This window comes from Neopelma chrysocephalum, unplaced genomic scaffold (genome assembly GCF_003984885.1).
Source record: "Neopelma chrysocephalum unplaced genomic scaffold, ASM398488v2 Primary Assembly neopelma1_62, whole genome shotgun sequence".
Classification (NCBI taxonomy): domain Eukaryota; kingdom Metazoa; phylum Chordata; class Aves; order Passeriformes; family Pipridae; genus Neopelma; species Neopelma chrysocephalum.
The window spans coordinates 6121685-6193773 of NW_020897719.1; the positions used below are offsets into that span (position 1 = coordinate 6121685).

General features: G+C 37.7%; 1 long non-coding RNA gene across 1 annotated transcript; it reads right to left on the reverse strand.

The window, feature by feature from the left end:
- Nucleotides 1-21059: 21059 nt before the first annotated feature.
- Nucleotides 21060-55149, reverse strand: LOC113967017. The gene is made up of 5 exons (XR_003534055.1): nt 55098-55149; nt 42640-42852; nt 40610-40677; nt 39404-39713; nt 21060-21071 (listed from the first exon to the last, which is right to left on the reverse strand). It is a non-coding gene; the product is annotated as an uncharacterized LOC113967017 (long non-coding RNA).
- Nucleotides 55150-72089: the final 16940 nt, after the last annotated feature.

Sequence of the window (72089 nt, forward strand, 5' to 3'; positions counted from 1 at the left end):
GATTACATCAACTCCTATCACAAAAGCATATTTGTGTTATGTTGGGTTGTTTCCTCTGTTTTCTTTCTTTATTGCCCACATAATGGGTGACATTCATTTATATGGACACAGATCTCTATCCTATATAGTGGTCTCCAACACTTGTCTTGCTTTTCAACAGTAGTGAACATCAAGGATGAAACTTTTGAAAGGTACATTACCTCAGTGACCTAAGACTCCACTACATCTACTAGAAACAGCTACAGACATTTTGAATAAATATTTGGTACAAAAAATATACATATTTATATATGTATAATATAGATAAAGACACACAATGTTTGCCATAGCATCCACCTAGAACTGTGCCCTTTGGATGACCTTGAAAGGCTTTTAAATCTATGAATAGTTACATAAAACTAGAGCGAAGTAGCAAATGCATTAGAAAAGAATGTGAATGCATTAAAAAAGAATGCTGTTTGAAAAGACAGTATCAAAAGAGGCCAGGAATGAAAACAAGTTAAAACTACCATGAGATCAAACAAAGCAACAAAACTAGTTCCACATCTACATAAGAACTAAGAAGAAGACAGCTTAGTCCTATTATTTGTTTGATGAAAAAATAAACATAATGGATGGTGCAGAAAGTTGAAGTAGTCAATGCTGTCTCATACTCACTTCATTCTTCACAAACAGAATAAAAACAAAGAAAAAAAAAAGATTAATTTTGACCAGACTCCGAGGAAAATAAATTTTAACATGGAGGCAGACATAGACAGAATGTGTAAAAAAATATCTTTAAAAGTGTAGATAGATCAGATGCATTCAAATCCACAGGCTCAGATAAAATTCTCCCCAAGGTACTTAAGGAACAAGCTAATACAATCCTGTAATCATTAGTCATTCTCTTAGACAAACTACTGAGCATGAGAAAAGTCCCAGGGTATTGAATACGGCCAAACATAGTATTTATTCTTAAAAGGGAGGTGAAAGAAGAACCAGAAAGTTATAGATATCAGTCTTATTTCAGTGCATGGAAAGAGCCTGATTTTTTTTACAACCAAACATTTTGTAAGCTCCTAAGAGACAATAAGATCTGAAAAAACAGCCAGCATACTTATGTAAATAACAATATAATTTCCTTCTTTATCAGAATGGATGCTCTTGTAGGCAATGGGAAATACTACATCATTTATCGTATTTTTTACATATAGGTTATATGGGATATTCTCTTACAGAAATGAGAAAAATACAGTTCAAAGGAAAGGAAAATGTTTCTGAAAAAAAGCAGGGTTTTTTCTCAGTTCTTTACTGATAGCAGGTTAATCCGAAAGTAATCTTATATGAGACTGTTTCGGTGTGATTTTATTCTATACTTACACTAACTTAAATAAGGGAATAAAAAATATGTGGATGAAAATCAAGAGTCATCACAAAATAGGAGTAATCAAAAATACCTTTGGGGCAAGGATCAGACTTTGGGATGATCTTTGCACATGGGAGCTATAGCAAAAATCATCAGGACGGAATTCAGCCAAGAAAACTGCAAAGTACCATTCTCAGGAAGAAAGAAATCAAAGTCATCAATGTGGCACAGAGACAAACTGACTTTAGGTTGTCATATGGACGCAAAGGTTCTCTAGGATAAAGCTAATTGGACTCAAGGCTATCATAAAATTTCAGAATGATTCTCTGAAAAGTCTGCATAAAACTCAAGAAATTATTCCCCTCGGTACTGGGAAAGCTTCATCTGAAGTAATATATCCAATTTTGGGAATGACACTGAGGCAGACAGACCAAAGACATTATAAAGCAGAAAAAGATATTTAGAAGACATGATATAAAATTTGTTTTGTACAGATTTTTAAATTCCAAAAGTGGGAGACTATGTAGAGACTTTGCCTAGAGAATTGCCTTTTGGGCTTTTATATATTCTAAACAAGATTGTGATCAAGTATTTTCCATGTCTACTAAAGCAAGGACAAAAGTATTATCTCTTTGATTAGCAGTAAAAAGATATTACTGGATGTCACAAAGAAATCTAACACTGTGACAAGCACTGAAATTGTCAATCTAGGGGAAATTTTTGAAATTTACTTCCTTGGAGATTTTTAGCAGACTTCTTTGGAATATAAAAGCATAAGAATAGCTGAAGCAGGTTAGTCTACAGCTACAATTATCCAGGACTTCAGGGGAGACAGCCAGATGGTCTTCCTGGGGTGAATGAGGCAATGTTTCATACTCTCCTGGAGGGGTGGGAGGAAGTGAATGTGTGACAGTGGATATAAGTGCCTCCCCTAGAATACACACTGAGACTCAAGATATTTTGACTCTAGGAACAATAAACCAGGAGCATTTTGGTTGTGTTTAATAGTCTTAGATGGATTTTTCTTATCTGAATTTTTCTTGTGAACTTTTAACATTTTTAGCTTGCTCAACATCCAGTGCAAACACTTTTCAGAGTCTTATGTGAACTATCTCCAGCTGCCTGGCACCTTCATTTAATTCCCGTAAGTTCTTCTCCTGAGAAAGGAAATTAACTATGTTTTCCTATTCACTGTTCCAGTGCCACTCAGTCCTCTCTGACATCTTCCTTCAGTCATAACTTTAGCCTGAAAATGACAGTCCTGTTGGATAAATGTTTGCTAGGGATAGCCTAAGTTACAGTGAAATCTCCCATAGGCAAAGGGTTAGAGTAGACAGATGAGCTCCTTAGAAACCTTTTAAACATCATGAAACAGAGTGATGACCTGTATGATTCTTCCTATTGTTGAAATTTCATGCATGTTCTCTTTCCTAGAATCCAATCTTATAACTGGAAAATAAATAACCTGTTTACCAGTATGTGATTAAGAAAACTAGAATGTTACAGAGAAGAAAAATGGTGTAAATGACACACAATTGCCTATATTTTAACCAAAAGCATAAAATATAACTGGAAATCGGATTTTTTTTTTAACAACTATCCAGTTTTCCATTCTGCAGAAAATCAGTTTGAGACATGATTTTTTAATAAGCTGGCAAATAAAAATTTCAATAAGTATTTTTTGACAGATATTAAAGATTCTGTTCTAATTTTTCCATCAACATTTTGTTTTAAAAATCCTTTATCTTAAAAAATTGAACTTCAAATAAAGATTTTATTTCATAAAGAAAAAAGAATTATTATCAAGTTTCCAGAAGTCCTTTAAATTGCCATGTATACGCTAAATCAAAGCAAAGGATCAGTTTCACATATAAAAATAACTTGTTCAGCCTTTATTTCCTGCATATGTGTTTGCAATAGCAATTGTCATATATCTGAGTTTGCATATTCTTAATTACTTAATGAGATATATAACACTAGACCCTCTTTTTCTCCTTTTTTTTTCACATTCTTTTAATACTAAACTGTAGGTTTTACACACAATACATATAATCAATTCTAACATATATCATTGTAATAACCTTTGATTATATTAATGGATTTTGAACAGACTTTTGGTAACAGTAGAAAGCATATACTTTTTTTTTTGTCTTAGAAATTGCAGAGAAAACTAAAACATTAAAATATGTGGTTGAACAACAAAAATCCTCTATTTGTAATTTACCTAGTAAAGACTTGGTCTTAGCTGGCATAATATAGATTTGACAGTAATATTTAGACCCCCTGGTCTTAAAAAACTGAACACACAACATGTTTTCCTCTTGAAGAAAAAAATGTTAATCATGGATCAGCCCCAGAAAGTCTTTTCCATGCTCTGTGAATCTTGTCATTCCAGAAAATGTAATGTCATTTTGTTAGAGGCCTCTGGTTGACAGACATGGAGAGAGGTACAGAAGCAAAGCCTGTCAGTGCTATGCAATCAAAACTGGGCTGTAGTGTTCTGCCTATAAGCTTTGAAGCCTTATGAGTATCATGGGCAAAGTGGTACTTAAAGAGAAAGCTAAAAATAATGGGTTTTGATTATCACAGAGTACACTGAGGAGGTTAAGGTACCATTGCAGATCAGGCTGTTCATCCTTTCACACAAAAGCAGACAAAAATGAAAGAATATTCCCCAATAAACAGATTTTTTAATAGTAACTATCTTAAAAAGAAAAGCTTAATTTCTGTAAAAAATAATCTTTAAATAATCTTTAAATATTTTACCGGTCCTTTATGTTCCTAGAAGTAGAACATAATTTCTCTCATTAACTCTTCAGCAGGTGTGGAGTCTTGCTGTAATGATGCTGATGTGTCGTTAATTTGCTACATATACTGCGTGTTTTATTGTGCACATATGAGACATGACAAGGCTTATGCACAGGGGTTAAACTTTGCTGCTGATAGCCTGAGTTTGTTTTTACTAGGCCTATTCCTTTATACTTTTCCTTTAATAGCATCTTGATAGCTTTTTAATAAACAGATTATTAAAAAAATTACTTTAAAAGTATTCAGGGCTAAGGACTTCATGCTTATTAGATTTTTAGTAACACACCTATTTGCTAGCATATCAAATGATAATAAAAGGTAATTTACATGGATCTGCAACAAGATTTTTAAAAGACTGTTAGGACAATGTGTGCGACAATTTTAATTACTTTTATTGCTTTCATTATTTAAATTAAACATATAAATGTTTGAGTTTTATTGGAAAACTATATTCCTGCAAACTGAGAATCCAATTTCAAACACTTTTTCTGTCTCACTAATTCTTTAAAGAAATTCAGTTGATTTGCCATTTATATTTTCATTTAAGAAATTCTATTCTCATTTATATTCTTTGAAATCTTAGCTTTGAAACAATGTAAATGAGATCAGAATGTGACCCAGTGAAAATGGTTTGCCATCAAAGGATTCACACTTCAAGCTGTGTTATGTAGCTTTCCAAAAGTGACATCTGGCCTCTTGGCAGGTTCCTCAGGCAGCTGTGCTGGTGGCTTAGAAATTGCTGATGGGTCTGCCATATGCAATACCTGCAGTTTGGCTGCTTCAGGCTTGCTCCAATTCATTGCCCTACTGAATAAATTTGCTTTGAATTATTTCCTATTTGAAATTATTGGCATACAATTTCTTTTTTTCTTTTTTTTTTTAATTTAATCAGAGATTAGGTCAGAAAGAAGCATTCCAACTTCTGCTGCATTGGTTTTGCTAGAGAAAACAACTCTGTGATCTAAGAATATCCCTGTGCTGCCAGTCACTATTAAACAGACCTCCAGGATCTGATCAACAGGTCTGTATAACTCACCTAATACCTCAGACTATCTGGATGAACATACAACCTGTATAGCTCTGGAGTAGGCTCAAATTGGCTAATTTGAGATAGGATAGAATTTGGTGTACATATTCATTATTTCATGAAACTTTAAAAGTGTTGAGATGCCAATAACACTGACAGTATTTATAAGCACTGGTTGCATTCAGGGAATATTTGTCTGTTTGGTATGTTAATAAGATGAAAAATGGGACACAAGTTGCAAAGACTGACAGACATGAGACCACAGAAAGAGCTTTGTGTTCTTTAAAAGGGTCCCTTAATGAATCTGTTGTTCTTTGTCTGCACATCTCTACACAGAAACATTATTTAACGGTTGTATTGCTTTAGCATAAAGCAACCCACACTTCTAATACGGTACCAATTGTGCTAAACTCTGTACTCTCATCGAAATGGATACAGCAGTGCCTGGAAGCAGTTTGCTGTATGATAAGATCGTCTCCCCTCCTGCTTCACTTTAAGAGGTAGACATCATGCCCAGATTAGCACAGCAGAGATGCAGGGAGCAATGGACAACTACTTTGCAGACGTTCTCAAAGTCAATAGTATAAATTCTGAAATAATCTCTCTAATCATTAAGTTCTTGAAAGATTTTAATCATTATCACGTACTCAGCAGTAAATGTATTAAACATAAAACCACAGAGAAACATTTATTTAAAAAATTATTTTAAAGTCAGCATGTACTCAGATATGCACTTTTTATGAATATCTCTAAAGCAGAGTAACTAAGCACACATTGGCCAGGAAATAGCAAAATTTAGATTATATATAAATTATAAGCTCTGTCACTCTGAATGAGGATGACAATACCAGTTATTACAAGTAATCAATGCAACATAATACTTCTTGTGCATCTTATGTGATGGATGGAGTGTGAGGGGTTGAACCTGACTGGTAGCTAAGCCCCCACTGTCACTCACTCACTTGCCTCCCTAGTGGACTGGGGGGAAAATTAGAAGGATGAAAGCAAGAAAAACGTATGGGTTGAGAAAAAGACAGTTTAGCATGTAAAGGAGAAAAAAAGAAAACCAAGAGATTCAAAGGCCATCATTAAACACCTCCCACCAGCAGATTGATGCTCACCCAGTTTCTGAGCAAAGGCTTAGCACAAACTTACAATGGGCAAATCATGCCTGACCACTCTGATTGCCTTGAATGGATTTGAGGATTGAGAGAGGCAGAGAATATTTGACACTTTTGATTTTAGCAAGGCTTTGGACACGCTTTGCTTATATTCTTGCATTCAAGCTGGACTCTTGTAGTGCAGATGGGTGGACAAGCAGATGGATGAAAAACTGAGCAAGAGCTTGAGCTCAGATGTTGCTGGTTAATGAAGCCCAATCTACCCAGAGGCAGTGTACTGCAAGAGTCTGTCCTGGGACTCGTCAGGTCTAGAGATGACAACAAATTGCAAAGGGCAGTTAATGTACTTGAAGGCAGGGCTAACATTCAGAGCTATCGGGATTATCCAAGAGAGCCATTTTGAAAATTAACAAAGACAAATTCAAAGTTCTGCATCAAATATAAACTAACCTCTCACAACAGTACAGGGTGGGGACTGACTGACTGACTGTGGAGCAGCTCTTCTGAAAAGAACCTGGGGATCTTCATGAGCAACAAACACGAGACAAAATTGAGCCTCTGCAGCAGAGAGGGCCAGTAGTTTCCTGGGCTGTACAAAGGGGAGTACAGCCACTAGCCTGTGGGAGGTGATCCCCTTTTCCTCAGAACTTGTTAAAATGCATCTGGAGTTCTATGTCCAGTTTTCTGTTCTCCAGTACAAGAAAGACATTGATAACTTGGGAGTGAGTTCAGCCAAGATCCTTCAATATGATTGGGCCTGCAGCACCTGCCCTTTGAGGAGATGCTGAGGGAGCTTTGCTTGGAAAAGAGGCGGCTTTGAGAGGGGTGACTTGGTACCTGTGGGATGGTTAGCAAGAATCATATAATCACATAACTCTTGCTAACCTTCCCATAAGAAGAAAAGGCATTGGTGCATGGCATGACAGTGCAACAACGAGAGCTCTGTGGATTGGAAGAGCTCTGCTTTTAATCTCTCTTACCTACCAAACCTGAGCTTTCTTTTCAAAACCTTTTTTTTCACCCCTAGTTTATGTTAAAATAAAATTTACCTTTACATATAGAACACCCTTTTGGTGGCTTTGGTGTGATCATTTCAAGAAATCACAGGTATATGAGCCTCAAGACACTGAATGTCATAAGGTTCTGCTACATCTTAACAGATGATGACATATAATAATAATATAATGACATATTTTTCACTCCTTTATGTTCATAACTGTCAACTACAGGGGACTTGAGATCTTTCTGCTCTTGAAATTATGTGAGGGAATAATTATTACTACAATGTTCCTTTAGAAAACAGCTATGAGATTGCCTATGTCAGGAATATATTTAGAGGGGTGAACATACTGTTTTCCTGAAACTGAGAGTGAATGGCAGAAGTCTACTTACAGTTTCACTACTTCAATACACATGCCAATTATCTTACTAGTCTTGCCAGGAATGAAACTGGGCATCAGAGCTGGTTATTTTTCTTCATGTACCCCAGCAGACCACTTGTCTTACCTTTCACTTTCTTTGTAAGGTCCTCTGAGTATTTAAATAGGCTTATTCTGTATGCAGGTTTATACTTTTATTTTTTACTGATAATACAGGGGTTTTTTAGTACAATACAGGAGGTGAAGAGAAGCTTAATACACATATCAGTGGAATTATATAACTTGATCGTTTGTGATTACGGGGAAACTGGACCTAATGAATCTGACAGCCCCTGCCAGCATTATGCTCTGTGTTCTTGCTTGCTCACCTCAATGACATATACACTACTTGAATGCCTAAAACATGGTCTTACTTCCTTAATTCGTAGGAAAAAGTTTACTGCTAGATAAGGTACGTATTGTGTTTGGCTGAAATTGAGTTCATTTCCCCATAGCAGCTCTCACAGTGCTCTGCTTTGCACTGCTAGCTGGAAAGGTGTTGATAACACAACAGTGTTTTGGCTACTGCTGGACAGCGATGGCACAGCATCAGCACCATCTCTCCAACATCTCCCCCAACACACCAGTAGGTTGGTGGTGGGCAAGATATTGTGAGGGGACATAGCACAGACAGCTGATCTAGACTGACCAAAGGGATATTCCAGAGCATATGATGCCTGCTCAGCCATAAAACCTCAAGGGAAAGGAGGAGGAGACATTTATTATGACAATGTTTATCGTCCATAGCAACCACTACACATCCATTTAAATAATATAAGTCAAATATATCCCTTTTAAATATGTGTAGGTAGAATGCACGTTGTGGATAACTTTCATATGAACCACTTTTCCTGTATGCCATATGCTCTGATATGCAGAAGTATTCAGCACCTGAATATGTAATGTCTTTATCTAATGATCTGGAAAGTGGTGAGATAATATATTATTTTGATTTATCTATTAGTAATAGTGGTTATGAAAAAAAATTGAATCTAAATAGGTATGCTCATTATTAATACATAGCACATGTAAGAGACTTTTCCCTCATGTTTAACTGACTCTTGTCCTGTTCGAGGTAATAGGTTTAGGTTTTGATGGAGTTCCCTTACATAACCTCAGACATGTAATTAGGAATCTGGTCTTACTAGTCAAAAACTCTCAATCTGCTGTAACTGGAGAGGTGGAGACAGAAAGAAAGTAAATTGGTATTTAATTTAATAATTTATCACTTTGTATAATGCTTAAGACACATAAAAAATAAAAATGCACAACAACATTATATATCCCGTATTTTAAATTGTACATAATGTGTATATACGGTTGCATAGGTATTTCTGAATATGCAGCTATAAAGACAGGAAAAGAGTGTGCCCTCTGGGACACCCTCATTCTAACTCCCTCTCTGCAGAGGTGTTTTGCCTCCTCAAGGGGACCATCTCACTGGCCATTTTCTCATTGACTATAGTGAAAGTCTGTACAAGGTTAAATGTTAGGCTAGAATGCCCAGTTTGTGCAAGACAAACCTCATGATTAGTTTGCTGCTTATTCACAGGAAATATCTATTTTCTCAGAGGCCTGCCTTAAAAGAACTGAACTTCATACTTCCAATACAAATGATCATTTGCTCTGGCCTTAACCTGGTGCCAATGTAGAGGCACAATTGACTGTATAACATGATGGATGTTCTTCCTTTAAATGACAAATTTTTAGCTTGCAAGTCACACCTCAGAAGCAAACATGACAGATGGTAATAAATGTAAGTATTCACTCTTAACTTAAAGTCTCATTATTTTTAAACTAATCTAGCAATGGTGTACTGAGGAGCTGTTTTAAGGCAGCTCTTGCAATAGAGGAGAAAACCAAGTATTTCAAGAGAAAAGAATTTTCTTAGCTAAGAGCTTTGAGTTTGTTCCCGAGATTTCTTAGTTTTCTTTCACATCTGAAGAAACTGGTTCCTCACTGAGGAACAACTGTCTGTCAACAGATTTAAACTGTCAGATGATCCTTCTGGATATTAGTAAGCATTTATGTTCCAGGAAGAGTTCTGAATCACAGTAAACACCTAGGTCTTTGGCACAGAAGATTATTGCCAAAATTAAACAGTTTTCATGGATAATTATCAAGCATTTTACATAAAGGGCAGTGAGGGGTTTTTTTTTTGCTATTTCATTCCTTGGATCATTTGCAGACATCTTACCATAACCTGATTACTCAATAGTCTTTTTTCTCTCCACAACTTCTCAGAAGCAAATACTTATATCAAGTTAATATAACTAGTAAGTACTGATAGCAGCTTTGAGATCATATTGAATCAACCATGATCTAACTAGGACATCTTAACCATTGCTATAACCCCATCAGTAAGAAAAATTTCCCATGCAACAGTGTTATTAAATGAGTACTATGAGTACAAAAATGGCAGTGAATAATCCTATATTGTCATTTAATGGACTAGACCAAAGACACAACTATGTAAATACTGAAGACATAAAATAATGGAATACCACTATATGTTCACAACCCTCCCCATGAATACCAAACCTCATTATTTTTTTACTTTCTTCTGAGGTTGGTTCAAGTCTCATAAACAGAAGTTAAATTCTTACTTGAAAAAATCAGAGCCAGTGTCCTAATCTTTCCTGGAAGAGATTATCAGGTATCCTGCTTATCATCTTAGACAGCTTTGTCTGACCAAGAGCTGAGCTGCTATTCTCATATCGGGCAATCATATGCATAATATATTCAGTCTTTACAAAGCAGCTAAATGATATTCCATGTCTTTGCAAATCTCTTAACTGGGATGTCTGGAATAGTAATGAGTCTAGCAACTTTCTCTAACCTTACCCTAAGAGATCTATTTTCCTTCAGTGTACTTGTACAATTATTGCCAATGCAACATTATATTCTACCTACAGAGTTATGCAATACCAAAATCGTACTGCAATCTAATGAGAATTGGACAGATAAATCCTTAACAGCATTTAATGCATACCATCTACGTGTACTATCTGCCACTGCTGTTTGTCCTCAGTATCTTCTCCTTTGCTACAGTTGGATTTATATTTCCTCTCAGAGTAATTGTATATGGAGTTCACATTTTTCCCTCTTAAGAAAACATGTAAAAAATTCAACTCTTTGCTCTGTACTAGCACAGTTAAACCATGAGATACTTTTCTATAGGAACCACTATGTTACATCTTCAGCCAGTGTAATTCAGTATAACTCTACAAAATGGAAAAAAGCTAAAGTGATTGAGACATTCTAAAAATCCAGTCAGAAATCAACCTCTTCAGACTTTTCTCTGAGAATATGCACTATTGAATACTGATATTCTTTTGGCTATAAAACTCTCAGAAATATTTCAGTTAAAATATATTTCTTTTAAAATGTAAAATTATTGTGTCAAAAGTTCTGGATATATTAAAATTTCTGGTACTGATATAATTATTTCTCATGAGGAAAAGAAAATTAGAACAAGAATATATATTCTGTTTTAACTTTTGTGTTAATACCTTTTTTGCATTTCACAAACAAGTAGAAACATTTTCTAAAAACGTTGTGTAGCCATCTCAATATAGACTTACAGGGGTTGTTGTCAACTTCTGATAGCTGCAAATTTTAAAAATTTTCAAAAACTATTTATTTGCCATTTCCCTTCTCTTTGGAAAAAAAATGCAGTGTTCTTTATTTGTATGTGATTTGCAGTGTCACAGGGATCTTAAAATCTTTTAAAAAAACAAAATACGTAATATATCTCTCATTTCACAAATCAGAAAAGAAGCATAGCAATATCTCATTCCTTTCTACAGAAAATAAATGTAAATTAATCAGTCTGACCTGGGAAAAAGTGGGTTATTTTTGTTGCACAACTGAATCTAAATCATGGTGTGATTGAATAAGAAATATTAGGCAAATACTAGAAAGCTTATGATCTATGTATCAGATAATATACAATTAAGGAAGGACTAATGTGAACAAAATGGAAAAAGGAGATTGTGAATTAGTAGTAAGGATAAGAAATTAAAAAAAAAAAAAAAAAACCAAACCCAAAACAAAATGAAAGAGAGAATTGCAGGGAAACCCAAAGTCTGGCTTAATTACTATCAGAAAGTACTGGACAGATGCTGATGCCATCAGGCCTACAACATGATGACACCAGAGTGCTCAGTCCTTCAGTCCAGGATCCCACCATCCCTCTCTTCTTGACTACAGAAATGACTACACCTCAAGTGGTATGGTCAGAAGAGACCAGTTTGCCCTGGTTTAGTCTTCAGTGATCAAGGGCAGGGCAGTCCAGCAGATCAAGAGCACCAGTACCTTCAAAGAGCACCAGTCACATGATTTCAATACCTTACTACCTCTTTTGCAGTTTCCTAACCTTGTTTTTCACCCTTCCTTTCTTCTTGTCATTGATTCCTGGTTTTACATCTGTTCCAAACTTTGATATTTCTGTTCCCAGTAATGTGAGATGATATCACTGATGATGTTACCCAGATTGAGTTGGTCTTGCAAGATTTTGCTCATCAAAAAGAACACAGTACTCACTTTCAACTACACATGGTCAACCACTTCTCATATAATCTCCTCCAAATCAACCCAGTAGTTTTTCACATCCTTTTCAGTTAGCTTAACCTCAGGCCATGTCCTGGATATTTTCATGCAGCTGTGACAATTACTAGGAGAACAGAAAATATCTTTTAATTCATCCTTTCAGATGCAAGGACCACTTTTTTACGATGCAGTGCATTGGACCTTCAGGGGTGAAAACGCGAGTTCCTACCCTCTCAGGGCCCCCTTTTATCCTCTCTGTTTCTCCCCTGCCTTCCCAAGGCCTGTGTACGTGTGTGTTAGGGCTGTCTCTGTCCTCTCACACACCAGAGAGCAAGGATGAGAACTTCTCTTGCTATGCAGGGGGGAAAGCATTGAAACTGCCTTTGAGAAAGAGTTACCATTTAAGCAGAAAGCCTTCCTAACGAAAACCGAGTTTCTAAATTTCCGTTACAAATTCTTCTGGAATTGTATCTATTTCTACAACTACATGTTAGAAATCTGTCCTGAAGAATAACAGCAAGGAGTCAATCACCTTTGAGGTGAAAGCTGGTGTAGAATATTCCTGTCAGAAAAGGAAGAATGGTTTGCTCTTATTCCTTTATGAGTAAGAAGTCATGATTATTGCACCTCCCTAGAAGATGAGACTTGAACTCAAATACTTCTCTAGACCAGAGATTGAAATCCACAAAGGTTTTTCTCTGCTGGCTTGTAGTCAGGGCATTTGGAGATCAGGGGGAAGTGGTTTCTGACAACTTTCTTGACAATTTGGTAGCTATCAGGGAAAACTATTGTACATCCTTCTCTGGGACTGACATACCTCAACAACTGTAAGGTAAATATATGCAGGTATTCTTCCCTGGCGGAACGAATTGCATTTATAGCACAGTAAAGCCAGCTAAAAGTTTTTTGGAATTCCTGAGTGAGAAACAAGCCTTTATCATCATACTGTTGTTAGATCAATCTTTGAGTCAAAAAGTACGTCTGCTTAAGAAATCAGTTTGCATGCATTGTCATAAAAACAATATTGCTGCTCCTATAATATGCTCATTTTGACTGACTAGCTGAATGGCTCATAGGGTTTTGAAAACTTAATTGAATGAATATTTCATACAAATTCCCCATGGTACAATAGTTTTCCCTGATAGCTACCAAATCACCAAGGCAAATGCTCTATTTTTACAGATGTGCATAGTAGGTAAAATGTGCTTTTGACATGTTTTAAGAAATACTTAAGTAATGCCTCTTTCAGGACATCTCTTAATTTTTACATAATCTCATTAAATACAATGTTTTGCATATTGAGCATTTTTTTTTCTGCTAGAACACACTTTTTTGTGGTTTTTTTTAGAACTTTACACCTATTGGAATTGTTTAGATATTCAATCCATTAAGTTTTCCACAATTGTCATGTTATGAATTTATTTTTTTAATAAAGCAGTGCATATAGTACAGCTTGGACACTATAGATATCTTAAATTGGTAAAGGGTGCTGAATGTAGTTCCTTATCTTACAATGCAGAAAACATGATCTCTATCCCTTTGGATACAGTTCTTATTAGCAGTCTGCTCAGCATTGCTCCTTTAATCAAAAGTATGGTTTTGAGTTTTATTTTAGGCCCTTCATGCTCAATTATGTACGTTTGTATGTTCAAGGAAGCTAATGCTTAGTTCTTCTGCCGAACATGGGTAATATAGAACATCTTCACTGAAACAGCATCATCTTGATATACTGTAACACTCACTCTTAATTGCCACATTTCAATCTTTTTCCTTAATCAGTTCTGGAAACATTTTATGGCAGCACATCTCATTGTTACAAATATTGTATTCACATTAACAGTAACAGAGACCAAAAATGTTGATGTTAATTATGTCACATAAAGATATCACTATTCAGTTTATGTTCAGAGATGTTTTTCATGTTGATGTTGTGCTCTCTAAAGCTTAGATGTTAGAAAGGTATGGTGGAAACTAAGTTCAGAAACTCGGATACAAATAAGGTGCTACGTAGTTACGCTTTTCATCTTTTTTCAGTGAAATTGATTGGGGTTGTGCAGTATTTTTATGGACTTACTGACATAAGTACCAAATGCTGTGATCACAACGTGTCTGTAGTACAGTTAGTGAAGCCCAAGGAAACCGTGAATTGACATAGGGAATGCAGTTTTAGGGTCCAAGAACAAGAACCTTCCAACACCAGGCCTTTAACATATTTGGCTCTTCTGTTTGAAGCAGCTGAATGCTGTATGCCTACTATTTTGTTCATCAGTGTTTTCTTCATTAACGTTTCTGTCCACCAAAGAGAAAAAGATATCTAAGATTTAAACAGATCTGTGCTCTAACAATTCAGATCAAATGTCCTAGCATGTTTCTCTGTCTTTTAAATACAAGTGAATCCAGCTCCTACCCAAGTAATAGCATATGAAAGCACAGAAATTCATATCTGTATTTTCACTGTTCTTTTTCATGATATACAAGAAGTCCTGGGAAAAGTGGGGAGGTGATTAAAGTTAATATATGCTATTTACGTGTTTGTATATATGTGTGTTTGATTGTGTAAGTAGTTTGCTTATACAAATCAAAGAAATATTTTTTTCTACTTGACATAACTTTCTTTTAAAGGGCATTCTATCTTTTAACCTTAAAAATTTTCTTACATGTTATTGAGACGTGAATCATGAAAAAGAAACAGGAATGAAAGCAATTACTATTTTCATGCATCAAATAGCTTTAATCTGCTAGTTTAAGTTTTAAAATTTAAAGGAAGTACAAAATAAAACTTCTGATCATGTCAGAGTGTTTGATGGGGAGTGCAATACACTCAACTACAGATGTAAGTTGAAGCGAGATGCAAAACAAACACTTTCAATTAGGAAGTTGAAGAAATGGAAGTGTATGAAAAATAGGTAAACATCTGAAAAAGGAATTGAGGTCTGCAGTCCAACCAAAAACTGAGTTCAAAATGTTGATGACATTATATAGAGGCTGAAAACAGTAACACTGCAAAAGAACCTTCCCTGAATTCTTGTCACAAACGGATTGCTTAATTAAGGCTGGGGAAGGGAGATAAGTGCATAAAGCTGAATAGGCCATGGTAGTGACTGAAAAGCAGTAACTGAGAACTTAATAGTTAATGCCTGGGGGACAGTAAAGTGCTTATTTGGAAGACTAAGTATCTGAAAGTAAAGACTGAGTGAGCATGCAAGTGCCCCAAAGCAGGTAGTATCAAAGAAGAGAGCAAGAAAAGGTAGTGACGCATTGGCCAGCTTTGCCAACCCAAGAGGGTTCTCTGTGTAAGCAAGTTTCGAGAGTAAATTAGTTTAATGTGTATGAAATACTGTTGGGCCCTTTTTCCTCCCCTTCCTCGTGGCTATTTTACAGAACCACATTTAATTGCCCAGCACAGATTTTTCCATTGCATTCATTGTGCAATACTAAGTCATTCCTTATGCAGTACTAAGCAGCAGTATCACCACAAACCTCTTTGTGGCAGAAGCAAGCAGCTGGGTGTTAATAGCTGCCTATCAGCAGCTGATCTGTAATGAGAAGTTCCCTAGAGCTTCCACTTCCCAGCACTGTAAATGCATCAATTTGCCTGTTGCTCAATTAATATGTCATCCTTTATTTATGTTTGCAGTCTTTACATATTTTACATCCATGATTGATGATGTATATATAACAGCACAATAAACACATTAGGAATACCAGATGGGTGGGTGGATGAGATTAGATTACTATTTCTGTCATCCCCATCACAGATCAATCAGATACAGTCTGCCCAAACAAGAAATCCACTTCCTATTAATTAGCATAATCTCATGGTACTGTAGTTTATTGGGAGGTACTATCCCTGGCACAATTTATTAAGATAAAATGCTGTGATGAAACTCTGTAAGTGCAGGTTTCATCTACTCTTCTCCTGGAATGCTTTCTAGGAAATTCAGCCACAAATCATCAGTATTTTTCTATCATCTATCAAACTCTTGATCTCTTTCAGTGATTGCTTATGTCAATACAACTCCCCTGCCAAAATAATAATAAAAAAAAATCAATCCAAACACTAAATAGGCAAACAAAATCTAACTCAATCTAAGATACTCAGAGATGTGACACTAAGAGATGTGAAAGACCTCCCTTGGCCCATTAGAAGGAAGATTTGAGAAATTAATTTGTATAGTGTCTTTCTGGCAAGGATAATGACTCCAGCCTTGAGTCATTATCAATAATGCTAGGTAACATATTAAATCTTTTCTGAGGGGTCTTACAAAATAACTGTGCTTCTTGGGATGCCTTCTGCTAGTTTCCTGATGGATGATAAACCAAATCCATGGAGAGCATTATATTCATATGCCAGACTATGTATAACAGATTTAATAAAATTATATCATATTCTAGCACAGAGTATATGACATACTTGCTATTCTAAATCCTGGCAAGTGTTCTAAAAAATCGGCCAGAATAGACAATCATTTGTCAGGATCTGTCATAATTCTTCCCCATGCAACCTGGTATTTTTGACTCTGTGACCAGTGATATAAGCTAGGCATAGAAATTTCTGTAATAGGGATTTATGTGATTTCTCTAATGTTTTAATCTTTCCTTCCATGATTTCTTCTCTATTGCATGTTCCTGTTAGAAGCCTATCAACCCATCTCATTTATTTTATTCTCATATTCCCTATGATGTACTATGATTCTATATATGTTTAATAAATTGGATGCATGGGAGCGAGATATCTCCTCAGGAGAGGTTTAAGAGAGCTTTTATATCAGGAAGAAGATTATTTCTATCTCTGTGGGAACAAATAAATACTTTACATTTTCTAATAATGCATCTAAACAATGTATCTGCTTCATACTGAATGACATAGTAAATTTTTCTCAAATATTCAAGGAAACTTTCCCGTTTTACCCATCTGAACAACAGACCTACCTTGAGCTAAAACTGTCAAGCCAAATAAGTCCATTTAATTAAGGATTTCTGCATTAAAAGGTATAATAAATTTTGGTTTTTACTGGTTCTTTGTCTACTATAATGCATTTAACTCTCTGTGTGCATTTGTGTAAATATGTTGTTAAGATGTATTTCAGAACGTTCTACCTCTTCAGCAGATACCTGTATATGACCTTTTTTCCTTTTAGCAAATGCTGAGAAAGCGAGGATTTAATTCTTTGAATACTGAACATGTGCCAAGCTAGTAATAAATGCTAGCTGCGGTGTACTCAATCAGAACATCAGCTGTATGTTATTCAGCTGATTAAGTTGCACCCATCTCACTGAAAATCCACACTGAGAACAATGTGTGGAGAAATGTAGCACTATTATGTTCAGAGTGATGTGAAAGCCAGTGAAATGTACAGGGAACCATCAAGAGAACACAAGAGTCGTATTTTTAACATTATGGGGAAAATATATTCTTTTTGCCATGATTCTAGAGTACTGAAGATGTTGAGGCTTTAATAAAAAGAGGGGGGTTTGGGTTTCCAGGGGAAAATGTAGTGCCAATATATCTTCAATATTTGTCTCATCAAAGCCAATAAGAGACCTGTATTGTAAAACTGCTCCAGGTAACTTTTTCCACTCTGTGCACAACTATTCATAAGCATAAGGAGATGGGTGTATATCTACCATGTGCTAAAGCTGCTACAAGTGAGCATCAATAAAATAAATGTCAGCTCCTACAAAGAAAGGTGCATTCTTTCTGTAGTTATAAAACAAAAGGGTACTTACACTTACTGCATAGAAGTTCGTCTTCAGCAATTCAGCATAATATGCCTTGGCTTTGCTGAGTACACAAATCTCCTAAGGCTGCTGAGTGAAGTGATATGACACTGCTTGGTACTGCTGTAAGGGAACCAATGGGGGAATTAGCAGTTCCACTTAAACACTGCGTTGATGGCCCTTGCCCTATCCAGGGTACACATTTATTCCCCTAGCTGGATGACAAAATATCAAAAACTAGATGTACTGAGATCTGATTTTTATTTCTGTGAAATCCAAATATCTGAGGGTTTGAGAAAAATGAGGATGAGAACCTGTCTACTGTTTCTCCCTAATACATTTTCAGTCATACTCAGGTGTTCAGTCCTCTTTCTACTCACAACAAGTGGTAATTATTGTGATACTGCTCATACTCAAGTCAGTAGGAAAGCCTCAGGTGTTTTCAATAAAAATATTGATTAGAAGCTGAGATAACCACATGTGGTAAGCTTTGAAGCTTTCTAGAACCTCTTCATTACTTAAAAAACCCAATAAAAATAATTATAGTGTCATCTACCACTCAAGACAATAAATTACATTTTTCCTGTACCTCTGCCTTTCAAAGTTAATGATTCTGCTTTCATAACATCTTTTGGTCAGTTGTGCAAATCTACCTTCTTAGATTTTTCCATGGTACTTTTAATGATAAATATGTAAAACTACCACAGTTTTCTCACTTTTACCACTTTTTTTCTCACTATCTTCAAACAGATAGCTTTAATTTTTTTCTCCCTAAAATCAGAAAATAAACAGAGAAAAACTGAATTTGTTGTCTCTCTTTTCTCATTCCAAAATTCAAAAAGTATGATATAGCATTAGACTAGGAATTCTCTTCCTTTTATGCTTTTTCAGTTACACATTTCCCTCAAATAAATCCTTTTCTCTATGCCAACTATATACACCTGTATGAAACTTTGAACACGCTTGATAATGACCTTAATTTCAATACTATAAATAAAATCATTACCGATGAGGCAGCAGATACTACCCTACGACTTTCTAACTCAGCACACAAAAATGCAATCATAGATAAGAAACCAAACTTTATCCTATTTGCAGCAGCATACTAAATAAATACTCTCTAAATAAATAAATAAATACACACTTTAACAAATATGAATAGAAATAAGCTATCTGAACTCCAAGAATGCTATTCTGCAGTTATTAAAAAGTAATATATGCTGCATAAAAACAATGTACTTATCTCACTTTATCCGCAAACTCTTGTTTTTTGACTAAATCCCCCAACTAGATGATACAAGCTTGGCTCCAAACAGGACACCCATAGGTTTTGCTGGGAATAAAATCTACTGATTTTGAGCATAAGGTGATACGAGCAATATATCTAATTTCATATACTTGGAGCATTATAAATTGACTGTTAAAACAGTACTGAAGTTTAAATCCAGCAATCTGTCATAAGCTTTAGTGAGAATGGTTGTAGGGGTTATACTGTTTTTTTAATACACACTGTCCTGAATTGTAGGGAGTATTGAATTAATTCCTTTAATTGTACCTCTTTTATCTTCACTTCATACTGGATTTATGTACTTTCACCTTACAAGGAGGTGAGCAGCTAAAAACTCCTACCCTTATGTGTTAGTTGTAGTCCAGAAAGATCCAAACCATTTTGAATTCTGGTGGGGTTTTTTTTTGAGAGAAAATGCCTTTAAATCACCTTCAACATCAAAACAATGGAACGGGATAAGGAAATACAGCAAAAGACTTCTACTGTCCTTTGTGCCCAATTCCTAGTAGTAGCACGGAAGTCAGAAGGCGAAGAACAGGGCTGTTCAATATGAGCAATGGCATTGTACCCAGGCTTTGACTTTGCTATTCTGACCCCCAGAATAAAGAGGTGATCACAGAACACAATTACAAGTGGTAGAATTAAACTTTTAATGTCTGTAAAACTCTTTGAAGATAAGTGCTCACCACGACTGTGTTCTGTTGACTGCAACAGTCCTATTAAATAACAACCAGAGACTGAAAACTGTTTGAGTGTTATTGCGCTTAGTCAATAATGCTGAGAAGATAAATACCTTTAAAATATTAACCTGGAAGTAATATCATGTATGTTAACTTAATTAATTTTTACTAGTTGACTATGGGCTTTCCCCAACTCAGCATGACAGATATTTTGCATAGTGTTTAAAATAAATATCTGTCTGCATCTTCTCGTGCAAATGATCGATTTTTCAAGTTAGAATTCTCCCTAGTACTCTGTAAGCATATTCCTCTCATCTTTCCACCTTCCCAGTTGTTTCATCTGCAAGTAGAAGTCTATGATTCCCTGCATCAGCACTTGGACAGCAAGCTGGTGGAAAGGTTTGCCACTACCTAAACCAGGAGATTTTACTTCTCCCTTTTCTCCTCTCTTTTCTCTTTGTTCTACTCCCCTGTTCTTATTTTATGAACCTGGTGCTCGCCAGTCTCTTCTAAGAGCTAATCTACTGAAAAAGGGAAAAAAGGAGGGAAGGAATGAGAAATGAATGTCATTAAAACTTCTAACACCTTTCAAATGTTAGTTTCAGGGAACTGGCAAGATAGTGTGAATGGGACTTGTTAAGTTGCAGGAAGGTAAAAGGGAAAACCTGTAAACTCTTCCTTCTTGGTGGCAGAGGCATTAGTTGTTTTGGCTGCTCACAAAAACACAGCTTTCGATTTCCATGACCTATTTCTGTGACCTGCCAAAAATCCTCTTTCTGTGAATGGGGAAGTTTCTAAATATCTCTTAACAGTCATGTATTCAGTTAGACATTGAACTATAGTAAAAGAATGCTTATTCCAACTTTCTAAGTATGATAGAAATAACATATGGCCTTTCACAGACACATGTAGGCATCTAGCTATATGTTATTTTATGCCAATACAAACACTTTGGCAATCCAGAGCTTGAGCCTTTGGACCAAAAGAAAGAATAGACAGTTGTCTTTGAGACAATTAACATTATGCAGCAGTAAAAAAAAATATAACTGAAAGTATAACTGATTTATACTCTAAGAGGTATTTGAAAATCACCTAAATGTGGTTTCTTAACTCTCTGTATTTCTGGAAAGGTAAATAACTAACTAAACCTACTGGTAATCAAGACCAGTAGCTGACATTAGTATACAATGGTTAGTAAGATATGATTAAAAATCTAAATTTTAAGCTTAAATTCCTGGCTCGGTCACTGACTTTATATGAGATGCTGTTTGCTTTTGTTTAGTTTATTTAACCCTAAAGCAGGAGAGTAGTTGTCAGGGCATAATGCTCGAAAGCATAGTTTGAGGAATTAATTAATTGACATGTATGTGGAGTGTTACATTCCTTGAAAATGTACAATATGCTGTTAATGTGATATATTACTATTCCATTGTGGGGTTCCATATACTGATGTCAGGATGCACAGCCACGGAGAGTTCGTCAAATCAGTGTCTCTCTAGAGCAATTAGGTGGCAGCAGTGATCAAAAATATCTTTCTTTTATCTCCATTTGGCAAAATAGTTAGACATTTTCCTTTTACATGTAGATCCAGTTATCATGATTGAGATCTTTATTATCTTTTGACTGCTGACTCCAATAGTCATTGGCTTAGTCTGACACATAGCAGTCAAAGGCACAGTAATTACCAGGCACTGATAAAGACAGTACTTTGATGTTCAGCATGCCAGAGAGCAGAGGCTGATTATAAGAAGGTTCAACTTTCTCACAAACTGTAGTCAAGAATATTAAGATCAAGTAAAAAATTTAAGATATCAGGAATAGGTGAAAAATTTGAAGTATTCCTGGTTTCTCTTTGCTTGGAACATTGCTGTCATGGTTTTAGAGCCCAAAATCCAATTCCTGATTCCTAGCCCCCCTCCCACATCTCAACCCTGTGTGAGATGGGTTTTCCAGACAAAAACACAAGACTCAATATGGGGGGAAAGGAATATATTACAGGACTATACAACAAATAAATAGTATAATACATTACATACAATCTTAACTCTATTTCTACCATGACAATAATATTTACAATGGGCCAAATCCCTCCAAATAAAAGTCCAGGAGGGAAGAAGAAGAAAAGACCCCTTCCAGTCTCTGAGCAGCAGGTCTCTCTAGGAGCAGTAGACTCTCTGTAACTTTCATGAAGCAGTTGCAGCTGGATCTTTGACGATGCACGCACGAGGGGGTCTCCAAGCCCCTCGGCCCTCCGACACAAACGAAGGGTCTTTCCGTGGGCTGCGTTACCCCAGACAAAGGTTGCTCCACCACGGTCATATTAACGAAGTGCAGAAGCCTTCGTGACGGTCTGGTATCTTCAGGGGGAGTCAAGCCCCTTTACAGAGCTTCTGTGCTCTGCACCAAGATGGCTGCCAGCTTCTCTGAAGCTGCAGCGGGGGGGCCCAAGGTCACCCCCCCCGCACACATTCCTTTGGCCATCCTGGCTCAGCTCTCAGGACAGTCTGAGCTTCTTAAGCTCCTCTCTGCAGTGCATACTGCACTCCAAGACTCTTTCAAGTGAGTCTGATCATCCTCCTCTCTCTCGGAGGAGTCTCCAGGGAGTTTGGGAGGTTTTGGTTGTTCAGTTCTTACCCAAAACTCTCTCTCTGTCTCTCTCCATCAGAGATCTCTGTGTCTTCCCTGCTCAGCAGCTCTGCTGCTTCTTCTTATCTGCTTGGCTCTTTGCCACTGCTCTTCGGATGCTGCTGTCCCTGCTGCTGCTCCGTCTGCCCACTCATGGTGGAGAAAACTCCTTCAGCTTCTCAAGTCACAGACCTCAGTCCAGTCTAACGCTGTTTCCAGGTTTCTATGACGCCAGCTGGGGGTGGGGGGCCGAGGCCCCCCAGAAGGGGCCTCTGCCCCTTCCTCGTGGCTTTTCACAACATGGCTACTACTTCTTCTAACAACAAATACAACTTCTTCTTTTCCGGTCTAGAGATATGTTTATATTTTGCAGGAGCACTGATTGGGTCAAACCCCAAGGGTCACCACCCCCTGGGGGTTACCACTTTCTTAGCTTCAGGGGGAAAACCTGGTTCAAACTACTACAATTGCATATCGCACACTGCAAGGGAGTGTTGTAATACCCCAGAGGTTGCCCCAGAGATGCTTTGACTCTGGTATAAAATTAGATTTGTTTGCGGGTAGATTTACTTGTGTAATCTACAAGTAGCTCCTTTTTACCCACAGAATGCTGTTGATATTTAAGCTGTCCTTAATAAGGGAGTTTCGGTGGCTCCATGAGGTAGAAATAAGTGTTGTTGACAGGTTTTTGGATGAGACATAAATTTGAGGTGTTTTATCTTGGCTGTAAATCAGTTTGTATGATCTACTAACACACACATAGATACTACAATACCTACATATTGTGAGATGAAGTTGATTAAATTTTTTCAGCATGTCCCTTATAGAACTTTTAGGCATGTCGACAGTCTGCTACTTTAAAGAAATGCACTTAATACTGTGGTATAATGTTTACTAAAAAATCCTAATGCTACCAGTCAGGAGATGCTTATAATTTTCTATACTATGATGTTATGCTAAATGTAGCTGTTCATACTCTAATCAGCCTGCGGGGCAGCCCCCGGTGGAGAGAAAGGAGAGGAGGAGCTTCGCTGGCGGGGACTGTGCCCTCATGGGAGAGGAGAGAGGGTGCCTCAGAGCACACAGAGGTTTGACCGTCCGGTCTGGGGGAGTGGAGGGATGTCGGGCAGGACGTGGGGGTCCTCAGACTGGTGGGAGGGCAGGTGGGGCAGTCCCATATGGTGTGTCACAGGTGAGCAGTGCGTGGGAAGATCTGTGGTAACACGGTGGGGGGAGGATAAGGTCAGGGTGGATAGTGGGTTCTTCTGGGAGGTTGGGGGGTCTTGGCCGGGCTGGAAGTCAGCTTAAAGAAGACAGAAGTTCTCTATCAACCTGCACCTCAAGAAGTCTTCCATCATCCCCACATCACCATTGGCCAATCAGAACTCAAATCAGTCCAGCAGTTTAATTACCTAGGTTGCCTCATCTCCTCAAATGGTAAGATTGATGGAGAGATAGACAACAGGTTAGCAATGGCATATAGTGCTTTCGGAAAACTCCATAAAAGAATTTGTTGAAATAAACACCTGAAGAAAAGCACAAAGATCGGTGTTTACAGAGTCATTGTGCTGTCTACTCTTTTATATGGTTCTGAATCATGGGTCATCTACCGCCACCACCTGCGTCTCCTAGAACGCTTCCATCAACACTGTCTCTGTACAATCCTAAACATCCACTGGTCAGATTATGTGACTAACACATCTGTTCTAGAACAAGTAACAGTCACAAGTATTGAGGCCATATTGCTGAGAACACAGCTGTGTTGGGCAGGACACATCTCAAGGATGAAGGACCACTGCCTCCCTAAGATCCTACTTTATGGCGAACTTGCTACCAGCTGCTGCAAGGGAGGATCCCCAAAGAGAAGATACAAGGACTCCCTGAAACAACATCTCAGCCTTGGCCATATTGATCATCATAACTGGTCTACTCTGGCCTCCAATCGGGAGGTCTGGAGACACCATCTATAATGCTGCTGATGCTTTTGAGAAAGCACGCAGGATCACCCTTGAGGAGAAAAGACAACGTAGAAAGAATCGTGCCTTGCAGAATATACCACATAAGAAGTCTGTGATGGTTTCAGTTTAGGCCTTCCTGGAAACCAGCTTGTAACCAGGAAGGAACTAGGAAAGTGACCAAGGAAGTATTCCATGCTATTCCTTTACGTAACCTGGGGTATAAATAAGGCATAGATAAGAGAGTTCGCTCTCTTCCTTTCCGGCGAGGTCGGAGAACGGTGGTCCCTGTCTTGGTCTGGCTTATCTGGAGCTGAGGCCTACAGTGACTGCTGTTATCGGCCACCTGTGAGGGGAGAGCGCTGGGCCACGTCCAGACGTCCTGCTTCTCTCAAGGGAAGTGGTGAGCTCTTGCCAATTCTTCAGTTTGCTGGTTACCGGGTTTTTAGATCGTGTAGACCTGTTTTGTTTTTGTCCCTTTTCATCCTATTTTATCCTGTTTCCCTTCTCCCTTCCCCTCTTCCCTTTGGGAAGCTATTTAGGGTTTCTGGGGTTATATATATATATATATGTATATATATATATGTGTATATATATATATATATATAAAAATACTCTCACTGTATATATCTATTTTTTTTTTAATGTAAAATATATATTTTTGCTAGAACTTTGGCTGCTTGGTTTTTTTGTTTTTTTTTTCTTTTCTTCCCTCTCTGGGAAGTAGACCCTGTTGTCAAGTTTTGGAGACTTGGCAGGAAGCCAGCTCGAAACTTGCACAAAGTCTTTCTACTGTGCCTTTTGCAACCAGACATGCCTCTCTCGTATTGGCCTTTTTAGCCACCAACGTGCTTGCAAGAAACGTGGGTAGAGCCCTTCCCAAATCTTCGTTCGCAAAGCCTAGCCATAATGATGATACTCTAATGAGATAGATTGTTTCATTTTTCAACACAGGTTCCGTTTTATTAATTGATGTCATATTTCAGAGGAGAAATAAAAAAGGGGCCAGAATGTCTATTATTCATTTCCTATATAATCACAGTTTTGCATAGGTCAGTCTGAAGCCACATTGGCCAGAGCCAAAACGAAAATTTGGGGATAAAGATGAGACTCCTAGAAAACCCCCAAAACTGCATTCATGCTGTAAGCCCGAGAACCTCCCAGCTGCTGTGTGCATCCAAATTCTGCTGTATTACACCCTGAGGGGACTCAGTCCTCACCTTCACTTCACAGTTACTGCTCCATCTTCCAAACTGTACGCTATTGTTTTCATCTTTCCAGTGCAATATTGTGCAAAAATGTCCAAGACTACTAGAAAGTAATAATATTTTTCAAAAGTAGCAAGTAATGGGGTCAAGTTTGCTATCCATACACATTCTTTTTGGCCCAACAGCATACAGATTATTTTCATCACACCAACCGAAGCAGGAAGGACAAAGGGGGCTCTCCACCTTGCCCAGAAGAGCCTGGAAGAAAAGGAACAGCAGAAATTATGTCCAGTGCTCCTCAGCAGGTGACTGTCACAGCAATGGGTGCACAGTTAACCTAAGTATTCCAAGGAGAGTTAAGAAGATGCTGTATGGTTCAGTCCTCTACAGTACACCAAGCATGCAGAGGCTGAGAAAAAGACATTCCATCCTTCCAACAGGCAGGGATTCTGTTGGGTTTCACATATTTGCAGTTGTTGTACCGTTAGGAGAAAGAAATAAAAAGAAAACAATTTAAGTTTTCCCATTACTCTATAAATTTATGTAATTCAGGACACTAGCCAATATCATATATACTTGTTACTCCTTCAGTATAGGTTTTTAGTTACTTTACTTACTGGACTTTACTGAAATAGGAGTTAACATGAACAGAGTATATCAGCAGATGGTGAGATGAGGTCCACAGACTAAATTAAGAATTTTTCTGATTTTTTTCCCTGTCAACAAGGTCAATAAGGCTTTTATAGATGCTTTATACTAGGGGAGAGGGGAATAGAAAGTATTTGAAAACTGAATTAAAAAAAAAGAATTTATATGTAGGAAAAAAGTTTTGGCATTATGTTTTCTTCTGAAATCTATGAAATTGGGAGGGATTTCCTCACTGATTTCCCTGGTCATTGGTTCAGGACTTGGATGAACAAATAACAGAATTAAACAAATAGAGACCAATCACTCTAAACAACAAGAGACAGACTTACAATTCTAACAATGTAACATGGTTATTGTTTCTTGCAGTCATATGCTTATCTGCAACACTGGTGTGAAATATAATTAAAAGAATGCTTTGATCTGTAAAGAAAAACAGAAAAATTGGCTTACCACTTTTTCATTTACTTACTAAAATTATCAGAAAGAATGGGTTTAGACAATTCATCACTAGAAAATTGGCTGTCAGGCAATACAACAATCTCTTTCTACAAGAACAATGTAGTTATTAAAAAGTGTAAATTGCTTCTACATCACGTAATTTTATCTGTGTTGGTTTTAAAATACTAATCTTTAATAGGCACTTTTTTAACAACTACAAAATTAACTTTGCATAATATATTCAAGACTACAAATGCTTTTAAAATAAACAATTAAAAATTGGATTTTAATTGAAAATACATATTGAAGTTATAGAAGACAACATTTCCTCCAAGATATAGAACTTACGATAGACATTAATCCTTTCTGCCTCTGGTTCCAACTTTCTGAATTGCAAGATCTTTATTTAATTATTCAAAGACTATATTAAAATAATTACCATGACCTGTATGAAATAGTAATTTCTTCTGATATAAATTGACTCCCAGGAGTTAAACAAGATTCCTCTTCAGAAGGCAGTAAGGTGAAAAATGATAAAAATTCCCCCATCACACTTTGCCCCCAAAACATGTGGTAGGAGAGGCAGAAGTCAGCACTTAGGAGTTGGAAGTGTTTCCAACAGTAGCTGGAACTAGCAGGACCAGCAGGAATGATCATCTCATCTGGGATTCCATGCTCCTTCCACAACTACCATCAACAAATGAAAGCAGTAGTTTTCTCTTGGAAACTGAATTGGAAAATTAGTTTCCTTCCACTGCTTTCTTACCATGTATCACTTCCTCATTCACCTTCTCCATTAGTCTCTCCCTTCCTTAGGATAGCCTTTGTGTTGCTCTGTACTGTGTGTATGATTAGCTGTGGTTCATGAAGCATTCATAAGATACTCCGCTCTTACCCAAGAGATTAAACCACTTCTGAACTAGAGGTACTAGAGTCTTGTCATATATGTCTTTATAAAAGAAAAAAGAAAGCATTTAAGTGCAGCTGTAGTTAAGGCTGATTGTGTTAGATCCACTTGGGGTTTGAATGCACAGATATGGGATGGTGCTGAGCTTTTCATTCCTTGGCATCCATGTTCTTTGGGAATGTCTACTCTTTACAGAAGAGGTGCATTGGAAAAAAAGGTATTAGTTATAGCTCAGCACAATACCTCTTCCAAAGGTATATCTGCATTCCCTTGAGCAGACCAACTACTACATGTCCTTATAATTTCTGTTCGGTTGTTAGTGAAACTCCTTGTACCCACATATATATATTAAGGTCTGATCACTACTTATTCATCGCATTATATCTAGTCTTCCATCTTTTGGAACTTTCTTTACATGCTAAATTTGAATTTTAGTATTATTGCAATGTGCTTAACAGCCAGCAAAATAAGTGAGTTTTCTAAGCACTACCAGAATAAAATGAAAGTGAAAGGAATATTCTGCAATCCTCTACAGAAATCTTTCAGTTCTTTAACATTCATGACCATTCAAAGCCAGATGTTTGGTTCCCTTAGGCACATCTGGAAATCCTTGTCTTAAAGTGTTTCTGTTTTGAAGGACCTTGTCTGGCTAGTACCTAAATGTATATCCTGAGCAGACTGTTCATAAGAAACTGGTAATTAAATGGTACAGGTGAAACAAAATGATTATGTAAACATTTAGTGGTTCATCAGACATTCAAACTAATGTGTATAATTTGCTTATAACCCCATACTTCTAATACTTTTGGCTTTAAGTTCCAAGCTCATTTCACCTTAAAAAGATTTGCTGGCAGTATTCCCACTTTGGTTTTCAGTTAATGAACTTCTGCCAAAGGAATAAAAGAAGGAAATTTGACAGGGCTTTACAGACTAGTTTTACAGAGGAACTTAGTAAAGGACTGGATCATGGTTCTCCTTCCTTAGTATTGCTAAGTAACTTTCTTTTGTGGAGAGTATTTTTGTGTGATGGCTCAGATAATGCAATAATTTTAATGGAAAAGATGCTCAAACTTCTCACACTTCCTGTGTTGGCTGCTTCCCAGCAGACTTCATTCAGACATTCTTGTAGTAATTTCTAGATGATTTCTAGAGTTCTTTGTGACTTAAATTTTAAATTTTGCATCTAAATTACAGAGGCATTTCAGACTGAGGAAGTATTCTATTGACTTTTTGCTGAATATTCCTATGTGATAAAGAAGTTCAGCTTTTAGAGAAAAAAGGCTGGAATCTCTTCTTTTGTTAACATTATTGGTACACAAACACTGATGAACAGTATAGTAACATTAAATGAAAGAAAAAAAGGACTGAACTCTGTCTAAAATCTGTAATTAGAGAACAGAAAGTAAAGAAAAATATTGCTATTCTTTCTCAGAGTCCTGTTCAAAGTTGTGGAAAAGATGGAGTCGTAATTTCATTTTGTTTCAAAGCCTATGAAGGCTCAGCGTCACAACTCCATGCTGAAGTGCAAAATTGAGGCTTTTGCTTGTAGTGCTATTTTTCTATGGGATTGAACTTGAACTAAGTCCTGCTACTACAAACATCTTTACAAGGAGGAGTTTTGCAGACGAATTTTTTCACCTAGGTTCCTTGAACTGCATGAAAGACATTACACAGAGCCCATATTGCCTATTTGCTTCTTTACCCATCCAAAGGGCCTTTAGCACTAGAGGAGGGACTTGACTAGCTATTTAGATTCATAAAGGTCAAATCTTGCAGATAACTGCCCATTTTTCTCATGTAGCATTACCAGAGGATTTTGGAAGAGGTAGTGTTTGGAGGTAGTCTGGAGTCTCTCTCTTTTTGCATTCCTTTCTGATATCTGTTCTGCAGTCCAATAGCCACCACTGTGCAACAGCTAAGGGATATCAGCTGCCTCAAATGAAACTTATGTAAAATTCTGATCAACCAGAAAGAGAAATCCAAACTGGTACAGACATAAACTAGAGTTATTAGGATGATCGAGGGACCAAAAAGCCCCCTGAGGAAAGACAAAATAATGGATTTTTTTTTTCACTTATCCAAATACAGGGAGGCATAAAGTATGTTATACACATTAAAGTGTGTAACCACTATCTAAATTGAACAACAGTGCAGAAAGCTGGGAACAGAATGACCATATGGAAATTAAAAGGCAGGTTCTAAACCTCAGAGGGAAAAGGTTTTCTTCTGAAGCGACCTGATGGCAATAGAAAAGGGGAAAAAAACAAAACAAAACAAAAACAAACACTGGTGGACTTTAGGTGGAGATTATGATTAGGTGGAGATTATGGCTTTTGCCAATCCTGATCTAATCCACCGGCAAATGGTTCCACTAACCCAAAGGAAAAGGTGTTTTGCATAGACTAAAAGAGGTCACGATGCAAACAGCTTGTCCCTGTGTAGACAGAAGGTCTACCTGGCACCATTACTGCTATAAAAATAGTACTGGTAGCACTGGGAGCTGCTTACCCATCAGGTCAGGTGAGGTGAGCATGTAATCTGTAATGGACACTGCTAAAGCACTTCTCCCTCAGACGATAAATCTCTGCCTGGCAGATTATAGGCTTTCTGGCATTTTTCAGAAGTAACAAGCAATTCCAGTTATTCAACATTTCATCAAATGAAGAAAAACATTTATTTTTAAGACATATACTTTTAAAGTGCTGACTGTATATAATTGTCCATACATCACGGGTAGCAACTTGTTAGCATAGACAATGGCAGACTAATAATTTTCTGATAGCAAGAAAAAGCAAAAGTCCTTCAAACAGACCTTTCATGAGAAGACTTAATACAACAATTGATAAAGACAGAGTAAAATAAAGCAAATCAGACAATAATTTTAAAGTATCAGCATGTCCAAACTGGAGGTCTTTTGCTCTGCTCTAAAATTCTCCCAGCAAATGTACAATCCTACTGGCTAGGATGGATGAGTCTTTAGGGATAATCAGGCTTGCACGAGATCCAGATTTCCAGTAAAGCAGGAGATAGAGATTTCTGGCTATTGCTAAGCAGAAGAATACAAGGGGAAGGCTCATTTTGTAGAAATCATATATCTTACTTTCTCTCCATAATATTCCATTACTAGTCACTCTCAGCAATAGGTAATTAGACAAGGTGGAACCAGTATCACCCATAATGGATCAATTGCATGAATTACTTAATAAAAGTGTATAAAATTAATACCTTTTAAAAATTATAGAAAATTTTTTGAAATTAATTTCCTGAAGCATCCTGGGCATTCAAAAGTATATTTTTATGCTTTTGTTTCTGTTGTCTTCTGAATACAGTTGTTACAAGTTTTCAGTCCCAGGTGGAGGCAATTCTAGCTTCTAAATCAATACATGCCTAGATTTCTCAGTCTTGACTTATTGTCCCTTTATTATTCTCTGCTTTATACTGATAATTCTGTTTTAAAACTTATCTTTGTCCACATTTAATGTGCCTACACTCCAGGGAGTGCTTATCATAATGATCATACAACTGAAATCAAAGATTATAAGGGTAAATGCCTGTAAGGGACATGTTAGGATTGAAATGTTGGCTGTCCTGTTATTTCATGCCAAGCTTAGAGCATTGTGTGCTGCCTTATATAGGTCCCTTAATGATCACTCTTCTAACAATGTGAAGCTGCTTTCTAAATAGGCATAAAATGCTCCCAGTTGGAGGCCTCTCTTTACAGTCATTCAAATCAGTGCCAAGTCTAATAGATTCACTGGAATACAAATACATCCTTGATTTTTTTTTTCTTTTTTGAGAATATTGTAGTTAAAAATACACATGAATTAAAATGGAAGAAAATATTTGTAGTTCTCAGAAGATTCTTGGATAGCAGAATCCTAAAATCAATCTTGTATGAGGGGCTAGGAAGGACTGCACAGCTTTAGACTTTGCCCTGTATCTGGCAGATATAAGAAATCCTTGACTATGTCTGACATTCTGGCTGAATTCATGTGGAATTATATCAAAATAAGATTTTTCACGGTAATGGGGCCATTTACTCTAGTATGTGCTTTTATTGAAATATAAAAACAATAATTTGTTTTGAAAAATTAATTTTTTGCAAATTATTTTTTTCTGACTAGAAAAAAGAGACAAATTAAATGTATATATAACATATTCAGACATGATATAATCAAAGCACACCATTTAGAGTAAGGATGAGAACTGGGAATGAAAGGTGGCTCATGACATACTTTACAAAAAAAAAGTGAAACACAGAACTTCTTCAAGTTTGTTTTCCTCACAATGCAACATAATTAAGTCCTACAGGACTTAACAGGCTGTAGTCCACTGGGTATTGCCATCTGCCACTTGCAGAATTACTTCAATAGAAGTATTTCAAGAAAGCTTTTTCAATACATACTTCATTGAATTGTAACATGGGGGCACCTGTACATATTCCCATTAGCAAAATATTTTTAGTCTATTAAAGAATGTAATGGTTTGCATACATAAAAAATTTATGTGATATCTTTAATTTTGGACTTTGCTGTTATGGACTCCAATGTTTCCATGGTCCTTCACTCAAAATAATGTAAAGCCTAGGTCTTCTCTGAGAGATGCAGCAGTAGCTGAAAGCTGATACTCATAAGTTAGACAAGAAAAACACTGGGAACATTACTGATTTTCTTTGTTAAAGAAACACAGAACAAAATAAAATTATAATAATGTATTACCAGCCATATGTTTATTTAAAAATATAGATTTCTTGCCTGTGTCTTGGATTGTTTTAAAACAATAAGGTAATGAAGCTTGAAGATTTGTTCTAAAATTGAAAAAAAATCCATCTGAAGTTTACAGAAAGGACATCTTTAAGAACACACAAAAAAGCAATATTTTTCTGCAGAAAAATGACAGTCGTTAATTTCTTCTACATGTGCAATAGACTTCATGTTTGATTTGTTTTCCTGCCCTGCCAGTGCATGCCTGTGCCCCTGCTCAAAGAGGAAGTTAGACCATAACATTGCACATGAGAGGATCTCTATAGACTGAATAAATACTTGGCAGCATCAAGAAAATGCCAGCTTAGCCTTTTACACATCGTGTACAACATCTACATCTCCTTTTGAGTCCCAAAAGGAGACTATTCTTTGGGCACTGTCTCTTGCTCCAGCAATCATCAATTCCTTCTTGTTTCTGCTAATACTGCCACTTTTGCTGGCAGATCATCACAGTTAGCAGAAATCCAGTAGATTTCCAGACATCTAGGAAACACAGATAAATGGCCAGGACCCACATTCCTGACAATTCTGGCAGCTGTACATATTCCTCACATGGATTTCCCAGCCTCCAAGGACTGAAGTGCTCAAGACTTTGCTGCCGTGGGAAGGTCATTTCTTCTTTTTGAGCACGAGAACACATCTTCTCCTATTTTTAAAGACTTTCTTACCTTTTCTGTGTTTCCCTCTCTTTTTCTGCTGTCACCACCCCAGGCACATTGGGAATTCATAATGTGAACTGGAGGCACTTCCACTTTCAATTTTCACTCTCCTTGCAGTCTGAGCATAACTGATGGGAGAGCAGAAATGCTGATACAGTTTAGCTTCACTTGGAAGGGGAGAAAGCAGCCAATTGTTTCAGTCCGTAATTGCTCCTAAGAGGCACTGGAGCTACACAGAAGCCAAAATTTTAGGGAACAGATAGTCATAAGAGAAAAATAAGAGGCCGTCTTGACCACAGTGACCACAAAGCAATGGCATTTCAAATCTCTGTTAACAGGAGGAAAAGGGCCAACAAAACTCCAGCTCTGGACATGAAGAGAGCAAACTTCAGTCTTCTCAGGGACTTAGTGAGTAAGGTCCCCTGGGAAAATGTTTTTGCAGGTGTTGGAGTTAACCAGTGCTGTTCACTCTTCAAACATCTCCTCCTAAGGGCACAGGAGCAGGCAATTCCCAAATGTCAGAAGTCAAGCAGAAGAGGTAGAAGGCTGGCTTGGCTGAACAGGAACATTGTCTTGGAAATAAGGCAAAAAAGGAAGTTGTATGCACAGTGGAAGCAAGTTCAAGTGACATGGGAAGAATTCAGAGATGTTGCTTGCTGCCGTAGGGGGAAAATTAGTGTGGCCAAAGCTCTACTGGAGTTGCAGTCAGCTAGAAATGTGGGGGACAATAAAATCAGCTATTTCAAATATATTAATGGCAATAAGCAGTATAGAAATATCATTGGTCCATTCCAGGATGAGGATGGTCATCTCACAAACAGGGACAGAGACAAGGCAGAGGTATTTAACGCTTCCTTTGCCTCTGTCTTCAACACGGATGACAGACCAAAGGGGTCTCAGTACCCTGAGCTGGAGGACCATGACTGTGAAAATGATCAACTCCCAGTTGACCCTGAAATTGTGCGGGATCTGCAGCTCCAGCTGGATCCCTACAAATCTATGGGACCTGATGGGATTCATCCCATAATCCTCAAAGAGCCCACTGATGTCATTGCAAAACCTCTCTTGATGATTTTTGAGTGCTCTTGGGAATCTGGAGAGGTCCCAGCTGAACAGAAGCTGGTGAACATTGTCCCAATTTTCAGGAAGGGCAAGAAGGAGGACGCCAGAAACTACAAACCTGTGAGTCTCACTTCAGTACCTGGTAAAGTTATGGACAAGATTATTCTGGGCGGTACTGAAAAACACTCGAAGGACAAGGCTGTCATCAGTCACAGCCAGCATGGCTTCCTGAAAGGAAAGTCCTGTTTATCAAACCTGATTTCATTTGATGACAAGGTAACCTACCTAGCTGATTAAAGGAAGCCAGTTGATGTAATGTTTTGGATTTCAGTAAAGCTTTCGATACTGTCTCTCACAGGAACCTTCTGGACAAGGTGTTCAGCACACAGCTAGATAAACACAACATGTAGTTGGTGAGCAATTGGCTCATGGGTTGAGCGCAGAGGGTAACAGTGAATGGGGTAACATCAGACTGGTGATCTGTCACTGGTGAGGTTACACAGGGAACCTCTTCTTAGGCCCTCTACTCTTCAACATCTTCATAAATCACTTGGATGAAGGACTGGAAGGGATACTAAGCAAGTTTACAGACACAAAACTGGGAGGAGCTTTTGACTCCGTTGAAGGCAGAGAGGTCCTGAAGAGAGACCTCGACAAATTAAAGGACTGGGCAACCAGATGAAGTTCAACAAGGGAAAGTGCCGGATTCTGCACCTGGGATGTTCATACAGACTGGGGAAGGAGATGATGGAAAGCAGTGCCACAGAAAGAGACCTGGGGTTCCTGGTCAGTGGAAAGTTGAATAAGAGTCAGCAGTGCCCTGGCAGCCAGGAGGGCCAACCATGTCCTGGGGGGCATCAGGCAAAGCATCACCAGCTGGTCGAGGGAGGGGATTGTCCCATCTTGCTCTGCACTGGTGCGGCTTCACCTTGAATATTGTAGCAGTTTTGGGCACCATGATATCAGAAAGATATTAAGCTCTTATAGACCATCCAAAGAAGGGCAGTGAAGATGGTGAAGGACCTTGAGGGGAAGCCATATGAGGAGCAGCTGAGGTCACTTGTTCTGTTCAGCCTGGAGAAGAGGAGACTGAGGGGAGATCTCATTGCAGTCTACAACTTTCTCATGAGAGGAGGAGGAGGGGCAAACACTGATCTCTTGTCTGTGGTGACCAGTGACAGGACTCAAGGGAATGGCCTGAAGTTGTGTCAGGGGATATTAGGTTAGATATTAGAAAGAGGTTCTTCACCCAGAGGGTGTTTTGGTACTGGAACAGGCTCCCCAGGGAAGTGGTCACAGCACCAAACTTGACAGAGTTCAAGAAGCATTTGGATGATACTCTCAGGCACATGGTGTAACTCTTGGGGATGGGCCTGTGCAGGGCTAAGGGTTGGACTTGTGAGTTCATTCCAACTTGGCATATTCTGTGATTCTGTGTTGTGTGTAACCCTTCCCACCCTAAAAAAACCAAAAACCAAACCAAACCAAATCAAAACAAACAAACAAACAAATAAAAAAAAAGGGCAGAAAGAAATGGCCTTTCTAATGGTAAACTAGAGACATTTCACAGTCCTCTAAGACCACATATTTTTCTAGCTATTAGGAATGACAAAGCAACTCTAGGAATACAACACACTGTTTCTTCTTCTTTCAAGGAAAAGCAGTCCTCTTTTTTTTTGTTTTCTCTTTTCCCTTACCTTTATTCTCTCTGTTAACCTGCAACTATGTCTTTGTAGTCTGTTTCATTCTTCTTTTCCATTCCTTCAACTTTTGTCCCGACAACTGTCCTTCTCTGTCCAAAGAGATGTCAATGTTCTAATGCTCAGAGTTCAGTCCTGAAGCTTCAGATACTCAATGCTGCAGCATAGCATGCAGGTCCATATGTGACTTCTGTATCTCAGAACCGTGTTAAAAAAGACCTGTATCTTGGATACAGAGGGGTCCAAATTAATATATCACAATGCTGAGAATATTGGTATGGTTTAAATCCTACCCATCTATAAAGCTTAGGTAGTGAAAGTAATTTTCTTTCCCAAGATTTTTCATTCCAAAGACTAGAAAAGAAAGCTCTACTCCATATGGTCCTGTTTTTTTCAAAACGAGAGCAGATTTTGCTTCTGACTTTCAAAAGGACAGAAAAGAATTTCCTGGTGCTTGATGCACTATTTTAAGTAATTGGTCTGAGTTTAGAGCAGTCCTTCAGGAAAATATAATTTCTCTTTCCTTTTAGGACTGAAAGTATTTCAGTTTTCAGCATTTCCTTGTAAAAAGTTGAGAGTGTGCTTGGGGTTTTCTCAGTCACCACTGCTGATTCTTCTGGTGGAAGTAGAGGAAATACGAGGGAGAGGAGAATGGAAGATATATCTACATATGTATAGGGGAGAAAGGATGTTGTTTCAGAGGTAGAACAGCTTTTATGCAGCTATCCATTGGAGCAAGATTATTTCCTGGTGGCTAGGACACTTACTCTGGGGAAGATAAACCTGTAGTCTAGTCTTAATTCAATGATTCAATGGTGACATCTGCATTAGTTAAAATGTAAGATTAAGCATCATCGATGTGAGAATTATAGGGGAATATACATTAAAAAATTCTTATGTTTTGTAGGATAAAGATGACATTTCTCTGCTTGGATGTTTTTTACCAATTCAAATACATATTTTCATGTAGAGAGAAAAATGTGTTTCTATAGAATTTAGATGCTTCAGGGCATAGTTGGTATCTGTGCAGAATTTTTGAGAACCACTGTCTCAAATTTGGTACCCTAATTTCTCTCCATGCATGCATCACACCTTTTCTTATTCCTTCTCTTCAGTACAGATGTTTTTTCCTTTCTCCCATGGTGGTTTTTCTACAGGTGCTGGTTTTGGAGGAGAAACAAGGCCCCCCTCCCTCCAGAAACTGCTAAGAATGGCTGCTGTGTGAACAACTGTATAGGTTTGTTCCATCCTTATTTTTGATGCTTGTGATGGTTTCCTCTCAAGAAATCATAAAAGAAGTATTATTCAACACGATATGAGCAATTAGGCTTTATCATACTGTATGACAGAAATCTCTGTTCCAACCCAGATCTCTTACAATGTGTATGAGAAACCATAATTTTCTCACTTAGGCAATCTTCTATCTAAAAAAATACTCTAAATCTTTCTATAGTAATAAGTTACATTAAAAAAAAAGGCTATCTGAAATGAAGCTGGACAAAAATAAATCTATTATTATATAGTGTGTGGAGGAAGGTACAAGAAATAAATGATACATGGCTTCATTTGTGATAGGCAAAGATACTGAAAAATCAAAATCCAAAAAAAATAAAATTAACCCTCCTGAAGGATGTTTGTATGCACCCTTTATACTGTCAGCATCTAAGTGGGATTTCACTTCTTCTGTATAAGAAAAAGAGAGGAACAAAACCAGCAAACCACCAATTTAATGATCGCTTTTATGTAAATATACATGTGCAGTCATGCATAAGAATGTACACACTGAATGACTGCATCTATGCCTGTCATATAAACAAAGATGATGTCTTTATTATACGTCTATACTTAAAATGCATTTTCCATTAGTATATTGAGGCTTCTCCCAGACTGACAGTTACAGTACAGCCCTCTCAACAACAGTCTAATTGTTTCCAAAGGCTAGTAATAAGCCAGGCTTTGCAGGGATTTGTTTTGACAACTTCTGATTTCTGAAAATTCTTCCTCAACTTAAGGCTATCTTGTGAACTTAAAAGAGGTAAAGAGGTGTTTGATTGAAGTAGATTTGCACTTTTGTGTAATTTTTATTTTTGAGTATCACCTTGTATAGATCTGATAGGATTCTTTTTTTCAATGTTCAGTCGTGTTAGGGAGTTTAATTACGATTAAAGAAAAGATTGTCTAAATTCTAATGTAAGCTGTGACATCCTACTGCTTCTTGATATTCATTATTTTGCCTTTCTATATTTCAAACCAATAACTGTAGCTGGCAAAAAAAAAATTGTAAACCAAAATCAGGAGAATTATTGTAAACATAAATATTATACCACATTATGTCAACTTGCAGAGCAAAAAGGAATACAGGAACTATTATAAAGTCAGTAGTAACACGTAAGGTATTGCAAAATGTTATCTCTGAACATTAATTGATTTTTAAAATTAATCCACATAATTTCATGTCCTTTTTGAAGATGCTTTCCATTTATATTCTAGCTGTGAAGTTTGCTGCAGGTTAGAAGCTCTTATAGATCTGTGTATGTTTTCTATTCAGGGTCTGAATATATACATTATACTGGGTGAAACATTCATGGAAGACTTTCAGGATTCCATTATAAAAATCAGAGTTTGTAATTCTGAACAGTCAGAGAGAAAATCTAGGACTCAATCTTTTATTGTTCTGCCAATTACTCAACACCATTCTACCTATACAAATGTAATGAACAGACTGTGCTGAACTTGTAAAGCATAACACTCATAAAGCCACAGATTTTTAATTTTTTTTGTCTCATGAACTGCAGCCAGGCTCTGAGTGAATTCCCACAATGGCACACAAAACCTACCCACCTGAACAAAGGAGACTTCACTGCATGTCCCCACCCGGAACTGACTACTTAAATCCATTAGGAGCTAGATAATAAGGTAACACCTTATTCAGAAAACAATAAATAGTCCCCCTCAGGAAGACCACAATGCTCAGATTTGCAACACCATATGGAAGCAGCAATCTGAGGAGAGGAATTGCCACGTGTAGGAGCTGGAGCTGTCAGCCATGATCACAGTGAGCTTCCTATTTCCAGGGGCCATCTGAATTGGCTAATGTAAACTGGATGAGTGGGACTGAGCTGTGAGTTGTGTGAGGTCTGTGTTTGCAGGGCAAACATCACTGTCCACAGGCTGTATTTGTCCGGCCAAGCAAAACAGCTCTAGGTTGTGTGTCAAAGACTGCTGTGATCTGCTTGAACAGCCACCATGCCAATCTCTCCAGAGATCCGGAGATTTCAGCTGAAGACCAGGTAAAACATGGACGAGATCTTCTGCAACTTCTGAGGCAATGACTTGGTCCACAAAAGACTTAAGAGACCTTTTTTGCCCCTTAGTCAACAGAGGCCCAGAGCCAAGACAGTGGAAGAAAACTGTAACCTATTACTCATAGGAGACCGAAATCAAGACTGTGAGGAGTCACAGGGGACCTAATCCAACACTACAATGGATTATGTCTCCCTTAATTATTGTAGAAAATATGTAGCCTCAAACTTGCCATTTAACACAACAGCTCAGGAAATCCAGTCGTAAAACCTTCTCAGCCACATGCTCTAGACATGTGCTTTAGGCATTTCAGTTGGGGTAAATGCACAAGCGGGTGCCTAAACCCTGTCTATCTTTCCCTGCATGCCCATCAACTCAAACTCTGATAAGCTTAACAATCCAGCCGAACTGGTGTGGACTTTGACAGGCTTCACCCTGGTATTTACACAGGAGTTGTCCACATCTGAACTTGTCATTCTCAGGACCCTGGAAAGAAACCGAGAGAAATAGACATCTTCTTTTGGTCCAGTGAAACATATTTTGTAAGTTCCTGTTTTTCTCCAGTGACTATTGCGGGATGTCTAACTAGAGTCTGTAAGTCCTGATAAACAACTAAGTTATGGGCACTAAAATCTTTAAATGTTTTTATTAGACACTTTTTTTTTTTGTTCAACATGCAACTTGTCAAAGGAATCTATTCTTTAGTGTCAAGTAATTGCAAACAGGCAACAAATATGCTGAATGTAGTGCTGAGGATGACAAATTAGCTCTATATGATAAAGGCAGGTGTTAAAATATTGCTGCTAAAATGCTTAGATCTGCCTCTTTGTCTCTATACCCTTCAGTTCCTGATGTGTAAAATAGTGACAGTGCACTTCTCCACCTTTCAGGAAACTCATGAGTATAAATATTGTAAAGAGAGAAAAATCAAATATTACAAAGAGAACAAAAAAACAAGAAAAATCTCACTGCTAAGTAGAGACAGTCATTCCTTATTGACAAGTCTGCCTGCTTTTCCTAAATTAGAATTAAAACCCTTTTCAATCTTCAATAATTAGAATGGTCTTTAAGAGGATAACAAAACAAATACTTTTATTTTTAGTCTCTTTTCATTATTTTCAATCTGAACAAGCATTTGAGGTACTGAGATGTATAAGTCCTCCTGAAATCAGCCAGAGCTTTATCTGTAGATCCAGGTCCAAGGGATTTTTTTCGACACATTCAACAGAAAAGCAGCTTAATAATTATTAATGCCTTACTTATCTAACTGAAATGCACTGAAACCAAGAAAATATTAGCTATTTTGCAGTGTACCATTTTTCTGTCCATGATTAGATTCACTCATATGTTTGCATTAAATTATGCAAAGTATTCTTATTTACCGAGTATAGCTATGCTTTCAGGGCTTGCTGCAACATCAGTTTTCAGCCCCTAATACCTTCTCCAACACCTGTAAAGGAGAGGAGAGACTGAGTCATTTGCAGAAGATCACAGCACAGCTTTTCTATGATTTCTTACACAACTAGGTTTTTTCAGAAGGCAGAATGGTGCAGTTTTCCTGAAATGCATATTATCTTCCCACTTTGGTAGCAATGTGTCACAAATCACGATCAAATGAACAAATTTTGCCTAATTTAAAAAAAAAGGTTAAAGGAAACAAAGGTGGAATGCCACCCAGGAACTGAGTAGCTGCATGGCACTGGGGACAGGGGAGGGGAGAAGGCTCCTGGACCATAGAGGTCAGGCCAGTAGCTAATGCTGGGGAGAGAGATGGGAAGAAAAGCAAAGGCTGAGAACATGCTCCCACCAAAGAAGATCCCATCTCAGACAGTAGGAAGACCTGCATCGGTGTATTAGACTAATCTTAATGGAGAGTGGAGAGAATACCAGGATACACTCAGTTTCTCACCTTAAATTTCCTGTACCCTATCAGTAAGGGCATCTTAGATCTACAGGTTTTTGAGATGCTGTATTTCTACCTACTCTCAATTGCCCTGTACGGTAGTTTCAAGTTCCAGGGGTCATTTCATTGTCTGACAGTTATGTTTCCTTTTCAGAAGACTTCTGGAATATTTCCCCTCCTCTGGAGCTGCCAGTGCAGCAGGCTTCAAGGGAAAAGGTGAATGCCTCTGACACTCTCCAGAATAAGATCAAATACAGTTTGTCAAAGAAAAAAAAAACAAAGAAAAAAATTCAAGAGGCAAAATAAGTTCATAAAATTATTTGCATATTTTACAAAACCTCATGAATTATACAGAAGTTTCTACAGACACAAGGGGCTCTGATTCATCTGAAGCATTTTGGCAAGTTCTCTTAAATTCATGGGGTCTAATTTTGCAACAATTTTCTCCAGGATTTTGGTAAATTTACTGCCTTACAGATTTAAAAAACAAAAAGGACTTTCAATTCTTTTGAGGCCTTTCTCTCTTCTGTGTCTCAAAGAGAATAGAGAGTACCAATATTTTTCAAGTTTTTCTCAGAGGTTTCCTTGAATTGACGGGGATAATAGATTGGCCTCACAGGTCAACTTCATCCTCACCCGCAGTTTAGGAACCCTGAAGACTGAAGATAATAAGAAAAAGGAAAACAGCACTCTTTAATCCTGTGGTTCACACAGAAATCACAGTTTCATGTTCAGATATAACTAGGTCATTTTCTTCTAAAGAAAGATGGATTTGGTATACTGTACTGTCCAAAATAAGCCTACTGCTTCATTCACTAGTAACTGCCCTTTGTTTTACTATTGACAGTTGCAAAGGCCAAATGATTTCAAAAGTGACCAAGCACTGATATGTTAGAAGAAAACACAGGATGGCCTCTTAATTTGGTCCAAATGCAAAAAGTCTGCTTTGAAATGGCATTGCTTTTACAACTTCTTCAATAAAGGAAATTGAAACCAGCTTGTAATGCATCCATTACACTTACCAGCAATTCTTGTCCTAAATGACTTCCTTTCAATCTCAGTGAAGTCAGTTAAATTCTAACTCACAATATTAAGTCACTTATAGTGCTAACCTGAAACTTTTCCTTTCAATAGTGTGACTTCTTCTACAAAGCGTTGGAAAGCTACCCCAAAACTCCTAAAATCTTTTCTAGTAGTCATGCTTACTGTAGCAAATAACCCTTAACTCTTGTACACATAACAAAATGTGTGTGTGTGTGTTTCAAATTCCCCCCTTCATTGATAGAAAAAAGAGTTGGGGGGAGAAACAGATCACAAAAATATTTATTGGAATATATTTTGTTAGATCGTTACTATTGAAGGAGTTAAGGTAGCATTATTAAAAGCAGATATTTGCATGGTATATTTGCTTATTTCCTCCCCCCTGTTCTCACCCCCACAGGCACACACTATCACACAGACACTGCAGCACACATCGTCACTCTCAGTCCAGCCCAGCTGTTCACTCACCAGGGAGCTGCACTGGTGTGACAGTGGCCTCTGAGCAGGTGTGCAGAGAGTCCCTCACAGGTCCCAGGTTTCCTCAGCAGCACATGCAGAGCTGGTGTCTCTGCACAGCTGCCACTGGCACCTTGGATATGGACTGAGCTGCACAGCCCCCTCGTTGGCACCGGCATAGCCTGGTGGCCTTACACACACTCAGCAGGATCTGAGTCTTCCATTCTTGAGGAGAGAGCAGGATGACAAGTTTTCAGAGTCTGTCAGCACTTGAGAGATTATTACCTTTCCTCTCAGTACTCTTCCTCTTTTCAGGCTGTTCTGTTCTCACCCATGGATGTAGGTAGGATCCATTTGCATCCACTTGTGCAGAAGTGTGCATGACACTGAAATGTGTGTCCTGACTTCAGTTTGCTCTCCTCCCTCTAGCTGTGTCTCTGGTGGTCCCTGTTAATTTATTGAAACAACACACCTAGCAGGGATTAAATATACTATAGGGACTAGGGGTGGGGGAATAGGACTGTCAGACTCCCTGTTTTATTCTTATTCACATCTGAAAGAAGTGTCAGAAGTGCCACTCTCAAAATCTTGGTGGCAAGTGTCATATTGTAATAGACACAAAAGTGTCTCTTGTGTTACATACAGAGCCAATTACACTGCTTTTGATTAAGAAAAACTGAGCACAATTCCCAGCTGGTGTTCCACACAGTTGCCAAAATGGAGTGTCTGGCCCATTGATAAATAAATATTGCAGATAGGTTCCCTGGACAGTAATCTGAAATTATTGTCCTGAAAATTGTGGAGTTGATAATATGAAACAAGCAAAAAATGCTTGTCTGAAACCAAAGCACAGTGTATTTTCTTGGGAAAGGATGTGAAAAAGAGTTTAAACAGCTCTGGTTCTTAATCTGACAGCAGCAAGCCACCTCATATAGTCACAGTCATGTTGAGTCCTCAGTCTTTTCCTTCTCTCTCTCCTTCCCACCTATGTAACTTGTAGAGTTTTATATCCAGATAAGTGGATTGGAGCATAAGCAATGAAATGAGTAATGTAATTTGGTGCCCATTGTCGGAATGGTGTTGGCTTCTTCCATTATGACAGCAAACAAAATTCAATTACTGTTTGGATATGAACAATTGTTGCCAAACTACCTGCCAAGTCTATTTTCTCTGTTGGCATGAAAAGAGCAACTCCATAGAAAGGATGTCAAGTATTCCCACAGTAAAGAGCAAAGGAGGGAGAGAAGAAACACAACTTTAAGAACAGGAACTGAATGACAATAAGACCATTTTGGGCCACAGTTTTGCTGTGAAAAGTCCCTAAGTTGTAACAAAGAAAGCAATGCCAGAGTAGATCCTAGATGGATGTGAAAAGGCTATCAACTGTGCTTTGCGGGCACTCTGCAGCACCTAGCGAAAAAAAATGCCTTGCAGCTGGTCAATGAAAAAATCACTGCCATGCTCAGCATAAAAATATCACCAATATTCTATCACTACCTTCACAATTTACACGCACAACAAACATTCTCCAAGCCTTTTCAATTAAACCAGAGAAGAAAAGCCTGTGAAAAAAGGTATTCATGTGTACTGATGCAATTTAGAATCTGACTATTGAGTAGCACAGGGTTGTGAATTTACTCTGTTTTCCTATGCACATATCTTTAATCTTCATTTGTTAATTGACATAAAGTATCAAATATCCAGTAGAATTATGGTTATATGTGATTATATTTTAGTAATCTTTCAAGTGGTGGTTGCCAGTAGCTCTTGAAATCTGGAAGTTTGAAGTAATTATTTTCTTATAGGAATGATGAATCAAGAAAATAGTAAGAGTGCAGGCAAATATGGGGAAATACAGGTGCTTGTCACTGTCTTAGTTTGAGAAGAGGGAAGGGATTGGATTGTAGATTATTTAATATAATATAACCTGGAATACATAGACAAATCTATATTTAGTCAGGTCATTGTATGCAAGCATACAATACTGAAGGTCTCGATTTTGAAAACTTTTTTGAAAACTACTGCAGCTGATACTCATCTGTGTTTTCTGTGTATATACTGAGGATGGGTGCATATGAAAATTGTAGGTATATGAGCATACCATTTTATCTGACTTCAGTCTATGAGATGTGAATTTTAGAAAATGACAAGGGCTTTAACTTAGAACCTGCAAAAAACCCACAACATTATTTACTGCAATGAATTTCTGCAGAAAGCAATACTAGAAAAATGAACTGAAGACACCATCAAGCAAGTGGTAAATAAAAAGGCAATTTAGCCAGATCATTTATTTAGCAAGTGGAAAAAGACATTGTTGCCTCCACTTTCTACTTCCCACTGGCCCCAAAGAAGTTTTTACTGAATATTTTACCAATTACTTCTATTAGGAATTATTGGGAAAATGCTGATACCACTGTCAGGAGTTAAAGAATGCAGTTTCTTGTCCCAAAACACTGTCAAAGCGATGGAAGGAACTTGCTGTAAGATAAACCACTGGACAAAAAATTCCCACTGTGTGGACTGTGGGAAGTTGAGATAAACTCAGACAGCAACAACAGAAAGATGCTAATTTCAGGCCTAGTGAGGCAGATCTGGGTAACCTGTCTGGACAAAAGTTTGCAGTGTCAAGCAGTGGTAAAGGAAACAAGTTACACATGCCATCTCAAGTTATGAGAATGGCATCTACACCCCATGGATACCCAGAACTTGGACTGTATAAAGGTGATACCCCAGAAGAATGACTCTGGGATGCCAACTCTGAGAAGACCAGGGTGAAGAAGGACCAGTAGGATGCCACAGAATCCACAGGGTGGTGATATCTTTCTACTTAACCTGTCTCTTTCTCTCCCCCCACTCCTTCTTCTATTTCCTTCTATCTCTCCACCTCGCATTTACTGTTAAATAAAATCCATACTATTGACTTGCCACATGGTCTCGTTTGCATCTTAATTTAAGCAGAGACATCTCTTTATAAATGGATCATAACAGCTGCCTGCCAGGCTCAAACAGGCACTGATGTAGTGACATCAGACCCCACAATCCATCAAGTCCAGGTTTTAACCTTGCAAGCCAGGGAGACCATTCCCATCCTCTTCACTGCACAAATAGGTTCAACACTCATGTGACCCTAAGAGCAGTATCAATTGTTGAAATGTGCAGACTTTGTTCTCTGTTTTCCTGCGTTTTGACCCCCTTTTTCACCACCTCTGTACTTCCATGGTGGGGAAAAAAAGTGTTTTTCCCCCTGGAGTTAAAAAAATGGTAACCCCCGAGAGGGTGGTGTCTCTCTTGGTGTTGACCCAATCAGTGCCCCTGCAAAATTTAAACATATCACACCAGACCAGAAAAGAAGGATGATGTAGTTGTTGGAGAAGAAATGGCCATGTTCTGAGACCACGAGGAGAGGGGGCAGGACCCCCGCTGGGGGGCCATGGCACCCCAGCCCCCATCTGGGGTCATAGAAACTCGGAAACAGTGTTAAACTGGACCGAGGTCTGTGACTGAGAAGCTGGGAGTCTTTCTCCACTGAGAGTGGGCAGCAGAAGACGGAAAGGCGGCAGCAGAGACAGCACTGAGCAGAGGCTATGGCAGAAAGCCAAGGAGATAAGAAAACAAGCATGCAGCTAAGCAGAGAGACAGAGAGATGTCTGAAGGAGAGAGAGAGCCAGTGACAGAGCAAGACTAAGCTCTACAGAGAGAGAATTTGGGGTAAGAACTGAATCCAAAATTCCCCAAAACCCCTCTGAGACCTCCTAGAGAGGCGAAGGTGGTGGACTCCCACCTGAGGGGAGTCTTGGAATGCAGCAGTACCGGAGAGAGGAGCTAAGAAGCTCAAAGACGTCCTGGAGCTGGACTGGGACAGCCAGATGGAATGCGGAGGGTGACCTTGTCCCCTCACTGCTGCTGCCAAGCTGGCAGCCTGAGGTAGAGCACAGGAGCTCTGATGGAACGCTTGAGGCAAAGACTTTCAACTGAAAGCTGCCCTAATATTCTGACTCAAGGGAGCTTGAATCCCCTGAGGAAAAGGACCGTCACAAAGACCCCTGCACTTCGTGATATGATGTGGTGAAGCGAGCCTGTCCCTGCAACCCACGGAAAAGAGAGACCTTCGATTGGAGTCGAAGAGCCGAGAGGGGTGAGATGAGACCCCCCTTGTGTGTATTGGAAAGAGATCCAGCTACAAAAATCCAGCTGCAACAATCCAGCTACAGCTGCTGCATGGAAGAAGAGAGACACTGCTGCTCATAAGTGGAAAGGATCTTTTCCTTCTTCCCTTCTGAACTTTTATTGGAGGGAGAAGAGATTTGACCCAATGTAAATACTGATTTATCATAGAAGAGTTAGTTAAGATTGTATATATAATGTATTATAATATTTATTTGTATAGTGATTGTAATATAATTCCCTTCCCCCCATATTGAGTCTTGTCTTGTGTCTGGAAAACCCATCTCACACTGGGGTGAGATGTAGGAGAGGGGCTTGGACTTGGGAATTGGATTTTAGGGGTCTCAAACCACTACAACTTCCCTTTTCCTACCCCCAGTCCCAAAGAAACAACCTGCTCACACTTGCTGTACCACCACTGGTCCCAGTTTCAGTATGCCTGTTGCTGGTGCTCCCTGTCTTATGTGTTAGCATTAATACCTTTGCATTAGGCATTGCTGACCTTTGAGGAATTTAATCCCTAAAACATCACTGAACCCTCATTATCTGCAAAATTGACCATCTTTCCCATAATTCCCTCTTATACATCTGTGGACACAGACAGCCACATGTCACTGCCTGTAAATTTTTTTGCTCTTTGCTGTGCCACTGCCACATCAAGTGGTTTCTTACATTGTGTCCAGCGATTTTATTCGTCCCATTGAGTTATCTCAGTCATTAGGCCTAGTCATATATTTTAAAAAATTACCTGTAAACAATATATAACCTATATTGTGTTGTATATATATGCTGCGTAATGCATTTCTGTCTGCAGAGGATCTCAGCCTCCTCCATTGTGTGGAACACTGAACTCCACAGAATCACAGAATGGGTAAGGTTGGAAGGGACCATAGTAGGTCATCTGGTCCAACCTCCTTGTTCAAGCAGGATCATCCTAGGGCACATTGCAGAGGATTCTGTCCAGATGATTCTTGAATATCTCCAGTGAGGGAGACTCCACAACCTTTCCGGGCAATCTGTTCCAGTGCGCAGTCACTCATACAGGAAAGTTGTTCCTCTTATTTAGGTGGAACTTCCTGTGCATTTATTTCTGCCCATTGCCTCTCGTCCTATTGCTTGGCACCACTGACAAGAGCCTGGATCCATCCTCTTGACACCCTCCCTTCAGATACTTGTAGATATTGATGACATTCCCTCTCAGTTATCTCTTCTTGAAGCTGAACAGCCTTTCCTCATAAGAGAGATGCTCCAGTACCTTAAGCATCTTTGTTGCCCTCCACAGCTCCCTGTCTCTCTTGTACTGAGGAACCCAAAACTGGACACAACACTCCAGATGTGGCCTCAGGAGGGCTGAGCAGAGGGGCAGGATCACCTCCCTTGACCTACTGGCAGTGCTCTTCCTAATACAGGCCAGGATACCATCGACTTTCTTGGCCACCAGGGCACACTGCTGGCTCGTGGACAGCTTGTTCAGGACTCCCAGGTCCTTCTCTGCAGAGGTGCTTTCCAGAAGGTCAGCCACCAGCCTGTGCTGGTGCCTGGGGTTATTCTTCCCAAGTTGTAGGATCTGCATTTGCCTTTGTTAAATTTCAGACAGTTTTTCTCTGCCCATCTCTTCAACCTGCTGAAGTCCTTCTGAAGGGCTGCACAACACTCTGGGGTATCAGCCACTCCTCTCAGCTTTGTGTCATCGGTAAACTTGTTTGTATTCCTGTTTTATGTTTTATTGCCTTTAAACTTCTAGGTTGCATTTTACATCAGCTGAAAGAAAATTCAGGGTAAGTTAGGATATGTGGGCTACTGAGAGTTTTTTCATTTGTACTGAAGTATATCTTTGTCCACTGATGCTGCTACTAGTATGGTACACAAGTTAATTGCATTCATATCAGGTAATAAAGAGAACAAGCTAATGTTCTAATACAACAATCGTTTTTAAGGAAACATATTTCAGAGAAACAGACTTCACTGCAAATCTTGTAAGAGTCAAATATTTATATTTCTACTGACTTTCCTTGAAAAAACAAGATGACAGTATATGACAATGCAATGCACTTACCAAAATAATGCAACAGCCATGCTGGGACAGACTAAAAATCTGGTCAGCCCAAATTTTTAATAGCAGACAAATGATGGCTGCTTTTGCAAAATAAGTATGAAACCAGCACAAACAAATGACAATTCCAGTGCATTGTTCTCATTTTCAGCAATTTAAAGCTTAGGGACTTCCTGAGTTCAAGCTTGTATCTTTGTTGCTGTGTATGTTTATATCAAGAGACATTGACGGAATTTTTTCCCCCAGGAACTAGCTCTTTTGGGAGTGGAATCAAATACTATCACTGTTCCAGCCTGTCTATAGTACAATAATGTCATGTTTCCAAACTTCTGCAGAGAGTAAAGTGATCTTGAGATAATGACACTTAGTAAAGAATCAGAAGAAATTCTGTAACAATCTTGTGCATAGAGTAAGTAATTTAAAAAGAAAATACCTTAGAGAAATAACACCAGAAAAGGTTTGGGTTTTTAAATGCCATTTTTCATCCCCAAACTTTGTTTGCTGAATTTTTAGTTGTATAACCTATTACACAGAATGTGATCTGTCATTTTATGCTACTTACTCAATATAACATAACTCATTTCATTGTCTTTATTAATACAACATACTGTGACAGGAGGAAAAAATTAGATTCATTTGAAGTTATTGTAAAAATTATTTTAATGGTATTAGTAATTTCTCCCCCACAACTCAAGAATGTACTGAACATAATCAAAAACTGAAAAATTCTTATCTTGGAGATTTAAGATTTTAAAATAAATATGCATGTAAATAGCAGAAGAAGAAAACAGATCCTTGGATAGGATGGAAAGGAGACATAGAGAATAAGGAGATATTGGGCCCCATCTTGATGACAGTAATATGATACCATGATTTGCGGATCAAAAGTCATTATATACACTCATTCCCCACCCCTCATTCCCCACCCAGAGAGTTATACAGAAAGACGTACTGAAACAATGTTATTAAAGTTACATAGGCAAACACGCAGATGTGAAGATATTTAGAATACTATGGTGAGATTTACTTTACTTGTACATCTTGTTTTTCTGAAATAATAGAAAAAAAGTGTTGGTGAAGATGAATCCTGTTTATCACAGAATAATTAGAGTTGAAATTGACCTCTGGAGATGGCCTAGTCCAACCCTCCTGCCAAGGCAGGGTGATGTAGAGCAGGAACACATCCAGGCGGGTTTTGAATGTCTTGAGAGGGAGACTCCCTGGGCAACCAGTTCCAGTGCTCTGCCCCTGTAAAGAAGTTCCTCCTCATGTTAAGAGGGAATTTCTTACGTTTTAGTTTATGGCCGTTGCTCCTCGTCCTTTCACTGGGCACCACTGGAAAGAGTCTGGCACCAACCTCTTGACACCTGCCTTTGAGATATTTATATGTATTAATGAGATCACAGAGTGATAACTGTGCAAGGACCTGTATTGTAGCAATAGGAAGGACCTCTCCTTGTTTAGGGCAACTGAATAGTTCCTGCTAAACTTTTACCAGATAGATGGTAATTATTGAGTCCTCTTTCCAAGAGGTTTGACTTGAAAATCAGGTTCAAAGTGGGCAGCTCTCACAACTATGACAAAGTCAAAAGTAACCCTGCTCTGCGAAGAACTCTGATGATTTAGGTTGAATTTTGTATTTGAGGCGACTTGCTTAGAGAACAGCTTGTTTTGTCCCTGTGCGCAATGGTAAAGCTGGTTAATTGAGGTCCCTGACCTATCCTCTTTCTGAATGTTTGAAACCTCGCCCATAACATATTTTACTACCTACTCAGTAAGCTACATTTAAGCTGATTCAACTGTGCATGTGGATTCATGCTATGAGCCAGACTAATTAAATTATCAGTATTAAAAAATAACACCCTTTTCAGGATATTCAGCATTTGCTGTTTGTTTCTTTGTTTACCACCAGTGAGCTTACAGCACAGCCTTCACAAGCAGCTGAGGGTCTGGGGATAGGAATGACTGATTGCATCCTGAAGGGGGGAAAACTGGTGCAATAGTTTAGCCAATAGAGAAACCTGCACAGCATGGGGACACCTCATATCCTGGCTCTGGCAGGGCTGGTATTGACAATGAAGCCAATTAGTCCTGATAGGCTCCAAGCAGTCAGATGTGGAGCCGGGTCAGCTGTTGCTTCTCCATTACAGTCACCAGTGCTTCTGCTTCCAAAGACACAGTACAGAGGCATCTGCACTGACTGCCCACATTACTAGCATGCATACTATGAGGTTGGTTTTCATGGCTTTTATTGTTTGCAAGGACACGTGCTGCTGAGCCTGAGCTAGTCTTGGAGTCAGCACCCACAGCAGGGTGCTCTACCTGCCCTAATGTCCAGCTGGATCCATGTTGGCTCTGCACAGGGTCAACTTACATGTCTGTACTTCCATGCCATGCCTAATCTGCAATCCAGACAATCCATCTGTGGGGAACTGAGAGCTGGTGGGTACTCAGTTAGGTTTTTTGAAGCATTTAGTAAGATTGTACAGATGGATGCCATGAAAAACACAAGAAAAAAATTAATGGTTCCATCTTTAGGCCATAAAGATGTGTTTTACTGTAAATAAGATGTCCAAACTTGCCAGCAAAAACTTCTTAGATAGAAAAAACTTTTTAGTTAGTAGTCTATCCTGTCCCCTAAATAAGACAGGGGTCCTATTGGAAAAAAAAAGAACAAAAAACGAAAAAAAACCAAGAGAAACAAAATCATATTAATTAAGGTTATTAACTTTCCCATGGCATAAAACCAAAATAAGGCAAATGAGTACTTGCAAGCAGCCTTAATTGCAATGTCCTCTAACTTTTCAAGCATCACTTTGCTGACCATGATGAAGTTCTTTGTATATGCCACTTCCTAATTTTAATAAGTTTATATAGGCAGGCTCAGATTCTGTCATTTTCCTGTCATTGCGTGTGCAGCTACCTGTCTAAGAACACATTATCAGGAAGAATTTTAAAGCGTGGAAGATTGTGGTCTGCCACACTAGAAATAAATTAAAGTTAAGAAAGACTTAAAAAAAACATTATGGAAGAGAAAAAAGAAATATTTATACACAATATTCATGAAAAGCATGTGAAGGTAGGTTGTGTTGAACAGAGAATGAGAGAAGCATTTTTAAACAGTGTGTCTAAGCACATGAGGACAGAATTATATATGGCCTTGAATAAACTATACAATAGAGATGACATAAAATTGTAATAACAGATAAAAGATATTCACCCTGAAGGACCTGTCATCTACTAATAAGGAGAAAAAGCAGAATATGAAGACTTCTTTAAGCATTTAAGGTTATAGGGAAACCATGAGAGTGTTTGGAGGCAGATACAGCAGGATTTGGCAATGGAATACTTTTGAAGGAGACAAAGGCATACACACATGTGTAATACCAGCAACAGAGAACAGAACCATTCCTTTCTAAACCAGCTTACTCGAAGTTAGCAACTATGACTATTAAACCAGCCTGATACTGGAAGGTAGTGAGCATTTGGCATTCCTACTGATCTTGAATGATTTAAGGGGTATCTGCAATTTCTGAACCTCAGAGCTATGACAGGAACTCAGTAATGAGTATCAGTTGCTATAGTCTGAAAGTCATACAGTGGTATGACTATCTTTCCTAGATGGGGAAGCCAGAGTGTGGTTTGTAGACTTGAACTCAATATACAACAGAGGGAGAGGAATCAATCACCTGCATTGTAATTCCTCTGTTAGAATTACCATATTACCCAAACAATAAGGACTACAAAAAGAGGGGTATGAGATACAAAAAACATAAGAAAAGGAGGAAGAAGGGCTTCCCATATGACATAGGACAGAAAAGATCTATCAGAGGTACAGATAAACATTTTTATGAAACTGAAATTGGAAAATTTGTGCATTATTTGTATGAGGATAAAATAATTAAATCTTTCTTTCTTTCTTTCTTTCTTTCTCCATACCTTCAGTGAGTGTGCTAACCTCCAAAATAGTTTAAGTGTTACACTACCATTTCTTTCTATCAATGCTTAATGAGAGAAAAAAACCTTCTATGGTCCTCTAGTGGAAGGTTGTGCTGATGGTTGACTGCTGTGCTCCACCCTGAGCACAAGTTAATAATCAAATGATGATTAGCTCAGCATAAGAGGTCAAGAAAAAGGATGAGGCCAGTGAATTCTGATGAAAGTGATTTTTTTTTTCCCCAGTAGTTTGAAATAGGACCTGTATATCACCCCTAGCCTTCTCCTTTGCGGTTTTGGTAGTTCCTCATTTTGCCTACAGGCTTTTCACAGAACCATAGAATCATTAATGTTGGAACAGACCTCCATGATCATCAAGCCTATCCTTTGACCAATCATCACCTTGTCAACTAGATTACAGCACTAAGTGCCACATCCAGTCATTTCTTGAACATGTCCAGGGATGGTGACTCCACCACCTCCCTGAGCAGTCTATTCTGATGCTCAATAACCCTTTCCATGAAGAAATATTTCCTGATGTCCAAACTGAACCTCCCCTGGTGCAGCTTGAGGATATGTCCTCTCATCCCATCACTAGTTGCCTGGCAGAAGAGGCCAACCCCCACCTGTCTACAACTTCCTTTCAGGTAGTTGTAGAGAGCGATAAGGTCTCACCCAAGCCTCATTTCCTCCATACTAAATAATCTGAGCTCCCTCAGCTGCTCCTTCAATGACTTACTCTCTAGACCCTTCCCCAGCTTCATTACCCTTCTCTGGACATGTTCCAGCACCTCAATATCCTTTCTGAATTGAAGGGCCCAGAACTGCACACAGTACTTGAGGTGCCACCTCACCAGCACCAAGTACAGAGGAACAATCGCTTCGCTAGTCCTGCTGACCACAGTATTTCTGATATAAGCCAGGATGCCACTGGCCTTCTTGTCCACCTGGGCACACTGCTGGCTCATGTTCAGTGATTGTTGACCAGCATCCTCAGGTTCTTTTCCGCTGGGCAACTTTCCGGCCACTCTACCCCCAGCCTGTAGCGCTGCATGGGGTTGTTGTGACCCAAGGGCAGGACCCAACACTTGGCCTTGTTAAACCTCATACTGTTGGTCTCAGTCACGTTGGCTTAGAATTATTTGTTTTACAACAGATTCTGCTATTAAATAGGCAGTTATCACTTCTCTTTCCAGTAATTGTTTTCAGTACTGCACCTATACCTATGATTTTTATAGTCATAATTTAACCAGCTGTTGTGCCAGATTTAAAATTATGGGATAGCATTCCAGGAATTACATTATTCTTGCTTTTAAGTATCCCTTCAACCAACCAATGTAAAACACATAACCAATGGCACCAAGGAATATCTTACTAGATATCAATAGGATTTTTTCAACTAGATCATAGCAACATCATGTGTGTGCAACAATATCATGTGTGTTTATGGCCAACACCATATTATTCCAAAGTTCAACTATCTGGGGTATTTTTCTTTGGTATCTGTTTTACAACTGCTTGAAGCAAATTTAGCATTTTGCTAAATACAAGTTACTGAATGTGAAAATGGGATCAAATGGTACTGTTGCCTGAAATAATGAAATATTGTACTAAACACTTCAGAGAGGCCCCATGATTTATTCTGGTCCCATGTACCTTCACCCTACCACCATGGGCACAAAAAGTCATTGTATATGATGAGTCATTATAGCTCTATGATCACAGAGAACATTTTCTACAGATATTTAATAACCTTCCAAATTACATATTTCACAGAAGTAGGTCAAATTGAGCAGTGATTGAAAACTAACTTTTCTACAAGTACCCAACTCTCCAGATTTTATCAAGATAATACTGTTATTCCAGATTTTATCAAGATAATACTGTAAAGAAATGTTCTGCATGTTAAGAATGGCTTATCTTTTTGTAATAAAGATCTAAAACTGCTGTGGGTAGCAGTGACCTCTTTTTATATTCCTGCTCTTGCTCTATTCAGGTGTTATTAACTCATGTTGCACAAGATCAGGGTAAGATCTAAGTCACTGACGATGTTCATCAGTTCTGCATCAGAGTGAAAGGAAAACAGCAGGGGGACTGAACATGGACATTTCTGTTCTTGTGGAATCTTCTGAGCGTTGCAGAAACACATTGACACTATGGAGCTGGGGTGTATCAAAGTGTCTACTAGTACATGTCTTTGGATAGCAGATTGCCATCTATTCTTTATTTCTTAGTTCTCTTAAGGGACTTTTACTTTTCAAACTTTTGTTCCTGGTGAACAAGATCATAGGAACACATATTGTAGATTTGTGCCTACCTTTCATATTGCCCTTTGTTGGCCATTTCATTCACCATCTGCACTTCCTTCTAGAGATAAACCAGTCAATAGTTACCACCTGTACCACTTCTTATGCCATTAGAATCCTGTAGAGTAAATACAGTTAACAGTAGACTTTGACTGGATGCCCCTCTCTTGGGAAAATGACGTTCCTGACTTCAAACAGATGTCACTGACCAGCAGTGACATCTCATGTCAGAAAGAGAATATGGTGTCCCAAGAAGATACAGCTGTGGCCACCATCAATTGACTCAGAAAAGAGAATTACCGTACTGTAGGAAATTCTGACATTTTGGAATCTGTTCTTATTATGATTAAAATGAAAAATACAAATGTCAACATTTTCTAAAATAGATTTCCAAGGAAATATTTCTTTGAAAATGTCAGAATTTCAGCATGATTTTCTATTAACAATTTTGAATCATTAATCTACAAAAGATTATATTTATGTGGATATATCTGCTTTTATACATGAACAGTAAAACATTATTCAGAACAGTCACAGCCTAAATGAAAGCTGATGAAACCATAAAGAGATAGTCTTATCACTGTGAAGTGATAAGTCTTCCTGTGATAATACTTTTGTAGGTATAGTATTATGTTTAATTATATTGCCATATCAGTTTGATCATTAAAATTTATAAGTCTATTTCATACAATCAAGGCCACAAGCACAGTGATTGCTGGTGTTATTTACTTATTGTTAACTCTGATTCGGATAGTTTCATAGTCAGTGTTTCATAAGGCACTCAGATATTTTTTTGCATTAAAAAAAACCCAGCAATTTGTCTGTTAGCAGGTGACCTCTTAGGAAGGAAAATAAGTTCTAATTCCAGTACAATAAACCTAGAACTTGAATGGAATTACTGTTAAAATATTTACAATCTTACTTAAAAAGTGATTAAATTCTTGGTTTTATATGTTCTGGCATTTATATTTTCACAAAGGTGCTTATGAATATTTAGCTATACCACTCCAATAACTGCTGAAAATTTATTCTAAAGTGTGTTATTTTGTAGACTTCAGTAAATAACAACCTTGAGGTTTATGGCCTAAGTATGCTATGTTTTTCATCCACTATGTATCCAGCTTTCTTTGATTGCTGGGAATTAATTTGCAAAAGAAACACTTCATAGACGATACTTCTTATGCCCTGTAGCATTCTTAGATGTTGAAAGGGTCTTTAACTGTGGATTTAATTGCTTCAGTGGGTTTTAAAAAGCATTTATTAAATGTAGTGTTTTGTTGAAGGAAAATCACAAGATACAAGGGACAGAAATCTTGCTTTTCTGAAAGCTTAAGCAGTACCGGTGTATTAAGGTACTGCAGTGTCTTCACCAGGGCTTATCCCTGGCTTGATAAAGTGTTGAGGATCCACCAGATTCCTAGAGGAATTGGTTTAGAGCACTGTGTGTGCATGCATATGTGTGTGCACACAAGAGTGGGATATCATTTACTCTAATGCTGTGTACTGGGAAGTGCCCTTGCTGGCTCTGTGCATGGCCAGCATCCCACAAGCAGGTCTGTGAGACCTGGATATGAGGTCTCAGCAACAGTCATTGGATATTATGGCTTCACGTGGACAATTTGCATTTCGTTTCAACACAGAAATGAAATCATGCTCAAATTCTCAGTTAAATTATATATGGAAATTATTAGAATTGTAAACACGTCAACCTCCACAGTATTTGTTTTGTTAATGAGTTCCATTTATTTTATTCTATTCCTCTCATTTTAACTAGAGTATAGAACTGAATGCCATTTGTTAGGTGACACTTGTGAACTCACCAATTTATTTTCCTGAATAAGCCATGAAATGAGATGCTCACCCCCTCAGAGCCATTTTTACTAACCTGTCTTGAGGTGCACGTGCACGTGCATGTGCAAATACACACACACCCCCCATGTGAGCACTTCCCAAGTTATGTTCCAGTGGCAATTCCAGAATTTTTTTCTGAACCATAAAGGCCACGTGTAAATAAATTTTGAAGAGACTTCTGAACACTGATCTTGTTATGAGTATCCAAGATGCAAGTGTCTGTTGTACCAGCTCTGCTTCCTTTGTACCTGTCTCACCTGTTTTTGGCTAGCATTACCTCTAAGAATCTGCAAAGGGGTGCTGTTGTAAGTCTGTCAGAATCCCCCTCCACCTCTACATGCCAAATGATGGGGAGAAGCAGTCAGGCCATGCCTGCATCTTCTTGTAGCCTTTTCTCTCTCCCATCTCTGCTCTGACCTCTTGGTCACCTCCCTGCAGTTCATTGCTATCAGTCTCATCTATGAGCATATTTCACAGCAGCTTGGTACAACCCCTGTGTTTCCCCTGTTCTGGGGCTTTAACATGCACTTACTTCAATAGTACAGCACACACATTTACATCTAGGCTTCAGGTTCAGATACTCCTCGTTGGAGACAGGCAGATAAAACTGCTCCCTGTCCTTCGCTGTCTTGCACAAGTACATGCGTACCTTGATACAGTCATATGCCACTTGATGCAATAAATTTTCTGCACAGTTCTCTTGAAAACATATTTCCGTTGGCTGTTTTATGATAAATTAACTATATAGTGCCAAATTAATCTTTCAGGTCAGAGAATTTTCCTTAAGTCTCACTGCATGCAGTTGGATAATAAAATTAGTTTATGCTACTACACAATTTAGAACTGCAACATTTAATAAATCCAGATATTAATTTGACTATTATAATACCAGATATCAGCATCCTAAATAATTAACCTGAATTTTAAAAGTATTATTTTTTCTGACAACATACTTATTTGCAGGCTATTACATAGCACAGAGGACTTGTCTTTGCCAAATACATTTTTCATTCGTTAGTTTTAACCAGTCTCAATAGATCTGACTGCCACCATGCAGAGAAGCAGAACAAAGTAGATAAGTGAATGAATTTCCATTTTATCCCAAGCTCAAAAATTCTTCAGGCAAATCTATTCAAAGTACATATAAATTAAAATATAATTTGCTCTTTTTTTCCACTTCAGAAGTTAATGCCTGTGTTCTTTGTTTAGTCTCTATTATTCATATCACTTCAAGTTCTAGGTCACTGCATACAGGCAGCTGATGTTTAGAGACTGATCTTAGTGGGGCTTAATTGGCTGTCTTGTGAAAATTATGTTTCCTAAACAAAGATCAAAATGCATTCCTACTGGCAGACCTCTTTTTCCGCAGGAAAATATCTATGAGTGAGCACTTCAACAAAAAAATACAATGAGCACTGGTATTGTTTCTTAGTTTAATTTTTCTTCAGACATAGTTTGATTTTTATTATTATTTATGGAAATGGCTATTATGGACTTCAGGGATAAATGCATAAAATCTTGTTCCCTTTTTTGGATTTTATTTGTCAAGATTCTTTGTGCAGAGTTGAGGTCTTCTTTTGTAATGTGATCACTTGAAGATTCCAGTCTAAACATGATATGACAATACAAACCCCAAATATACCCAATATAGAAAACATAGACGTGGTTAAATTGCAAAAAGTCAGCATAAAAATCTTTAAACATTCATCTATCCTGACATCATCTCTCGGAATGTGTCTGGATAGTGGTTCCATAGGGTAGGCTTTTGGGGGGTGCAGAAGAGTATTATTAATTTCTCCAACATTGCTTTTTCATTCAATCCAAAATGTTAGTGATTTCTCCAACTTTATTTTAGAAATATCTAATCATTATAGCTAAATTGACTTATTTCTATCGAAAAACATTTCTTGCTAGCTCTTTTATTGAGAACTGCAGGTCAACATCCTCACCCTGTCTTTCATCTTTGGCTAAAAGCATTCTCTCATTCTTTATAAAGGATTTTCTTAAGACCTGGAGCCTGAGTGACAGATCTAAGAGACAGCCTGTCCTGTCCATTCACAAAGATAAAACTCTCACTACCTTGCATCCCAGCATCTGAGAGGATTTTTTTATTTCAGATTAGAAAAGACATTCTTCCTTATTAATAACCATAGAGATGCTGTTACAAATATTTTGTTTCTACTCCTGTTGAGAATATTTTAGACAATACAGGACATAACATGTTGCTTCAGGCCTGCCTGCACAATCCAGCCTACATGCAGAATGATGAGAACTGTGTGCCTTGAGCAGATGTGTGTCCTTGAGCAGCAGATGTGAGAAAGCTGCATGGAGGTAAACAAGAAGAAAGAATGTTATCCAGGGTGTTAGAAACCAGAGGATGGGAGGGCCTGAAAACGTCAGAGTGTGTGCCTTGTATAGGTGAGCCAATAAAGTTATAGCTATAGTGTGTGAAAACAGATGTAACCAATAGAGAGTTAGGATAGAGCGTGTGAACCCTGTAGGACCCTATATACCGTGTGTGATTTTTGCAATAAATGGAGCATTGACTATACATCCATGAGGAAGTGTCTTTGACTCTGGAGCTCCTTTTTTGCATCTTCTCGTTAAATACTCCTTTAAATTTTAACCATTATCCATCTCATTCTCTATTCTCCCTCTGCGTACCCATTCTGTACTGTGTTAAATATAGTACCCTTCTCTGTATCCCTCTTTTATCCAGTAATTTTTCCTTGACTAGAACACAATCATATTCTCTGCCATCCACCAGGAAAAATTTTCAACCAAATACCTTTGCTACTTGGAAAGAGCTACTTGTACGCAATTGTACTTGTCTTTATCTTCTTTAAGTAAACTCCTTTTTTATTAAAATCCCAAGGGGAAAAAATAATGGAAAAAATCAGGCAACAGATATGGTGGCAGGACTGCCTGTCATATTGATGTGCATTTTTTTTTTCCGGTGCTTGTACCTATCTGATGTTTCATCCCTTGTGTTTAGAATACTGATTCTCTGCAGAAGAGACCTTTTTATTATTGTTGTTGTTACTTTTTAATACAGTGGCATGCTAGCCCGTGAACGGGATTGATGCTAATATAGCTAATGACAATAACAACATTGGAAACTTACTATGGAAAATGATCATACACTGAATGCTCTTATGACCGGAGAACAGCAAAAAATGAACTTTTTACTCTCTTTTCCTTTACATTGAACTCTGACCTCTTTCCAGCTTGCAATATAGGCACCATAAAAGTAGTTAAGATTCTGGTCCAAGGCAAGGTATTACATGTTATCTGCAGTCATTTTAGGAAAAAATTATCATTTAACTTTCTGCCATTTACATTAATGCAATGAACCCAGTATAAGTTATATACAGTCTTTGAGCAGTCTTTTCTGAGACACACTGATCTTGTGTCCAGTAATGAGACTGTAACCAATCAGTTGTACTGTGATGATGAGCTGGAGAGCATTTACACTAGAAAATAAATTAGAACAAAGAACACAAACCTCCAGCAGATCAGTATGCTTCTTTGTGACGTGTTATCCCTTCTACTTATTTCTATGGCAATGGTGCATCTGACTGTGAACAAAGTAATAAGAATGAGGAAATTCTGTAGTCTTAGGTTGCTTTATGGAATTGTTAAAACCAGGACAAGAAGAAAGCACTAGATTCACAAGGCAGACTGAAACCATACAAATGTAAGGAAAATGTAATAAGTTAAGAACTTAAATGTAGTAAAGTGCTTTAGACAGGCAAAGATTTAGATATATAGGTGTCATTTGACTTCCAGAAATATAAAAGATGTTTTACCACCTAAAGTTCCTCTTGAATATAGGCAAAATTCAAATTTTTAAAATGCTAAATTTAACCAGTAAATTTAAAATGCTAAATTTAACCACTTTGAAGAAGCTACTCTTATTTTATGTTTAACCTATATTGAAGAATGTAAAAAGAACTTTTAAGGACTAGGTTTTGCTTTCAGTGAGATTTATAAAACATATTTTTCTCCATGTCCAACAGAATATATTTCAATTCCTTCTCTCAGTATGATGAGGATAATGGAACTTAAATCAGACTATGAGAAGACTCCAAATCCCATTTTCTTACATAATTCTGGGTCTCCATTGCTTAGAATTGGATTTTCCCTATAGCAATTAGCTATTCCCCTATAGTCCTGTATAAAGTCCCCTATATTAAGCCAAGCTATAAAACAATCATTCCAGTACCTACAGTATGTTTTAAGTAGAATTTAGAAACATACATCCAAAAGAATTATCTGTAAGAATACTGTTTAACCTAAGAACTGATTAAATGTTCAGTAACCCTTATGGGATTTATGATCTAGATATCTACAGTGTCTGTAGGGGTTTTCTCTCATGTCTTGAGTCTACAATGGTAGCATTTGTGTATGAGCTAATAATTCAAAGCTTTTTACAATGAGTGACCTAAACTACATAAAGTACAATTCAGTTCTATTTTAGGCATTAACATTAGGATGAGATTATGCCATGGAAGTACCCACTTAACTAACCATAAGGAGTCTACTTTGTATGCATGCATATTTACTCAGATGACTCATACTCCATTGGGTCTACATTTTTATTAGAAAACTTAATGTGTTGCCTGTTGTGTGTGCCCAAGTTCACCTTCATGGAGCGGTTCACCAGCTTTTGAGTGCCTCACTTGTACATAAGGCTGTTTCTAATTCAGTACTAGACCTAAATCTCCTGAGTTGAGTAATCTGGCAGGCGCAGTTTGAAACAAGCTATGCTGGAGTGACAACAGAAAGCACATTGCTGAGGACAAGAATCTGTGTGGGATCATGCAAATTCCAAGATGCAAATGAGGTACACGAGAAGTGAAAACTGCTTTAGGCTCTGAAGTTTTGTCAAACCTAAGAAAACAATTTCCTGCTCAGTCAATGGGTTACTTCTTCAGCATGAGGATGGATGTAAACACCCTCTGGAACACTGTATTTGTTCTGGATAATCACATATTCATGCTGACTTGTGATTTCCATACCCAGAGCCTGGGATGAAGAAATGGTAATGCACAATACCTGTTGTGAAATTTATTGCTTAAACTCAATGCTTAGTATTTAGTGAAGAGAGAATTCATCTACTCCAAACAAACCCACTCATATTCAGAAGTACAGAACACATTAAATTCTTTGAGAGAGGAGAGATACCCTCATGTGCAGCTAACATAGGATAGTACACTTTTTGAACCTATTAAAAAAGGAAGATCTGTGCTGCCATGTGCTTATATACCTATAAATATAAGTTGCATCTGTATAGTTATCTTTCTTTTGAAAGCACTTATCTGACAGAATGGTTCCTATTCCAGTAGGTTTACCTTCTCCCTATGGAGTCCCATAGTTGTAATACTTGTCTGGCACACTGTTTTGAAGCTACAGATGCTATAATATCAAAAATATACTTCTGAGACACAGAAAGTGGATAAAAAGCCAAACACGAAGGGATATATTTCCTTTTTGAAACTGAAATTTCCTTATGTGAAAACTACAAGAATTTTAATGTATTTTAAATCATTTTTTTCATATCTCAACAATCAAAGATAATAGGACAGACATTACAAACATAAAGGAACAGTGTGTATCTTACCTTTCAAGATGCAAATACATGTAGTATTTGCATTCACACTTTCTGAGGCAGCTTTTGCCTGAGGGAGGCTCTCAGCTCCAAGGACCTAAAATAAAGCTAGAGGTGGGGGTAACATGAGAAACGAGTAAGTACCACATCTTTCTGCACCTAGAAATGTTAATACGGTAATACTGGTAACATTATTGAACCTAAAACTTGCTTGACACCCCTATCTCATTTACTATGAAATGATCATTTAGTAGAAAGACACTTTTTGTCAGGAGAGCCTACCACATAAGGCCTAAAATCCAATCAGAGAATGCATACAATGCAAGCTATCATGCAAGTTCAACTGCTGGCACCAGGGTGCTGTCTTGGTGTTGAATTATGCTAAAACCAGCCTGGTTTACCAGACTTCAAATACACATCTTGCTTTTTGAAGCAGGATTTGACAGATAAGCTAGTCTGCTGGCCTGTAGATATATGACTATCAGTCAATGACTTCATACTGTATATGTATGGCCAGTCTTCGCGAACGAAGATTTTTAGGAAAGGTCTTTTACCTTTCAAGCCTGCACAATGGATTTTTTAGGTGAGACACAGCCTGCGCTGAACTGAGCCCACCCTTTAATCCTAAGGTTCATCTGCCGGGGCCAAGCGCGCTTGGACAATGGCAGTGAGGTCCTCAGGACGTAGGTTTGTTTAGAGTGACCTTCTCATAGATGGATGGCCTTACAGGGCTGACGAGCTCCATCTGCCCGGGGGACTATAAAAGTTCATAAGGTCAGGTTCTTCTAGTGTGTATGCGTGGAGATTCCTCCCTTGGTTGGGGATGCCCTCCAAGGATGCTCCTCAAGGTTGAGAGAAAGAGATCTCTCCATGAGCATTGGTATGGGTGAGTTACATCAATCTCTACTTAATAATTATTTCTCTTTGCTAGATTTAATATAATTGTTTCAATAATTGCTTCAATATACTGCACTATCTTATACTATACTACTAGTAGTTTTAGCTTTTATATTGTGTAGTAAATAATTCTGATTAAGATATTTTGTCTGATCATTTGTAATAATAATGATTTATTTTATATAAATATAAAAAAATAAATATATGTGGTTCAATCACAGAGGTGTAATTCTTTAAATTTAAACTATTGACATAATCCAAGGCTAAGATTGGGTTCAACTGAATCTAGACTTGTCTCTGAGAAGGAGTTTAGAAAGCAAGGGAGAACTTTCTGCGCCTCGTTACTCAATGGTAGGACTTTTTAAAATAAATTTTTCTAACCCTTCCACTCCCTTTATCATCACATTTCATCAGCACAAAGCACCATCTACAGTTCATTTTGTCTAGGAAATTACTTCATCATTGCCGCTTACTTACTTGAATTTATTTTTGCGTTTAGAGAAATGGAACATAACCTGTTCATGCTTACTTTTCAAAAAACTAGGTCAAACATTTGGAGATATATAAAGTATGTTGTTCACAGAAGCAATAGGCTATAAATCATCTGTTCTTTTGGAATATGATCATTCCCTAGTAAATTAATGTCACTTTACAGGTGGGAATCTCAAGGATAACATTCAGTATTTCCCTAGGAAACTACTACTCTAAGAGTGATACTTTCTACTGTGCAGTTGAAATAAAAATTCCAGTGGGAGAAGGACACCACAAATTAAGCCTTTTCTTTACTCATCCAAAACATCAGATTGCTATTAATATATAGGAGAAAAAAAAACCCTGAAAAACAGAGACTTTTGAGTCAAAAGTAAAGAATAGAGAATAGGAACAAAGGCTGACCTAACCATCAAACTGTTTGGACTGTTTGTGCTATGCTGTGTTGCTCCTCCAGCAGATGTCAAGGTGGTTAAAGACCCCCACAAGAATCAGCACTTGTGACTTTGAGGCTGCTTCAAACTGCCTATAGAAGGCTTCCATCCACTTCTTCCTCCTGATCAGTGGCCTGTAGCAAACACGCACAACACTGTCACCGTTACTAGTCTGCCCTTTAATCCTAACCATAAATTAATCTCATTAATCACTAAAAAAATACTCTTCAGCAAGGTGATTTTCTGAATGATTCATTTAAGTGAAAGTACTGAAAACTTTAGATAGAAAGCCTGTCAAGGCACAATTGTGGTTTATCTGGGAATCTCACTAAAAAGTATTCTACAAAAAGTATTTTTCTGGGTGCTGGATTTGTGTCTTTAATTTCTGTGGGAGATTCCATAAAATGTTTATCAATTTTGTCATCTGCATTAAGGAACTTGTTCTCCTCTAGTTTTGTCAGAGGAAACATTGGCTTTCTGATGCTTGTTTTTTTACAGTCAGAACAGTCATGTTCTGAATGGACTTTTTTTTCATTTTGTTTAAATCACTTGGCACTTGCATATGTATGGTCTCTGACATGGAGGAGACCTGGGTGGTCCCTATCATTAGTTTTCAACCAAAAGGAACAAATGAACTAGAGCAATGAATTCTGTAATAGGATCCCTGGCGACTATAATTTAGTTTCAGCACCTCATAGACTACATTTTACTCACAAGGTCCTATTTGAATTTTCTAGCAAACATTCATGCATTCATGTATAATTTGTTGTCTAAGGCATATAATTTCTTTAAACTCCTACTAGGATAAATTTCTATTCCAGTAGACCTCAGTGTGTATAACCTCTGGATGGGAAGCTTACCTAAAAAGAATGACATTGTGCTTATGCCCACAGGAAACACATTGAAACTTGTTCTCTGAACTGAATAGCTAGGTTACAGCCACGGTTTTCATTACAAAATCTTGACTTGTAATATTTAAAAAATTTCAATTTGCTATGCATCTATTCACTGTATATAAAGATTTAGCTGTAGAGTCATTCTGTCCTTTAACAGTAGATTTCAAAAAGCCTCAGCAACAACAACAGTCAGGAAACCCTCAAAAAATTTTATTCTATTAAAAGACTGAATTTACTTCAGACTAGGAAGAGCTGGGAATTGTACAGTTTCCAATGTTTAAAATACTGAATCCTGTAGTAAATTTTGCACTTTGAGGGTACATGTAGTGTATATGAAAATGAACCTGTTGGATCATTCAGTCCAGTAACTTACAGGCAGGCAATTACATCATGCCATATACTGTAGTTATCTAAATGCAACATGACATTTCTGCATCCATTAGGGATGCAATATCCAAGGGTTGTTTTAGATTTGTCCATTGGGAAGTCACCATGGAATATTTAAACTGCAGCTCCACTGTCCTCTGCTCAGAGGTCACTCGAAGCTGATCCATTCATGCCCTGCAGTAAATGAGAGGCAATCAACCCTTCTTCCACCGAACGAAAAGCTGCCTCACCTTGTCTTGATTATGCCAAGACAGTGAGCCTCTCTTGTGGGCAGATACTACGAGTGATTGAGTAACTGACCTCTTATATATGTGGGATGAGAAAAGCTCAGTTGCCTTCTGTGGAAGTAGAGCAAGTTAGCTTACCTTCACCACTGGAGAGAAGAAACTTCTTATCACAGTGGGAGTATCAGTATTCATTCAGCTTTGATACCTCATTAACTTGGACAATTCAAAGTACTTTATTCTGAACTTATTTAAAATACTTCTACTAACCTGACCTTGGGAATTTAAGATTTAGATCCTTTTCAATTAGGTTAAACACAATGATCTGACATCCACCTTTAAATAATGATTTGTGTTCCTTTACAAGGAAGTAATTTCCGAAACAAACTCTCTGATGGTTAGACAACTGTTTTTGAATTTTCACTTACAGTTATTCATGGCAATTATCCTTGTTTGTTCTTGGGATAACATTTACCTTCAGTTTGTGTATCCTTTATTCCCCAGTGCACTTACAGGTAGCAGTCTTGACCCTTCACAGCTATACAAGATAAACTCTTTTACCTCACCCTGTGTGTTACATTTTGTTCTCTGATACAGCTAATAGACTTTCTTCACATCTGCATTCCAAATTCATCTGCCGTGAACACGTGTGCAATGATTACATTATTACCAGGGAAGTTTCAATAGGGTCTTTTAAAAAGAGTTATTATGATCCTCCAGTGTGTTAGAATATCATTCCTAAAGCAACTTCAGATAAATTAGCTTTTTTAGTATCAAAGTATACTAGTTCATAAGTATGTTGTAACTATCTAATGTTAGATGGTTGTCTCCCTGTGTTTCTTCTGCTTACTGATTTAACATCTAAATGCAAAAATTCAGGGGGGTTAATTTTCTTGATGAAATTTTGCTCAGTTCTATTAGATAAAAACATTCAATACCTAATTCCTTGAAAAAGTACTTAAATTTGTGTCTTTGTAAAATGTCCGTAATGTAAACCAGTTTTCATGCCACCAGCATGAGGTGAGGAATGCACTACTCATATCTCCCCACTTGGTATTCTCTTTTCATCACAACCAGCTACCTTCTTGTCCTTAACAAGTTTCATGTTTGTTCAGCAATTTTTCTGTCAACAACCATCAACTCTAACTATTTTTCAACAATATTGCACAGATTTAATCCTACAAGATGAGGTGTTTTATAAAGCAAGATAGAAGAGTAATTTGGCACTCCTAATCTGGGAGTCCAATTGCTCTTAACTCATTTTCCATTATGCAGTGGCTTTAATAAATTCCCCTTTCAATACCTGTTTTGTTGTCTGCCACACTCTGGCATCAAAGTAATGAAGCCATGCTCTGCAAGGACATATCTGACGACAATAAGTTGGTTTGTTTGGGGTTATTTTGGTGGTGGGGGGGGGGTTTTGGTTTGGTTTTTTTGGGGGGGGGGGGTGGTTGGTTTGTTTTGTTGTTTTGGTTTGGGGTTTTTTTTTTGTTTGGTCTGTTTTTTCTCCTGAAGATATAATTCCTGACTGGTTTTCCTATCTATAAGTGATAAGAAAGTAGGGTTTGCTCTTCCTTGGCTTTGAAAGAATATCATATTAAACATCTCAATATTTAGGATCATTCTTTAGCTGAAGAGGCTCCATTTTTGAAATTTTGACAAAGATTTTATGTCAGACAATGGTGTACAGAATACTAGAACTAAATAGATGCTAGTTAGACTCCAAACATTTTAGTCATTATGACTTTTTCTTTCTCAGTCATGCAGAACTCTTCTGTCTTATGATTAAAAAGATAACTCCAATACTTATAAGATTTAAATATATTACAAGAAAAAATCCAATAAAATTTGTGCTAAAGATCCATTTGTAGTATAACAAAAAAATTGTTTCTTTTTCAAATCAACTGTAGTAATAAATATTACCAATATATAACGAGATAATATTTGGTGTAAACTAAATGATTAACTCATAAATGCCCTATTTGACCATGTGACAACATTCCATCCAAATACTTTAAGTTTCCCTGGATCTTTTAAATTTTGGAGATGCCTTTGGATTAACAGGTAATATATGTTTGGGTTAATGTATTTTAACTTAATAAAATTTTTTAAAGGGAGGAAAATAATTGCAGAGAGGTTGGATGGCCTGCATTCTCATTTAACATAAACCAGATGCTGGTAGAGGTTTAATTCCATTAAGTAATATTTGGTTTCCACACTCACATGTAGAATGAGAATCAGAATCAGACTCATGCAGGGCCACTCCATCAATTCTGAATAGCCCAGATGATTTTAAGGATAAAAGGAAGGCACAAGAGGTCAAGCAATCACTCAATGAAAAGAAAAATGCAGAAGAACTTGGAAAAAAGGCTAAAGATGAAGGTCTGTGTTTTATCTTTTTATTGATAGGACATATTAAACATGAAATTAGTGTCTATGGTGAAAGCTATGATAATATCACTGATTGACACAGAAGAAGAAATTTTAGAGTGTTTTGAAAGAACAGGTTGAATTTGCAATGTGCTACAATTTGAAGAAAGGAAGACACATTGCAAGTAGCACAGAAAAACGTCTAATGGGATCACTGCAACAAAACCGTCATTGCTTTCTTGATATCAACCCCACCTAGTGTCACAGAGATATTGGTCCCAGTCCTACTCTTTATTTAACTTGGTTTACATCAGGTTAATACAGCAAAGAATTCAGGTGCTAACCTGCTTGACACAATCTATCCAGCCACAAGTGGAGGTTGTTTATTGCCTGTACACTGCTATATGCTATGCTTAGTATTACCGGCGCAGAGAATACAAACAGGAAGGAGAAGGTGCCAGGAAAGCTTCTGTATGCTTCAGCTGCCCCCAGAAAATGAAGCAATGTTTCCATATCCATCAGACATGCCCTAAAAAATGTGGAGCAGCCATGATCTACCTCAATCTACATTGTCAGGATTATGTACAGTCTATGCTCTGTCTTCCCACGTGGCATGTCCTTGTTTTGCTCTGTGACCCTTGGCCGTAACATGTCAGAGAAAATCTTTGGGACAGATTCATATATCAAGCAAAAGGATATTTATGAACTTCTGTTCAGTCACTTCCCTTTATAATTAAATGTCCAGAATCTTTTGTAGGCCAACTAGCATATTTTATACAGTTGTAAACAGCATCCCAGAAAAAGCTTTTGTCAGTTAAAGGAAACTATTGTCAAAGTACCTAGTACAGATGAATATATACTTCAATTTCTTGAAAGTAATATATCAGAAAATATTTTCCAGAAGAATAAAAACATCATTCTTAAGGCAGATAGTCAAGAAATAAGATAATTTCCTTTCCATCAAATAATAAGAGAATAAAAATGCATTAAAGTATTTATGTCTGGAAAGACATTCAATATAAAAAAACTTACCCATTTTGGAAAATCTATAGGTGTGAAATATCTGAAACAGGAAAGAATTACACTGTCTTGAACACTGAATTTAACTTTCCATTAGTTTATGATTAAATTATGCTGATGTGAGGGTTATTGTGCCCTTGAGCCAAAGTTTAACAGTCCACTTACAGTCTAGTAATAGAGATTTTAAGAAATGATGATTCTGCCATAATTCTGGTATTATAATAGATATATTTGGATGACTGCTCACATACAAATGTATTCAAATGAAAAGAACATCATATCAATCATGATCTGCACACATCATGGATTTTTTCTGGCACTTTATCTATTTAAATTACATCTAAATTATAAATACTGTGAATATCAGCAGTTAAAGTAATATTAGCCTAACAACAAAGGAGATGGATAGCCGAAACATTTTGTTACTTCACTGTGACCTACAACTTCATTGCATTTTATGATACTATTGCAAGACTTTTATTGAAGTGACATATCACATGCCTCAAATTGTATACTGCATGGCCTATAAGGCCCTGAAATAAGATGTCCGATGTTACTTACTTCTTTAACATCATAGATATTTTGACATCTTCCTTGCATGTATGCTACCCTAGTGATATTTTCTTAAAGAAGTTTTTCTGAGGCAAAGTGGCAACAACTATACTTCAAAACTACATCCAGTAGCAGGCACATGCCTTGAAATAAAATCTCTTTTCCTAAGGACATTTTCTGCCTTTTCCCTTTTTCCAAAATTGCGGGGGGGAAGAAAAGCACATCAAATCAGAAAGACTTTTTATTAAAAAGTCTGCAGATAAGTAAAAATCATTCATTATCTAAACTTTTGGAAAACCTGTAGGACTAAATATAAGCATTTCTGCTTAGGAAAAATCACAAAGTTTTACAAGTAAGCCAAGCTGCTCCTCTTACCAGGTCAACATGATCCATGTAACTCATCAGTGAGAAAAGGTTCAATTACATATTCAATCTGTACTTAATGGCAAGTATATAGAAAAAACAGTATATACAAGTCTCACTTGCACCCTGCCCTGATCTGAGAGTAAATAAATGTATGGAAGAGCAGCTGTGGCTCTAAAAGCTCTGTGATTAGTTAAAAAAACCACAGGAGCACAAGAACAAAATATCAGTCTGTCTCAGTGTTCTCCCTCTGAGAGTGGCTAAGAGTATTCTTGGGAAAACTGTAAGAAACATGGTCTGTATAGAGAAATCATTTCTAGAAAAGAGTAACTTAGTACTTTTAAATAGAGGTGGTGCTTGAACCATAATGTTAAATATTCTCTGGTGGAGCTAAACATTATGAATTTCTTTTTGAAAGCATTTATGCTTTGACCTCCATGAGACTTGTAACAATGAGATCCAGAGTTTAATAATGGAGACACAGTGTACACTGTTCCCAGTTTACCTTCTCCACACAATATTTGCTTTTATGAACTTCCATTGTCTTTTCCCTCATCTCTTTTTCAAACCTGAAGACTGCTTTGTCTGCTTTTCCACTTCTGCTTTTACAGCACTCTGTAGCAATGAGTTTCAGAGTTAAATAAATGAGGGGGAAAAAAGTCCCACACTACTTACAATGGTACAAACCATTATGTTATCTTTCTTTAAATATCCTTTCTAATTTGAAGAATTCTGGTCAACTTTTTAAGTAAGCTTCACTTTTCAATAGGAGGTTGCTTCAGACCTTTAATAACCTTTGCTACACTTCCCTGTGCCTTTCTGAGTTCTTTATTTCTTTTTGATAAAGGAAGCTTAGAACTTGCAGAAGTTTTTAAATTAAAGGCATGCCATGGATTCTTAGTGGTATAATGATTACTGTATTGGTTTCTCATTCCTTTTCAAATAATTCTTAACAGTATATTTGCTTTTCTGTCTGTTGTGGATCATGCAATGAGTTTTTCAGAGAACTTCTATTTTTTTTGAGTGGTTTTAAGTAATTAAAAGTCTATCATTATAGATATATTTTTCCCTATGTGCGTTGCTTCCCACTTGCCTACACTGAATTTCATTTGTCATTTTTTCACCTAATCATTCAGTATTGTGAAATTGTCCTGTCTTTCTAGGTAACCACTTGGAGTTTCTACTGTAAGAATATTGTTTAAGAGGCATATAGGAAGGGTAAATCATGCAGACCTGTTGTCATGTGAGAGAAGCTAATTAATGTCTTTTCTGACCTTTATTCAAGAACCAATGATAAGGTACATACATTTATCTACTTTGTATCTTTAGATGTACCTTTATAGGCAGACTGATATAAAATTAAGATTTATGTAAAACATACATTTTAATTTGAATTACACTTTACAATGAAATGTACACAATGAGTTAACAAAGGTGAGGAAAGAGGATTTACTTCTTGATAAGTCAAAAGTTGTTTATTAGCTAGCAAAGCAGATCATCATCATATGGTTAGGCTTCGGGAACGAAGATTTGGGTACAAAGTAGATAAAATTACATCTGAATTAACAAAGACACATTAACATTTCCAAGGATGTGGATTAATCTACTTTGCTTTAAGAGACATGACAATTTCTTGCAGAAGAAAGACATAAAAAAAGTTTGAGGAAAGAGATTTTATGTCTGAAACTTTGGAGGATTTCAAAGGAGAGATTGGCTATAAAACCCAACATGCATCACCAAGATAGTCTGCTCTCTAAAAATGCAGCATGAGGAGCATGATAAGCAAAAATAGAAAATTGCTGACAATCACCTTGCCCTGGCAACTTATCAAAAATCACCTAAATCTGAGAAAAAGGAAGAAAAAGATAGCTCTTTCTCACTTTAACAATAAAGCAAGCAGGTTAAACAT